The sequence below is a fragment of the Hakea prostrata genome, chromosome 8 (assembly GCF_041222555.1).
Source record: "Hakea prostrata isolate BN-2017 chromosome 8, UWA_Hpros_2, whole genome shotgun sequence".
NCBI lineage: Eukaryota > Viridiplantae > Streptophyta > Magnoliopsida > Proteales > Proteaceae > Hakea > Hakea prostrata.
The window spans coordinates 19,364,101-19,436,189 of NC_142607.1; the positions used below are offsets into that span (position 1 = coordinate 19,364,101).

Sequence of the window (72,089 nt, forward strand, 5' to 3'; positions counted from 1 at the left end):
CCTTATTTAGATTTATGCTTCTAAGCCTTATTCCATGAAGATCTATGTATGTTTTCATGATACCATTACCGAAAGCAATGATCCATCCTCCTATTGTCCTTGTCTTTGTTTTCTATTTCAAATTCATCAAGATACATGATTGATTTAATTATGGTAACTTTTTGTTTCCTAATTTGGATCTTGATACCTTGATTGGATTAGTGTTTTGAGGTCCCCTATTTGTTAGAATACTACTGATGTAGTCTACCCCTTGATTAGTACCCTTTTGAACCACCAAATTCGGATTTCATATCTTAAAACTCTGATTTTATAGGTTATCGTGTCGCATTGGTCGACTGATTGGTCGATCGGACCACTCGACCAATCCACTCGACCAATGAGTATAGCAACTCCAGATTTGGTCTGTTTCGGATGTTTTGATATCTTTTCTGTTAGGGATCTTTCCTAATATGTTGTATATACTTGTTTAGGACCTTCTTCTCAAGTTTGCCAAGATCTTACTTGATTTCTTAGGATTCCTTTGCGAGTTATAAAAGGTAAGGATGGTTATTTCCTTAATTACATAGATAGCATGAATCTAGTTTCTATATTTGAATATCATAGATATGATTCCTAAATTAGATTCTTACAATGATATACTACTGTTGCATAACTTTGATTACAGTAGCATTACTTATTCATATTAAATTGATTCATGTATGATTTACTTACCAATGATATACAAATGATTGTAATTATTGATTTCTTTCCATATATGAAGTTACCATATATGTGATGATATGAATTGATGCATGTGTATGCTTAAGTATGGTTTGGAAAGGAGAGGTGTCCTTTTGATACTTCTGTCCTTGGACTACTACGGGAATATTATGGGATGTTTCCGGAGATGCCCTCTGGACACCTTCCTAAACTGTTGGATGACATATCTAGGATTGTCTAGTAGTGTTTGGCTAGGATGTCCTGTTATGTCGGACCCTAATCGGAGGGGTATTGAGACCGAACGACCCGTGGTAGCAATGGGGATTCATGGGCGCTCAAGACCGGTAACCAACCCGTGAGAGGACAGGAATCACATTGTGGGGGCCATTTATTGGTAGGGTTGCATATGATTAGACTTGGGCTCACGGGCGCTTAAGACCGGTAACCAACCCGTGAGAGGACGTGAGAGCTTCCCGTTTACCATATGTGGATAACCAATAGGGTTGATGAGTCCGTAGTCCGAGTTGGTCGGTGCCATAGGATACGCCGACTCTAGTGTGAAGGATACCGGAAAGGATCGTCGGGGACGAGGAATGGAAGTATCCGGATCTCGACTTGATGTAACTAAGTAGAAGACTTGCATTTGGCTAGGTTTTACCCCGACATGCGCCAAGACTTATACCAAATGGTTGTGAGAGAGTGTGTTGACTTAACCCCCCGCCAAGGTTTGTCCCGAGGGATGAAGGACCCATTACCAATCGGCTGCTCGAGACCGGTGAAATGATCCGTGAGAGAATCCAAGATATCTTAAATGGTTGAGGATGTGAGTGGACTTTCCTAAAGAAGTACGGTGTTATGACTTAAAGCATGTCCGCCAATAGAGACCAGCATACATAGAGTTAGATTCATTCATTCATTGCTTGTCTCATATCATATTGCATTTATGTTTGATCCGGAATTCGCCATTTATGTTATTATGGATTTTTAATCGCTTTACCGAGTTTCTTTGAAACTCATTCCTTTATTGTACAATGTTGTTAGACTATCCTGCAGTGTACCGAGTACTATGACGGTCCCTATGAAGAAGCGCAAGGCGAAGAGGCATATCTCCGGGAAGGTGATTGCGGTTACCACAATTACTCGAAGATCCCGCGGGTGGTTATGCTCCGTACGATGCTTAGTCCGACCATTGAGTGGAAGCGTCCTTGTGCTATTTATGAGATTTACACTTACAAGGATGTTGTCTATAAAGTGGAGAACAATTTAGTTACCCAATGTACTTGTTACTGGGATTAGGTTTTGTCTAGTTTATTCTTTTAGAGCTACTTTTCCGCTGGTTGTAAAGTGGGATTTTTGCCTCGCTTTACTTATCTGTTTGATACTCTGATTATATTTAGTATTCTAATTCATTTATGATTCATTCTTTCTTTATTGGATCTATGATTTATCTTCCGCACTCTTGTTATGATTGTTCATGATTATGTTATTGTTTATGTGGGAGGTTGATCACTCGATACCTGATCTTCGGGCTGTGGATCACACTCTCGGGTATGCCAGATAGGGTACCGGCTGGGAGGGCGTGACAGTAAAGGAGCTTAGAGAATCAAGTAAGACCTTGACTAAACCTGAGAAAAGAGTCTTGAACAAGTGTATACTATGAGTTAGGAAAGATACATAGAAGGAAAGATCACAATTCAATCAAAACAGGACCAACAATGGGGTTCTTTGTACCCATTGGTCGATCGATTGGTCTCATCGCCCTGATCAACCAATGAGTCGACCAACAGAGACAGTAGCCTTCAAAAATCAGAATTTTTAGAATATGAATCCGAATTTGGTGGTTCAAAAGGGTGCAAAATAAGGGGGAAACTTTAATGGAAACATCTAAGTCTATAGAGGACAACAAACCATTAATCAAATCAAGTTTCCAGGTCACAACTCAGGAACCAGAAAGTTAACCTAATTAGGTTAAACATAGATCATGAAGGGACAATATAGTATGATCAAGGGTAACGAATTAAAGATTAATAGGTTACAATTCTAGTAAAGAAAATAAAGTGAGAGTCTTCTAACATGATCCAAATAGGGGTTCTTGATTTTACCCAAGAAATTAGGGTTTCACCCTTTTTGGCTCCCATGAAAAGGTTGAGAGTTCCGGATGAAGGGAGGTAAATTGTTAGTCAAAAATAACAAGAAGAATCATTCAATGATAAAGTGTAGGTTCATATATGTCACACCCCACCCAGCCAGATCCGGTCATTACCCGAATGCCCGTGGGGGTGATACACCGCAAGATCTAGGTTCAGTGACAAATCCATACAAAACATGATATAGCATAATTAAATGGACAAGAATAAATCAAGTTTATCATACTACGTTATCAAAACCGAAATAATGGTTACAATCATCCATTACTTCAAAATAAAATATAACATCAGAGTTTTTGAAAAGAAAAGAGAGTAATTTTCAACGCAGCGGAAAACTAAACTAGACTAGTTCTCTAATGGAATCCCACCCAAAAGAACAGTCTTGATACTGGCATGAAGCTCCATGTGCATCCACTTCTTCTTCGATCCCTCCTTCAAGAAGATATGTTGGTAACGCATCCTCCATTTGGAAGAAGTCCTCATAACCTGCAGCATAATCTAAAAGAAAAAAAAAAAAGACATATAAAAGGAATGAGTTCAACAAAACTCAGTGAGGTCAACTCAACATCATATCACACATTCATTCTCAAGATTCCACACCACACATATAACATAAATATCGATAATGAAATTAATGGCAATGATATGATATATGAATGATTATGCTCCTAACTCTATCATAAAGTCTCTATGGTAGACACGCATTAAGTCACACACCAGTCTTCTTTGGGCGGTCTCATCACTCTTCCCTCACGGCACTCAAGCACGTCTGTTGGGTTCTCCGCGGTTGTTGTGTAAAGTCCTGTCAAGCCATGGTCGGGGATTAGGTCACCACTCTCTCAAATCACCATTGGTATAAGATCTGGCGCGTGTCAAGGATAATCTTAGGCCCAATGCAAAGTCATATGGTCTCGTACTACATATGGTCCGGATATTTCCCCTCACGCCTAGTGCTCTGTTGGTTCAATACCTTCCCACCTATGAATGAAATCCTCAATGGAGGCATCTGTTGGACCCCATTCATTAACCCAGTGGTCATCCACATATAATGGACATGATGATCTCCATGTCCTCTCACGGGTCATTTCACCGGTCTTGAGTGTCCATGAGCCCTTATCTATTATATGCAACCCTACCTCTCTATGATGATAGTGGGCCTGTTTGACATACAGGACCCAGCCACTAACATCACGGGTTAACCGGCTTCAATATCCCTACCGAAAGGGTAGTAGTACTCATGAGGTCACCTAACCAAACACTTCTAGACATGCCCTAAATATGTAAATCCGTAATCGGGGAAAGAGCCAAGGGCACCATAGGAATGCGTCCCATACCGCCTCCTCTGGTATCCTATGGCAGAAATGCCAAAAGGGCATTCCCCATTCCCAACCACAATATAAGCAATCATATAATGTCACTAGGGCAATGGGTGAACCCACAACCCTAGTAGAAAATACAAGGTAGAAGAAATAATAATATTTCTCCTCTCATACAATCACATTCCATTTCATAACAACAATAATAGATTTCAAAGCAAGGAGCAACATCAGAAGTAATAATAAACATAAATTATAGCAATTCATATTTAACAAAAGACATAAAATAACCACAAAATAATACTAAAGCAATACAAGATATCAATAATGAAAAGTAACTAACATCATTACACATGTAATATAAAGTTAAGTATATTCCTCACCTTTTACTTTGTTCTTTCTCCAATGATCAGTAATTCCTTCTCACAAATTAGTGACTAAAGATATATTAACCTATTCATGCAAAAGAAATAATTATCACAAATTAGAGGCAAATTGGGTTTCAAAGGATATCCTAAAATCTTCCCACGAAAACCCAAATCTGAAAACTACGTTAAAAAGAGTAGTTCTCAACCTCACTAATGAATGGTCACTAATTTGCCACCAACTCGAAGTTTATAATGAAGCAAAACTTTGGGAAAATCTAATTGGAAACAAAAGGATCCTACGGGTACCTTCAATTTTATTAAATTTGACCCCTCTCAAAAAGCCCCAAATTTGACTCTCATAAATCACCCGTGTGTGACCCGGGGAGTCAAATTCTAAAATCTTTTGCAAGGAGATAAACCAATACTCCCAAACTCAAGGGAAACATTAATATAAGAAAATATAAGCATCTAGGGTACCTATCATTATTCCCTTTCATAGATCCGATCCCTCAATAGAAGAGAAAAGATATTACTTCCACAAACTACGAAGGGACATTAAAATAATAAAGGAAAGCATCCAAGATACCTAATAACCTTTCCTTTCAAGATTCCTCAAAAGGAAATGAGAGAAAATACTCACAAAATTGTGAGTAAGAGAAGGATTAAAGAAAACTAACCTTTCTTAACAATTTTGCAAAGATTCGGATCACAGACACCTTCGGAAGAATGGAAATCGCTCCTCTCTTTAGTTTCTCCTTTTCTCCAAAGCCTCCGCCTCTTTCTGGCCTCCAAAAATGCGTTTACGGATGAGATAAAACATAAAAAGGGTTTAAAAATCCGAATTTCCAATTTTGCCCCTAAACAGAAAATGGGATGGGCGTTGGTTCACCCAAACGGCTCAAACTTCTGGCTCGTGGTTGGAACCCCAAACGAACTCCGATTTTGATGATCTTTGGCTCGTTGGAAAGGTCTTTCGACGATCTTCGATTTGATATCTTATTTGCATCAATCGGATTCTCCATCACTGATCTACAGATATTCCAAAATTACCCTTTTTACACTATCGAGACTAATCTTCTCTCTTCACTTAAACTCTAGGAGAGTTTTTGAGTCATTATAAGGGTCATCTACCAAAATTTGTTTAGTTTCCAATCCTTCGGGCTCGAATTGAATGGTCCACAATTGTCGCCGAATCAAGGCCCAGGTTCTCGGTCTTAAAACCACGGGTTAAAGGGGTAGAAATCTGGGGGATTTCACAATATAAATTTTACCCAAGAGGTTTCCCTCTCATGGGGAATTACCAAAGGTTCTCCAGATGACCACACAAGGTTAGGGTTTCCAGGATTCAACTGGCAAGGGTTGAGATCATGATGATGATCATAGATCACAAGGAACATGATGAGATCATGGAATAGATGGTTGCAAGAATGCAGCATCATCTTCTTGATCTCAATCAAGAACATATTCAAGAAAAGAAAATCGGAGATAGAGAGGAAAGAGATCATACACATACCTTTGATGCAGGAGGATGAAGATTGCTTGAGTTCTTGCGAGATATCAACCAAGGATGCAAGGGAAGCGATTAGAATAGGGTTCTAACTCGTTCCAGAGGCTTAGGTGGCAAATGAGGCATAGTATTCCCGAGATTAGACTTAAATAGAGTAGCCACGATTTAAATTTCAAAAACAGAATCAATTCGTCGATTGATTGGTCGACTGGACCCAGTCGACCAATGAGTCGACCAATCAGAACAGCAACTTCAAAACAGGGAATTGAAGGCTCAGATCAAGTCCAAACATCAAGGGGTTTTGCACACACCTAAAGTGACATACCTAGTAGGTAGAAATACCTTCGAACCAATACAGAGAGCACTCCAAGTCCATCAACTAATCCAATCTTTATCAGTGTGCAGTTTCAATAGAAGGGACACTGGCATCCACACTCATGGATTCCACTCCAGCCATCAAGTCTTCAACTGAAATGGCCCAAAACTGACTTCTTGCCTTACTTCGGGTTGCTGAACCTACAAACAACAGGGTTTTCGGGTCAGGGTTAGGGCTGGGTTTCACAGAAATGATTCATCATAGACACAAGAAATCAAGAATGATAATTAATATGACAAGAGTATATGAATTGCAATACTACTGTCCTAAAACATGTATAACAGTCTTATAATAATTAAAAGTAATCAAGAGACTATGTTCTTTAAGTATAAGCACAATCATAAGTTTATGGAGATAACCATCCTTACCTTAGGTTGAGTTGATGATTAATTGAGAACTACCAAGGAATGGTCCAAAAGAAATGTTAAGACCCTAAACAAACATCAATAATAAGTTAGAGAAGAAATCGGGAAGATCGGATGTTAAACGGGTCAAAACTGGCTAAGGTTGTTGTCAGCAACAACTTTGGTTGATGGCATCGACCAAAGAGGATTGACCAAAACTTCTTCGGGACAGAATAGTGGATTTTGGGGGGTTTTATCCGAAATTGGTTTTCCGGGGTTCGGATCAATCTGGAACTTGGAGGAAGGCTTAAGAACAGTATGAGGACACTACAAATCAAGGAACTAACATAATCCAACGGTCTAAATAGAAAGCCCCAAATTGAGCTATCAAGTTCAAGAGACAAGCATCATAGCATGAATTGGAATTGATTGCATTGACATTGAAAAGGCATGCATTAGCTAGGGGAACTTATAGAAATTCGATTATAATCATATGCTAGTGATAAACATGTACATAGCCATACAACTCAGTTTTGTACAAAATGGCATGATGTTAAGAGGAAAATCAAAGAATACATATGCTAGGCTTGAGATGGGGGCATAGCATCAATAGATAGCTAAGAGGATCATAGGTTAAGCAAGAGTGGACACTTGGAGTGATGGTTGCAAGGTTGCAGCACCATCTTCAAGGTCCCAACAGCAAAAGAGGAATAGAAAAGAATAGAAAAAGATAGAATAAAGAGTGGAATGATGAATCATACCTTGTAATTGTATATAGAGACAAGAAACAATGATTAACAATGAGTTTTGGTGGAGTATCCTTCACAAATTCCTAGGAGTTGCTTTGGGAAGCTCCCCCCACGTTCTCAGGAGTGAAAATGATTGCAATAGGGCTCAAAACACGAGGCTAGTATAAATAGAATAGGGAATATTCCAAAGAATCATTAACTTTGCTGACTGGGAAACTTTGGTCGATGGTCCTTGGTCGATGGCATCGACCAAAGAGGATCGACCAAAATATAAATCAACAAAAAAGTCTGGTTTAGTTCAGCAACTTCACACAGGGTTTTGAAAGGCTATACAAGGTCAAATTGAGTGGGGTTTTCTTCTACAATTCAATCAAGAAGTCTAGTTTCGGAGAATACCTTTGGATTGTGCACGGGAGGTCATTAGGTACTTCAACTAAATCATTCTTCTCTGATGCGCAGACTTTCATTAAACACCGACAATGTACTCAAGCAAGGGGTATCATAATCAATGTCCATGGGCTCGGTCTCCGATTCATAATTATCAATCAAAAGGGTCCATAAGTCTCTTCTACCACCGCTTCGGGTCTTCGGACCTAAATACAACAGTGGATCCGGGTTAGGGTCAGGGTTAGAATAGGGCTGGATATTACAGTTATAGTGGGCAGCTATCTTTCGCTAGTAATGTTGAGTTCAGGCAACAACTCTTGTCCGAACTTCATCCAACAACTCGAGGCTGTCTAGCAATCCCTGTTCGTTCACCTTCTCTTTGAATTCTCTTTATCAAATAGTTCCTGCCATTATCTCGATTGGAGCCAACGCTTCAGATCCATATGCTAGCTTGAATGAAGTTTCTCCGGTAGGTGTGCGTGAAATCCCCCGGATTTCTACCCCTTTAACCCGTGGCTTCAAAATCGAGAAAATCGGGCCTCGAGTTGACGGCAAATGTGGGCCATTCAAGTGGAGCTCGAAGGGTTGGAAATGGAACCAATGTTGATGGATGACCCTTGTGATGACTCATCAACTCTCCTAAAGTTTAATTGAAGAGAGAAGATTAATCATGATGGTGTAAAAAGGGTGATCTTGGAACGTCCATAGATCGGTGATGGAGAATTCGATTGACGCAAATAAGGTATCAAAACAAAGAGTGTCGAAAGACCTTTCCAACAAGCCAAGGATCTCTCAATTTGGATTTCATTTGGCCCCTCAAACAGGGCCGGTTGGTCGGGCCAGTTGAACGGCCGGTCGACCGCCCCCAGCCCAATTCGGGGCAGAATCGGGTTTTACCCTTTAAAACCCTATTTTGAAGCTTTCTTTCACTCATACTCGCATTTTATTATGTTGCTAGTATGAGGCTGAGGCTCAAGGAGGAGAAGAAACTAAGGGAGACGAAGGTTCATAACTGTTCGGATGCGTGCCGACACCCGGATCATTCCGGAAACGTTAGGAAAGGTAAGAATCATCAAACCCTCTTCTTTGGGCTTTGTTTTAGGAGTAGTTGTAACATGATAGGTGTTTTGAATGCTTGCAAATAGTTTCATTTATGTTTCTCTTTTGTTTGTGAATGGTTTGTGCAAGTCGTTGCAAACTATTTTGCATTTTGGCTCTCAGACCCAGCCGAGAGCACTCGCGAGAGCCCAAAATTGGGGCTTTTTGATTGAGATGGAATTATATCAAATTGAAGGTATACTTAGGACCCTGTTGCTGCCAATTAGACATTCCCAAAGTTTCGTTTCGATTCGACTTCGAATCAATGGTGAAATTTGATTTTCGCCGAAACTAGGTTGAGAAAGGTGGGGGTTCGAAACTAGTTGGCAGATTAGGCTTTTGTTGGGTGATTTTGGGAACTTTATTAAAACCCAATTGACTTCTAAATTATGTCTAACGATCCTCTTACATGATTATGTTTATTTTGATTATAATCACCAACTCGTAAGTGTGATTTTGTGGGACTTTGGAGAGCTTATGCTAACTAAAAAGGTGAGGAATATACTCAACCTTATCTTGCATGTTTAATTATGTAATTAAATTTCATTATTAATATATTGCCTTGCTTTAATATTTATTATCTTGTGATTATGTGTGGGAATTTGCACGAATGAAAGGTAAGCAAGTATCTTTGCTTCTATTTTCAATATTCTTTGAAAACAATATGAGAAAGTATGAGATGGATGAGATTGAATGGATTGAGTGTTTTCTTTTATTTTCAAATTCCAAAATATTGATATGAAGATATATGGATGATGTTGAATTAAATTACTCTTTTTATTTTATGTTTCAAACTAGGGTTGTGGGTTCGCCCATTACCCTAGTGAACTTACATGAGTATGCATCTAGACTTAAGTACATGAATGCTAAGTGTCTAGAAGTGTTTGGCTAGGTAATCTCATGAGTACTACTACACTTCTGGCAGGGGTATTGAAGCCGGTTAACCTGTGATGTTAGTGGCTTGGTCCTGAGAGTCAACCAGGCCCACTATCATCATAGAGAGGTAGGGTTGCATATAATAGATAAGGGCTCCTGGGCGCTCAAGACCGGTGAAATGATCCGTGAGAGGACATGGAGAGCATCTTGTCCATTATATGTGGATGACCACTGGGTTAAGGAATGGGATCCAACAGATGCCTCCCTTTGAGGATTCCATTCATAGGCGGAAAGGTATTAAACCAAAAGGGCACTAGGCATGAGGGGAGATATCCGGACCATATGTAGTACGAGACCGTATGACTTTGCACTGGGCTAAGATTATCCTTGACACGTGCCAATCTCATACCAAACGGTGATGCGAGAGAGTGGTGACCTATACCCCAACCATGGCTTGACAGGACTTTACCCAACAACCGCGGAGAACCCACTAGACGTCTCTTGTTGAGGGAGAGTGACTGAGACCGCCCAAAGGAGATTGGTGTACAAACTTAATGCGTGTCTACCATAGAGACTTCATGATAGAGTTAGGAGCATAATATCATAATCATTCATACATCATATCACTATCATTAATTACATTATCGATACTCAAGCTATATGTGTGGTGTGGGATCTTGTGTACGAATGCATGATATGATGTGGAATCTTGTGGACGAATGTAGGATAAGATGTTGAGTTGACCTCACTGAGTTCTGTTGAACTCATTCCTTTTTATATGTCTGTTTCTATTAGAATATTTTACAGGTTATAAGGATTCCTTCCAAGTGGAGGATTCATCGCCGGTAGGCTTTCTTGAAGGAGTGACTGAAGAAGATGTAGACTTGCATGGAGCTTCATGCCCGTGCAAAGACTATTCTTATGAGGTTGGATTCCATTAGGGAATCAGTTTAGTTTAAATTCCGCTATGACAATCTATGCTCCCTTCAAACTCTGATGTCCATTTTGATGAACTTTAGATAATGGATGATTGTAACCTTTTGATAATCCAGATTTAATAACTTATTATTAGAACTTGATTTATTATTGTCCTTTTAATTATGCTATATTATGTGTTGTATGGAATTGTCATTGAACCTGAGTCTTGCGGTGTATCACCCCCACGGGTCGGGTATGGCCGGATCCGGCTGGGTGGGGTGTGACACTGTAAGCCCAAAGAACATTTTGTAATTCCTCAACCCACAAAGCCTTGTTGGACTCGAGCCTTTTTTTCATTCCATCTAACAATGTTCGATTCGTTACCTCCACTTGGTCATTGCTCTGAGCATGTGCTACTGATGACATTCCGTGCTCGATCAAGTAGGTGTTGCAGAACTGCTCGAATTGTGGATTGTCAAATTGTATTCCGTGATCTGTGACAAGGATTTCTGGGATCCCGATTAATGAATAATAGACTCCAACACGAACTTTTCCACCTTCTTAGAGGGTTTGCTTCTACCCACTTGATGAAATAGTCGATTGCCACGATGAGAAACTCCCGACCACCAGATGCTTTGGTGAATTTTCCCATAATATCAATTCCCCACATCGCAAAAGGGATGGGATCTAGAATTGATGTCAGGATCTCTGCAGGCCTCTTTGATACGGTAGCATGAATTTGACAATTATTGCAACGGTGAACATATTCCATTGCAGCCTCTTGAATTTTTGGCCAGTAAAACCCGAACCTCAGGATTTTGTGTGCCAAGGCCTGACCGCCCATATGCGCCCCACAAATTCCTTCATGAACCTCCGCTAAAGCGATATTTGATCCTTCAGGCCCCAAACACCTGAGGAGTGGTCCAAAATAAGATCTTCTATATAATCTTCCATTCTGCATTGTGAATATTGACGCTCGTACCCGGATCATCCTAGCCTCTTTTGCATCCTCGGGCAACTTATCATCCCGAATATACTCCACAATCGGGTCCATCCAGCTATGTTCGATTTCAATATAGGAAACCTCCTGCACTTGATTGCTCGGGAACGTTAATTCTTCAATGTAGACTGACGGTTCAAGCGTCGTTTCTTTGGCGTTAGCTAATCTTGAGAGTTCATCCGCCATTGTGGTCTCCTTCCTCAAGATTTGACATTCTTTCAGATATTTGAATTCCTTCCATAACGCTTGTATGATCTCTTGATATTTCTGCAACTGAGGCTCCCTGACACCGTACTCTCCTTGTGCTTGATTGACAATAAGTTGTGAGTAAGGGTGTAAACGGACCGGATTCGGATTGGATAATGGTAATACCATATCTGCATCCTATTATATTCGGACGGATTCAGATAATATCCTATCGGTTTTCGGACGGATTCTGTCGGATTCGTATGATAATCGGATAGTTATTTTTTCAAGTAGATTCTTCTAAATGGGCATGAATATAGATTGAATATAAGTTTTCGACTACCTGTTTGCATCTTTACCATTTTATTTGTGAGTGTTAGGTTTGAAATTTAAGAATTTTGCAACTTTGGTAGTTATTTTAGTAGAAAATTTACAAAAATAGTCACATATCACAGGTAAAAAATTTATAAAAATAAGAAAAATAATTCTAAATAAATAACTTAATCGAATAATTTTATCAGACGGATAATAATCGGTAAGAAAGGGGTATACCATATCCGCATCCTATTAGTAATCGGAGGGATTCGAATACCCCTGAATGGATGCGAATACGAGTTCGAAAGCGGATTTCGATTATCCATTTACACCTCTAGCTGTGAATCACTGAAAACAGTTACATTAGCTATTGCCAAAGCCTTAGCCAAACGGAGTCCTGTTATAAAGGCTTTGTATTCTGCTTCGTTGTTGCTTGCTTCGAACGCAAACCTCAAGGCATAGCGAATTATAAAGCATGTTGGACTTTTGAGTAGGACTCCTGCTCCAGCCCCATGCTTATTACTCGAACCATCGACATAAACTTCCCACATAGTCGGGATACTTGGTACGGTTTCCTCCTCTAATGGAGTCGTGGTTTCCACGACGAAGTCCGCCAATGCTTGGGCTTTTATTGCCATGGTAGGTTTAAAGTTTATTTGAAACTCACCAAGCTCAACCGACCATGCCACCATTCTTCCAGACAATTCAGGTTTATATAGAACTTTTTTCAAAGGAAAAGTAGTTAATACCTCTATTGGATGTGCCTGGAAATAGGGCCTTAACTTTCTGGCCGCCACCATGAGTGCTAGCGCCTACTTCTCAATTTGTGAGTATCATATTTCTGCATCTAGGAGTACATGGATGATGTAATAAATTGGCCATTGCTTTCTTTCCTTCTCTTAAACGAGTACTGCACTTACGGCGGAGTGAGATGTTGCTAAGTAAACCTGCAAAATTCACCTTTCTCTGGTCGGGATAAGAGAGGTGGTTTGCCGAGCATGTCCTTCAAGTTTTGGAACACCTTTTAGCATTCGTCAGTCCATCGTGCTTCCTTACTCCCCCTCAAATCCTTCAAAGCTTTGAAGAAAGGGAGACACTTCTCTCTCGACTGTGATATAAAGCGATTCAACGCAGCCACTCTTCCTATTAAGCATTGCACATCTTGAATGGTCTTTGGAGGCTCCATGTTTATCAAGGCTTGTATTTTGGCTGGATTAGCCTCTATCCCCCTTTGAGAAACCATAAATCTCAGGAATTTTCCTGAGGATATGCCGAACACGCATTTCTCTAGATTCAGCTTCATCTGGTATTTTTGTAGCACCGAAAATAACTCTGTTAGGCCAGCTGTATGTCTCGAACGTGCCATGCTTTTCACTAACATATCATCCACATAAGCCTCCATGTTTTTCCCGATCAGATCTTTGAAGATCTTGTTCACTGCTCTCTGGTAAGTAGCTCCCGCATTCTTCAAACCGAATGGCATAACTTTGTAGTAAAAACTTTCATGATTAGTCATGAAAGCTGTGAACTTTTCATCTTCCTGATTCATGAGGATTTGGTTATACCCTGAATAAGCATCTATGATACTCAAAGTTTCATATCCTGACGTGGCATCTATTAAGAGATCTATTCGGGGCAACGGATAGCAGTCCTTCAGGCAGGATTTGTTGAGGTCTGTGTAATCGGTACACATCCTCCATTTTCCATTTGCCTTCTTGACCATTACCACGTCGGTCAGCCAAGTCAGGCATTCAATAGGTTCAATGAACCCTGAATTTCTTAACTTCTCAACTTCACCTCTAATAGCTTTGTATTTCTCCATTGAAAAGTTCTTCCTCTTCTGAATCACAGGTTTGACATTGGGCTCTATCAAAAGCCTGTGTTCTGCCACTTTTCGATCTATCCCTGGCATGTCTTCTACAGACCATGCGAATACATTTTTGTTCTCCTGAAGAAAATTCTTCAATTTTGACTTGAATTCCTCCAATTGTTCGGATCCAATATGAGTTGTTCTTTTTTCATCATCAGGATCCAGCTGAATTCGTTCCAGCTTCTCCATTGGTTCGGGCCTCTGCATCTCATCTTCGTCGCGATCATCATGTATTTCAATTGGCAATGCCGTGGCCTTTTTTGGACCGTCTTCATCCTTCAGATACGCCACATAGCACTGTCGGGAGATTCTTTGATCAGAAGATACTTGGCCAATTCCCTTATCAATTGGGAATTTGATTTTCATATGCTTCGTTGAGACTACAACGCCTAGCTTTGTCAAGGATGGCCTGCCGAGAATGACATTGTAGGCTGGGAGATCCCAAACAACTAGGAAGTTTACCTAAATTGTAGTTTCCTTGGGGAAATTTCCAACCGAAAGGTCCAGTTGAATCCATCCTTCGGCTATAGCTGTCTAACCAGCAAACCCATATAAATGTGTGGATGACGGCTTCATTAAGTCCTCCTCAACCTTCAACCTTTGATAGGCATTGTAAGACAAAAGATATGCCAAAGACCATGTATCAACCAGTACTCTATGTGTCACATCCACCCAGCCGGTACCCTATCTGGCATACTCAAGAATGTGATCCATAGTCCAAGGATCAAACATCGAGGGACCATGTCTCCCACAAACGCGATAACACAATCATGAACAATGATAATCAAGGTAAAAGCAATAAATAACAGATATCATGAATAAGATAAGATCAAATAATCAGAGTGTTGAAATAAATGATACCAACTGCATAAGTATAATCATAAGAATGAGGAAAATGAGGAAAATGGCAGCGGAAAAGTAGTGAAAATCAAGTTAAGTTACAATCCCATGTCTAAAGAGTAAGTCAAAGAAAGTTAATTACATATCCCAAATGTTCAACAAAATCCAGGGGAATGGGGCACTAAGCAAGGGTTTCTTCTATCTTAATGATTATCTCCTTAGAAGTGTGGACGAAGAAAGCCCAGCACGGATGCTCCCTCACCAAAGTGGGGCTAACCGCGGTATGTAGAGTAATTCTCTTCGGCACCATAACTCTGATCTTCACCGTAGCTACCACCCGGAGGGTAGTATGAGGGATCAAAGTCCGTCTCGTAGAGTGTGCCATCAGAGTCTTCAGCACCTGCAGGAAAATCTAACAACATTTGCACAAAAGGAATGAGTTCAAAAGAACTCATCAAGGCAGTCATTCCATAATTCATAACCATATGAGTACAAATCATAACATGATGCAATATGATATGAAACATGTGATGCAAGTATGATTCTTACTCTATGAATGCTAGTCTCTAAGGTAGACATGCTTTAAGCCATAGCACCATACTTCTTTGGGTGGGTCTCAATAACTCAAGCCGGGGAATTGGGTTCTGCATCAATCTCGGACAAATCCATGGTTGGGGTTTCGGTCACCACTCTCTCACATCACCATTTGGTCTAAGTATTGGCGCATGTCAAGGTAAAGCCTAGCACAATGCAAATCATCTACTCAGTTGTATCAAGTCATATCCGGATATGTCCATTCCTCACCCCGGGCGATCCTTTCCGGTATCCTTCACACTAGAGTCAGCATAGTCCCGGACTACGGACTCATCAACCCTATTGGTCATCCACAAATAATAGACGGGAATCTCTCACGTCCTCTCACGGGTTGGTTATTGGTCTTGAGCGCCCGTGAGCCCAAGTCTAGCTATTTGCAACCCTACCAATAAATGGCCCCTTTCGGGTATCCGTAGCATGGTTTATGTCCTCCCCCGGGTTGGTTACCGGTCTTGAGCGCCCATCAAACCATACACTACCACGAGTTGTATGGTCTCAATGCCCTTCCGATTCGGGTTTGACACGACAAGGACAATCCTAGCCACACAACTAGACAATCCTATGTATGTCATCCAATAACTCGGGAAAGTATCGATAGGCACCTTTGGAGAACATCCCATACTATTCCCTCTGATGCCCAAGGACAAAAGCGTCAATAGGACATTTACCAATCCCAAGTTATACCTAGGCAATCACATACTCAAGTCCATCATATCTCATACATTTGATACATCATCATGATAAAAGTTAAATCATATTATCGAAGTGATCAATCATTTATACAAGTAGCAAGAATAATAAATCCTTATAACAAGAGAATATGAAATCCATTAATACTGTTCTAACACATGTATAGTAGTCCTATGATATTCAAAGGCAATTAAGAGACTATGCTCACTAAGTTATAAGCATCAAAACATAAGTACATAGTCTATGTGTTTATGGTGATAACCATCCTTACCTTAGGTTGAGTTGATGACGATTCAAGAGTTACCAAGGAATGATCCAATAGTAGTGTTAAGACCCTAAACAAACATAAATAATAGATTAGAGAGGAAATCGGGAAGATCGGATGTTGAACGAGTCAAAACTGGTTGAAGTTGCTGTCAGCAACAAGTTTGGTCGATGCTCTTGGTCGATGGCATCGACCAAGGATGATCGACCAAAATTGTCTTCAGAGCTGCATAATGGGTTTTGGGAATTTTGATTCGAAATTGGTCTTCCGGGGTTCGGATCGATACAGAACTTGGAGGGATGCTTAAGAACAGTATGAGAACTGTGAAACCCGGCCCTAACCTTAACCCGGATACTCTTTGATTGTAGGTCCGAAGACCCGAAGTAGAAGTGAAAGTCAACTGTGGGCCATATTGGTAGATGATATAGTGTTCGACTCCGAACCTATGGAGATTGAAGATAATGCCCCATACTTGATGTAAAACCCAGCCCTAACCTTGACCCGGAAACCTTGTTATTTGTAGGTCCAGTGACCCGAAGTAAAGTAAGAAGTCAGCTTTGGGCCATCCCAGTGGAGGACTTGGTGTCTGGCTTTGCATCCATGAGAGTTGATGATGAAGTTCTATTTATGGAAACTGAATCTTGATGAAGATCGGATTAGTTGATGGACTTGGAGTGCTCTCTATCATGGTTTGAAGGCATTTCTACCTATTAGGTAAATCATTTGTTATGTGTGCAAAACCCCTTTAGGATTGGATTTGATCTGGGTCTTCAATTCCTTGTTTTGGAATTGCTGTCAGCATTGGTCGACTGATTGGTCGACTGGACCAGTCGACCAATCCACTCAACTAATGAGTGTTGTCTTTGGCAATTAGGTTTTGCTTGCTCTATTTAAGTCCAATCTTGAGTCTACTTCGTATTTGCTGCCTCCAAACTCTTTGGAACAAACCAAAGACCTCTGCAAGTCATCTCCCTTGCATCCTTGGTGATTTTCTTGACGAATCTTTGTCGAGACTCTTCCTTCTGCATCAAAGGTATGTCTACACTCTCTTCTTCTCCTCCATCTCTGTTTTTCTTTCCTTTTTGAGTTGAGACAGTAGAGGAGATGCTGCATTCTCTGTTGCAAACATCTCTGGACTTGTCTCTCATGATCATCCTAAGGATTAATGGCTAGAACAATGATCTTAACCATGATCATTGCAAGCTTTTGAAGGAATCATGATCAAACCATGATCTAGTCTTTGTTTAACTTCTGATTTGAATTCTGATCTCCCTGGATCTTCTATATTGATCATGTTAGTAGTCAATTGCTGTGTTTTCTTTTCATGATCCATGATCTATCAATCTCTAGTTGTTTCTCTTCTACCATACCATGTTTTCTTCATGAATCATGATAGTTACATATATGGTAGGTTTTGTTTCCTTATTTAGATTTATGCTTTCAAGCCTATTTCCTTGAAGATCTAAGTATGCTTTTCATGATACCTTTACCTGAAGCAATGATCCATTCTTCTATTGTTCTTGTCTTTGATTTCTATCTTGAATTCTTCAAGATCCATGGTTGATCTAATTATGGTAACTTTTTGTTTCCTAATTTGGATCTTGATGGCTTGATTCGATTAGTGTTTTGAGGTCCCCTTTATGTTAGGATACTACTGATGTAGTTTACCCCTTGATTAGTACCCTTTTGAACCACCAAATTCGGATTTTATATCTTAAAACTCTGTTTTTTTAGGCTACTGTCTGCATTGGTCGATTGGACCAGTCGACCAATCCACTCGACCAATGAGTACAGCAACTCCAGAATTGGTCTGTGTTGGATGTTTTGGTATCTTTTCTGTTAGGGATCTTTCCTAATATGTTGTATACACTTGTTTAGGACCTTCTTCTCAAGTTTGCCAAGATCTTACTTGATTTCTTAGGATTCCTTTGCAAGTTATAAAAGGTAAGGATGGTTACTTCTTTAACAACATAGATAGCATGAATCTAGTTTCTATATTTGAATATCATTGATTTGTTTTCTTAATTAGATTCTTACAATGATATACTACTGTTGCATAACTTTGATTACAGTAGCATTACTTATTCATATTGAATTGACTCATGTATGATTTACTTACCAATTATATACAAAGTGATTGTAATTATTGATTTCTTTCCATATATGAAGTTACCATATATGTGATGATATGAATTGATGCATGTGTATGCTTAAGTATGGTTTGGAAAGGAGAGGTGTCCTTTTGACACTTCTGTCCTTGGACTACTACGGGAATATTATGGGATGTTTCCGGAGATGCCCTATGGACACCTTCCTAAACTGTTGGATGACATATCTAGGATTGTCTAGTAGTGTTTGGCTAGGATGTCTTGTTATGTCAGACCCTAATCGGAGGGGTATTGAGACCGAACGACCCGTGGTAGCAATGGGGATTCATGGGCGCTCAAGACCGGTAACCAACCCGTGAGAGGACAGGAATCACATTGTGGGGGCCATTTATTGGTAGGGTTGCATATGGTTAGACTTGGGCTCACGGGCGCTCAAGACCGGTAACCAACCCGTGAGAGGACGTGAGAGCTTCCCGTTTACCATATGTGGATGATCAATAGGGTTGATGAGTCCGTAGTCAGGGACTATGAGGACTCTAGTGTGAAGGATACTGGAAAGGATCGTCAGGGACGAGGAATGGACGTATCTGGATCTGACTTGATGTAACTAAGTAGAAGACTTGCATTTGGCTAGGCTTTACCTTGACATGCGCCGGTACTTAGACCAATGGTGATGTGAGAGAGTGGTGACTTAACCCCCAGCCATGGAATGTCCCGAGGGATGCCGGACCCATTACCAACTGATGATGAGTGATTGAGACCTTCCTAAAGAAGTACGGTGCTATAACTTAAAGCATGTCTGCCAATAGAGACCAGCATACATAGAGTTAGATTCATTCATTCATTGCTTGTCTCACACCATATTGCATTTATGTTTGTTCTGAAATCCTGCCATTTATGTTATTATGGATTTAACGGCCTTACTGAGTTTCTTTGAAACTCATTCCTTTATTGTACAATGTTTGTTAGACTATTCTGCAGGTACTGAATATTATGACGGTCCCTATGAAGAAGCGCAAGGTGAGGAGGCATATTTCTAGGAAGGTGATTGCGGTTACAACAATTACACTGAAGATCCCGCGAGTGGTTATGCTCCGTACGATGCTTAGTCCGACCATTGAGTGGAAGCGCCCCTGTGTTGTTTATGAGATTTATACTTATAGGGATGTTGTCTATAAAGTGGAGAACAATTTAGTTACCCATTGTACTTGCTACTGGGATTAGATTCTGTCTTGCTTATTCTCTTTTAGAACTACTTTTCCGCTGGTTGTAGAGTGGGATTTTGCCTCACTTTACTTATCTGTTTTTGACACTCTGATTATATCTAGTACTCTGATTTATATATGATTCATTCTTTCTTTATTTGGATCTATGGTTTATCTTCCACACTTTTATTGTTATTGTTATTGTTCATGATTATGTTATTGTTTATGTGGGAGGTTGATTACTCGATACCTGATCTTCGGGCTGTGGATCACACTCTCGGGTATGCCAGATAGGGTACCGGCTGGGAGGATGTGACACTTGAAGTTAGTGTTGGATATAGAGAAGAGACTACACCTTGATGAAGAGAAGAGTAGTTGATGACCTTAGAGCTTGGTGGGATATGATTTAAAGCCATTTTTCCATGCTAGGTATGTTATAGAATGTGTGTTTAAAGTTTCGTTTGATTCCGAGTAGTGGAAGACCCTCAAATCCCTATTTTTGGCTTTGGTATCAGCTTGGGTCGAGTGCTCAACGCTACCCAGCCAATCGACCTAGTGTTGCTGAACTCGAACAGAATCTTTTGTTTTGAGAATCTTGCTATATATACCCCATGACTTCGTGATTTTAGTATCCCTAGCCTCCATAACACCTAGAGAACGAAGGGAAACCATCTCCAAGTCTCCAAGAGTGAAGAAGAAGACCTAATCTTGCAATCTTGCAAACTCTCTCTCTTGTTCTTCAATTAAAGGTTAGTAATCTATCTTTTATGTTAATGATTTATTCTTTCTATGATCACTCTCATCTCTGAACTGAGATTATGATGAAGATGCTGCAACCTTGTAGTCAAATCTTTACAATCTCTTTTCATTCTCTTGTACTATGATCATCTCATTCATTCTTAACATGATTCTTATGATTTCTTCTTAAACTATGATAATATTTCCTATTTTGATTCATTCTAGCATTATAGATGCTTCTCTATGATTATTCATACCTCTGATCTATTGTGTTCTTGTACTAGAATGAGATCTAATCATCTCTAGTTCATCTCTTTCATTCATAGCATGTTTCCAATGAAAACTATGATTTTTACCAAAATAGAAACTATGGTTCTAAATTAGGAAGTAATGTTTTAATGGTGGTTTGATGTCTAAATTATGCTTTCTAGGCTTAGACTACTGTGTTAGACAATCCCTCCAAGTTTCGTCGCATTCCGGTTTGTGTAGCATAGGTTTCGGACAAAGATTCCCTTTTTACTTTCGGATTTACTCTTGGGGATCTGCTGGGTCGATGGCCAATGCTACCTGACCAATCAACCCACAACAGCAGAATCTGTTTTCTTCGTCTGATTTGATTCGAATCATGCTTATTCTTTTAGGACTACTTCCTAATGATTGTGTGATGCTATTTTAGGGATTATTTGCTAACTTTGGATTCATTCTCTTGCTCGTCCGGAATATTCTTGGATCTATTTAAGGTAAGGAAAGTTGTTACCATATTAACATAGATTTGCATAGATTTAGTTTCTAATTTGGGAACTACTTAGATTTGCTACTGTTATGTTAGTTTCTATTATGATATGAATGCTGCAAGTACATTAGGATCTTATTTCTTTATTTACTTTATGTACTTGATTATGTATGAATACTTACTCATGTATGTTTCCTTATTTATTTAATCTTGTTTTATTATACTCTTTCATATGATGTGATATTTGTTGTGGATGATATGACTGAATTATGATTGTGATTGCTTAGGTATGATTTGGGATTGGGGAATGTCCTTTTGACATTTCTGTCCTTGGACCTCATTGGGAGTAGTATGGGATATTCCAATGTTGCCCTTTGACGCTTTCCCGGATTATTGGTTTTCATACCTAGGACTTGTCTAGCAGTGTTTGGCTAGGTTATACCCCTGTTATATCAAACCCGAATCGGAAGGGTATTGAGACTGAACGACCCGTGGTAGCAATGGGGATTCATGGGTGCTCAAGACCGGTGAGTTATATCCGTGAGGGGACATGAATCACATTGTGGGGACCATTTGTGGGTAGAGTTGCATATGGATAGACTTGGGCTCATGGGCGTTCAAGACCGGTAACCAACCCGTGAGAGGACATGAGAGCTTTCCATTTACTATATGTGGATGACCTATAGGGTTGATGAGTCCGTATTTGAGAGAGTCGGATACGCTGACTCTAGTGTGAAGGATACCGGAAAGGATCCCGAGAGGGGAGGATTGGACGTATCTGGATTTGAGTTGATATGACTAAGTAGAAGACTTGCATTGGGCTAGGCTTTACCTTGACATGCGCCAATACTTAGACCAAACGGTGATGTGAGAGAGAGGTGACTTAACCCCTAACCATGGATTGTCCAAGATGGATGAAGGACCCACTACCAACCAGCGTTGTGTGATGAGACCTACCCAAAGAAGTATGGTGCTATGACTTAAAGCATGTCTCCCTATAGAGACCAGCATACATAGAGTTAGACTCATACATACATTGTTGCCTCATATCATATCATCTTATGCTTTGTTTGTGATACTATGTTATTTATGCTATTATGGAATAACTTGTCTTGCTGAGTTTCTTTGAAACTCATTCCTTTTTGTACAATATCTTTTGTTAGACTATTCTACAGGATTTGATGGCTATGAAGCACAATATGAGGAAGCGCAAGATGAAGAAGCGTACCATACGCAAAGTGCTGGCGACTACGAAGATTACTGTGAGGATCCCTCGAGTGGTCTCTCTTGTTACCAGGATTAGCCCTACTGTGGAGTGGGAGCGTTTGAGCATCATCGATGAAGTCTATGTCTATGAGGACATCCTTTATAAAGTAGAAAAGACTCTAGTTTAGATTATATCTTTCTTTCTTGTCTTTAGAATCGGTTGTAATCCCATTTGATTTTCGAACTACATTCCGCTGTACTCGTGGAGTGAGATTCCGCCTCACTCTACTTTTGATTTATATATCTATTGGTATCTTTTCCGCACTCTGATGAATATCTCGTTACTTTACCTTGATTCATTTGAATAATATTGTTAACATTGATTTAGTCTTGTTCTTGATTATATTGTTGTGAATGTGGGAGGTTGATTTCTCTAACTACTGGATCTTGTGGACTGTACACTCGGGTATGCCAGATAGGGTACCGACTGGGTGGATGTGACAAGAACACTACAAATCAAGGAATTAGCATAATCCAATGGTCTAAATAGAAAGCCCCAAATTAGACTACTAAGTTCAATAGACAAGCATCATGGCATGGATTGAAATCAATTGCATTTGCATTGGAAAGGCATGCATTAGCTAGGGGAACTTATAGGAATTTGATTAGGATCATATGCTAGTGATAAACATATACATAGCACACTATATACTTCAGTTTTAGACAAGAAAGCATGAAGTTAAGAATAAAATCAAGGAATGCATATGTAAGGCTTGAAATGAGAGCATAGCATCAATGGAGGATCATAGGTTAAGCAAGAGTGAGCACTTGGAGTGATGGTTGCAAGGTTGCAGCACCATCTCCTAGGGTCTCAACAGCAAGAAGAGGGATAGAAAAAATAGAAAAGAATAAAATAGAGAGTGAGAGTGATGAATCATACCTTGTAGTTGTTGATGGAGACAAGGAATAATGATTAACAATGATTTTTGGCGGAATCTTCTTCACAAATGCCTAGGAGGTGCTTTGGGAAGCTCTCCCCACGTTCTCAGGAGTGATAATGATTGGAATAGGGCCCAATACACGAGGCTAGTATAAATAGAATAGGGAATATTCCAAAGAATCATTAACTTCGAGTCTGGGAAACTTTGGTCGATGGTCTTTGGTCGATGGCATCGACCAAAGAGGATCGACCAAAACAGAATTCAACAGAAAATCAGAATTAGTTCAGCAACTTCGGACAGGAATTTGGAGGGCTATACAAGGTTAAATTGAATGGGGTTTTCTTTTACAATTAAATCAAGAAGTCTAGTTTCGGGAAATACCTTCAGATTGTGCACAGGAGTCCATTAGGTACTTCAACTAAATCACTCTTCTCCGATGTGCAGATTTTCACTAAACACCGACAATTTACTCAAGTAAGGGGGATCATCGTCAATGTCCATGGGCTCGGACTCCGACTCATAGTTATCAATCAAAAGGGTCCACAAGTCTCTTCTACCACCGCTTCACCACCGCTTCGGGTCTTCGGACCTAAAAACAACAATGGATTCAGGTTAGGGTCAGGGTTAGGATAGGGCTGGATTTTACACTATGCACCTCTCAGCGCCCGATCTCTACTTTGATTACTATCACATCATCATGAGGTGTACATACACCCCTTTCATCCTCTTCATTGAAAGTAATAGAACCTTCTTTGTTCGACCTCTTCCATTTTTGCATCTCTCCAGTCCCAATGAACTTAGACTTAGCCTTCATTTTTCTAAGGGACTCCGATTCAAGTCCTCCAAATATGGTAAGAATAGGAGATTGGCTAGCATCGACCACTTCCTTTGTCTTCCTTGATTTGGGAACCTCAACTCGACGATCTTTGCTTCCTGATCATTCCCTTTTCTCGACAGCTACTCTTGATTTGGTCTGTCACCCTTTGACAAAACTAGAGAGATGCCCTTGAGATATCAATCTCTCAATATCAGCCTTTAGGTGTTTGCACTCATTGGTATAATGCCCGTAATCTTTGTGAAAATGGGAATACTTCTCCATGTTCCACTCTCCTGGCTTGGTTATCATCTTTGGTGGCCACTTCAGAATATCTTGATTTTTGATCTGCATCAAAATTTTCAACCGTGGAGCATTCAACGGTGTATACTCACTTTGATCAGGAGAACGCTGCCTCCATGTCGAACGAGGTTTCCTTGCCCGATCATGATTGGACTGCTTTGGCTTCTGATTTCTTTCAGGAGCCCTCTACTCTTTGTTGGAGGCCTTTGTTTCCCCCTGACGTGCATCAAGGATCTCGATCACTTCTGCCTGCTTTTGACACCTTTGCACCAACTCGGAGTAAGTAGTAGGCATGTCTTGAAGTAATAACTCCAGAAGCCTCCGGTTTGTGAGTCCAGTGAATGGAGCAGTTTTAGCTACCTTCTCATCCAAATTCTCGATCTCCATAGTGACTTTGTTGAATCTCTTCAAGTATTCCCAAATTGACTCGTTCTTCCCTTGCTTGATAGTGAATAACGTTTCCTTTGTCTTCTTGATCTAAATTCCATTTTGGAAACGACTGATAAACTTTCCGGCCAATTCCTCAAAATTGACAATTCTTCTCGAAGGAAGATTTAAGAACCACTTCTGTGCTGCCACATCAAGGAGGAACCGAACACTCTACAAAGAATTTCATCAGAATTACCAGCTACTGCCATAGTCTGCTAGTAGTAGCTGATATGGGCGATGGGATCTCCCGAATCATCGAATGAGGAGAAAGTTTGGAGTAAAAAATTGTGAGGAAATTCGAATCCGGCTATAGCTTCAACAAACGGAGTTTTTCTGATGACCAAATAGATATCATCGGTCATCCTCCCTCAGGAAAGTTGCCCCAACCCTCGATTTATATCAATAAACTCTCGACCAATGTGCACAGATCGTCCACCACCGGTCCGAACGCTTTCTTGCCCTGAATGTCTAGAGGTTGGCAAGTGAATGTGAACTCCTCTGCCTAATCTTGTTCTTGTTCAGTTTGGCTCATTTGCGGCCGATCACGCTGATCATCCCTTCTGGGAAGTTCCCCAGTTCTCAACTCTCTATTCCGCCCTCGGGGATCCCTCTGAAAGTTTTGGCCATAATTTTGGCCTTCGGCTGGTTGTCTATCTCCTTGCTGGGAATGCCCTCACGCCGGAAGTATAAGCATCTCTGCTTCTCCTGCACATCTTCTAGCCTCCTCCTCATCAAGAGCCTGAGGAGCCACCACTTGCTTGATCAACGTACGAAGCATCTTGTTCATCTCTAGAAACTGGAGGTGCATTTGATCTAATTGTTGTTGAAGAGGATTTGGAGGGTTCAAGCGTTCATTACCACCTAATCCTCCATCTTCACGAACCTCTCGAGCATGACTTCCATCAGGAATATCTTCTAGATTATTCCCATCTGAAGGGCGAATGCTCAGCTCTCGTTGAGACGACACAACTACTGCTGCTGATCTGGTAACCATGACTTTCTGAAGCGTTTCCCACAGACGGTGCCAAATGATGCGTCCAAACTCTGCTAAGCCCTTAGATCACTAGTGAATGACCTGCAAAACAACGTCAGACGTGGCCTGACCATGGGGGTCGGGAGACCACCTCTGAAGGCTAAGTCAATTAAGGAACTGATCACAAAGCTCTGGCTAGTTGCACAACGTAAATTTGAATACGAATATTGGGAATACGATCCAGTTACCTTCTTTGTACGTAGGTTGTGGTTTATATAGTTTTTACCTTCTAATCTTGTCCGTTGGATTCATTCAAGCCTTCTCTTGGTAGCCGTCGGATCTTTACGGTTAGACCTCTTTCGTGGAGTAGTGGATAACTTCCCTTATCACATGATCCTTTGCTGAGGGTGTGGTAGTTAACCTGTCTTGCACGATCGTCCACTTCTGTGAGTGTTAATAACCGCCCCTTGGTGGATTATTTATCCCGAGTTTCCTGGGCGCGTGATTGCCTTCTGGATGTGCAAGGTTCTTTCCTTAACATGCTATCCATTAACCCGGTTCATTCGAACCTGAGATCGTCGGGCCGTTCTCGATTGGGTCAAGGATTGAACCTAGGGTGGACCCGGTTCGATCATGATTTTCCCGTATCACACCCGTAGTTATCCTAAACTTAATTTATCCCTTGAGATTCTCAATTTACCAGCCAAACCCTCTATTATAAGCACATCAAGTCTCGATTTTTGTATAACCATTTTCGATATTACCCCACATTCTTAGTCTAAAAATCCTTTTTCTCAAACTTTGTGAGGATGTTCAATTGAGAAAGAAAGAACTCACAAACAATAGAGAAGGATAAATAGATTAATCAAGACTTGGGTTTTTCATGCAAGATTACTCTTTTTTTGTTTTTGAAAAAATTAACTTGTGGATATCAATGTTTAACTATAATTTCCAAACAAGGAGGGTGCCATTAATATATTTTTCACTCAGTAGAAAACTCAAATAGTGACATTAATTTTCAGTAGTATCACCGCCTCAGTTTTCTAATTTATCAATTAGATTCCTATTACTAACAATATTATTTTAGTTAATTTTTATTTATACATTTTCAATATTACCCCCTAATATAAGGAAAGAAGACGAAAGAGAGGAAAACAAAACAATATATATGGTCAATGCAGGATTCCTTGAGTGGTAAGATCCGTACTTTTCAGTGGAGAGGTCGTGGGTTTTACAGTTGTGAATGGCATTTAATTTCCGATATTCAAAAAAGCACCAATACCAAAAAAGAAGAAAAAAAATCTATTCAAGATTAGAATTATAAAGATATAAAAATGGAAAATAAGGAACGGCTACAAACAATAGAGGAAGACATCAACAAGTCGAGCATATAATTTTTCATTCAAGAATATTTTAGTCCTTTTGAAAATTTAAACTTTCTTGCATCAGCACTTAATTTTGATTTCCTAACAACAGGGGTGTTACCAATATATTTTTCCCCTGTAGGAATCTAATTGATAAATAGAATAATTCAAAGAATGGCATTAATTTTAGCTGGTACCTCAAGGGGTTCAGCTGAAAATTTGCCGTAAGTTTATGGCGTCACCCAGGAGATGGTGCAAAGATTTCCCTACGTAGAATGCTAACATGATCATTTAACAATTAAATTGAAATGTTGTTAAGGGTGGAAGACCTACCACTGGCTCAGAGACCCCTCTCGTTTTTATTAGCTAAACCCAGTAAGTGGATAAACTTTTAACATCAGGGCAGATTAAGACACAAGAAGAAAAGCAACTCATCATCCTTACAACAACAAATGATTATCAACAAGAAATATAGCCAAAGATATATGAACATGTGGAAGGGGAAAGCATAGGCCTGCAACCCATTCCAGGTAAGCTAGTGGGCGGCAGACACATGGAAGGGAGCATCAGAGGGCAAGGGGTTCACTAGGAGTGGGGAGAGATAAGGTTCGATAACCTGGCAGCATGCCCAGCCTTTTACCCTAAAACAATCACCAACCATCAAATAGACATTATGGACCCAGGAACAACCAATTCAGCTGAACATTTCCCAAATACTATGCTGATCCAAACTCTGAAAACCACTTTTCATGGCGTTCAATGTCTGCAGCAGAAACACTTCGTTGGACTTTGGCTATAGCTTCTTCAAAATCACACATGGCAACAGGGTCGATCGAGATTTCATCCTTTGACATGTTCTTGATCTCATCACGAGTCTTACCAGCTATCTTACGTCTCATGCCATTCAAAGAAGCATCACGGCATACATTCGTGAGATCATCTCCACTGTATCCATTAGTTCGACGGGCCACTTCATCAATGTTTACATCAGGAGACACCTGGAAGGAGTATAAAGGGTTCGTATAAACATAGTGAAACATTTATCTGTTTGATTAGAAATGCTGATCCAGCAGTTAGTCATGAGGAATGAAGAAGAATACATACAGACACTATGGATTAGCCAAGATAAAGCAGTAATATTCTGAATATAAATTGAAGATATTTCTAATCCTCATCTACTAAGTTAATTGTGCTCGTAGGCTAAAAAATCCCTGTCACAGACATGCATCTCAGCATAAAAATTTACCCAATCCTATACCTGGATCCTCTTTTCCCAACCCCAAAGTAGCCTCTTCTTCTTCTTCTCACTTGGTGAGTGGGAGTATGGAATGCAACATGCAATGGCTGAGGGACGAACCGCTATACAAATTCCAAGATGAAAGTTCTCAAAGAAATATCACAGTTTGAACTGAACCATCTACAACCTTTTGAGTTAATCCAGATTTAAGGAATTAGAAGAACCAGGGACAGTCCTATGATAACCTTAAGAAAAGTGGTGAGAAAGATATGCATGGCTTTAGCCTTTTATCTAGTATAACCTCAAAGAGAGCTGATTGGAATGCAAAGAATCCATGCAGCCGACCCCATTTAGTTGGGACAAGGCTTCTTGTTGTTGTAAGTTGTTGTCATTGTTAAACTAAACCATCTACGACTTTTTATAAAAACAAGACATTCAGAGCATGAGCTAAGTAGTTAGAAAGAGTAATCTTTACCTCAACAGTTTTGAGGTTGATCCTTATAAGCTCCTTCCGACTCTCAAAATCTGGAAGAGGAATATATATTCGCTTTTCCAGCCGCCTCCTGTGTTAATGTAAGGATCAAATCAAAGAAAACACCAACACAGGACAAAATTTGATTTCAACAGAGAAGTCATGCAGCATTAAAACACGTAATAGGAACTAGAAGATTCCATCAGTGATTCAAAGATTTAAATCTTCAAGTGATGGAAATGATGCTCAACCTAAGTGCCTCATCTATATCCCATGGAAAGTTAGTGGCTGCCAAGACCATCACAATTTTGCGAGTACCATCTTCACCAGTGGAGCTGTTATTAACACCATCTACTTGCACTAGAAGTTCAGACTTAACTCTTCTGGATGATTCATGCTCTCCTGAAGCCCTGAAAAAATCAGTGGACTGTTTTGTCATGATTTCCATGATATTTGCCATCAAAATTAGGATATACATCTAAGCATAGATGTCAATGCTGATTCAGATTTAGAAGATAGAAATTCAATGGCAGCCATTGAGAGCACATTCACTCCTGAAGCCCTAAAAAAATCAATGCATATTTCATCATTATAGCCATAAAATTTCACATCAAAATTTAAATGTATATCTATCAAAGATGCCAATATTAATTCAAAAAAGGGAGACTTGGCGAGCCTTACAATAAACATTTTTTACGGGAAAAAAAAAGTGAATATTTACTTCACAGAACTAGGAATCAGAAAGTAAAAGGACATATACATATCACCAATAGACTATTGCATCAGAAAACGTATCACCAACAAGCTAATGCAATAGAAAAGAAATCAGAGCTTCTGAAGTCTCTTGAAAACAGAAGACAGCAAAGCAGCAGAACAGATCTCAGAAATTCAGTAGAGAATGTTAAAATAATAGTAACAAAAAAGAAATCAAGACCAGCTGGTGCTGGGTGGCTCATTCAGCTAAGCCAGGTTGGCAGGTGTTTCTCTGACCACTGGATCTTGCCCATGCTTAAATGGTACTGCGCATTTGGAATTTTGTAATTCATATAAATAAGGTGTTTGAAGTGATACAACTTAAATGGGAATGGAGAAGAGGCTTCACTCAAATTCATAGTCATCTTCTGTCCCCAACAAACTGTTGCCTCCTTCAGACTTATTTATGAGTTTCCAGAAAAGCTTTAAGCGATAGGCTCTGAAGTGCAATGATAAACCAGAATTCAGGACATCCATAAAACACATGACCCAAGATTCTGCTGCAGTTGAAAAGCTAGTTTAAGGGACAAAATATGGAGGAGAATAACTACCCAAAGACTGATAGATCTGACAGTCAGATCTGGAATTATAGACATTGGCAATAAGATTCTAATCTTAAGAGCTTCAGAACAGTAAGCAAAATCAGATTCCTAAAAACCCAACCAGCAATGGACAGATGATCAGAATAGCACTAGGTCTCAATAACATTAACAGAATATCAACCTGAATTGCATTTACTTTCTCTTTTGTTCTTGTAGAGCTGTCAATTTACCGCATTGTCCCTTCTCGTTGTTAAAGAGTCTGGCTCTGACCGGTCTCATTTGATGCCTCTTCATCTTTGTCACCTTTTGGAATTTTTTTGGAATGATCAATCTGTTTCTAGTTTATCCTTATTAGTGTTGTCACTGATCCATGTTCACCTCATTTTTCTTTTTCAATTCGAAATCAGATTTAGAAAACCAGAAATAGGTTAAGAACTTAATCCAATTGATACATATGAAGAGGATTCTTTGAACTCATCGTAAAAGACAAGAGTTTGATTATCAATTTGAATATACAAACCTGGAAAGAAAAAAAATGCACATCCATTGCACTAGGTTACTGCGACTGTGGGAACTAGGGAGGTCAAAACATATGCAGCCTTACCTCTCTTTTCACAAAGAGGCTGTTTTCAGACTCAAACCCATGGCGTATTGGTCATAACGAAGCAACCTTTACCTTTTGCACCAAGAAGAATATGAAAAGAATAGGGAAGAAGGATATGAATCAAGCTACACATTTGATCCTGGACTGGAATCCCAACAACCTGATCTCCCCATCACTTACAGAGACCCATAACCAAAACAGTCTTTCCCTAGGAATAAGCCTAGGGCTGGGTCATATAGGTGTTGGGCCTTTATCCTGTGGTCTATACAGTAGACCACCTTTAAGGGCCTACGTGTTGGGTCGAGCTAAATATGAATTTAGCTTTATTACTTGGTTTAACTTTTACCTTTTCAATATTAAATTGATTGACCAATCAATTAATTTAAGTTAGTATGTGACTAGTACATGAACAATTAAAAAGCAAATGGCTTTTGGAAGACAGAAGGAGCATTCTTAAGTCCAAATGGCATTACTAACCATTCATAATGTCCTTCAGTTGTGGTGAATGTAGTCCATTCAATAGATTCTGGATATATTTTAATTTGATGGAATCCAAATTTGCAGTCAAATTTACTGAATATTTTACAGTCTTGTATATAACTAAGGAGATATGCACACACACACACACACACACATAACTAGATACAGGACATACAAGACTTCCAAAAACGCATGGATAATATATTTCTTAAACATAGAAATTTTGCTATAGCTTACATTGATGACATATTAGCCTACAGTAAAACACCCCAGGAACATATTAGTCATTTTATTTACAAATAATATTTTTCAGAATTTATGAATCATGGAATTGTCATTTCCAAAAAGAAAATGGAAATAGGAAAAACAAATATAAAATTCTTAGGAATGGAATTAGAAGGAACAATAAAATTACAACCTCATATTGCTACAAAATTCTAGAATTTTCAGACAAATTAACAAGTATTACCCAGATAAGATCATTTTTAGAATTAGCAAATCAAGCTAGACCTTTATTCTTAACCTAGGGAAAATATTAGGACCATTATACCAGAAGACTTCCCCTAATGGAGAACATAGGTGGAATAACCAAGATATTAAAATTATTCAAAAAATTAAAGAATTATTTAAAAATATACCACCATTAAGATTACCCACTGACAAAGATTATAGGATTTTAGAAACCGATGGATGTGAAGAAGGATGGGGAGTCGTCCTCAAAATAAAACCATCTGAATATCACCCAAAATCTACAGAACAAATATGTAGATATAATTCAAGAAAAATTTCTGTTAAAATCCTAACATATGTAGAATATGAAGTTGAAGCCTTAATCAAAGGATTAGAATCAATGGAAATATTCCTAACAAATAGACCCTTTACGATAAAAACAGATTGTGAAGCCATAGTAAAAGCATATAAAAATTATAATGAGAGAAAAATTCAACACAGAAGATGGATCATACTTAGAACACATTTTTATAATAGGGGACACCAAATTAAAATCGAACATATAAAAGGCCATGACAATAAAACAGCTGATTTATTATCTGAAATAAACAAAATATTAAAGGACACAAAATGAGTGCACAGGATAGGCTAAGACATCTAAGAAAAATACATAAACTAGAAAATAAAATAAAAGAAAAGGAAGATGAATTAAATTATATAAGAAGAAGAATTGCTGGAATAGCTGATGATGAACCCATATAAACTATCCCAGAAGACCTACTTAAGAGGATTGATAACCAAGCCTTAGTATATAATAAAATATATGAAATATCTAATTTAAAAAGACTCTTATATTATAGACAGAATGAATTAGCTAACTTTGCCGCTTGACAATGCAGCAGGACGAATTCTTAAACACTTCCCTTGGGAGATGGTCAGCCATTTCTCCAGATCAACATTCAGAGTCCCCACCTGTTTCCTCTCCCCTTACACCAAACCAATCACAACCTTCGGGTACAACTAACATACTCACTCCAATGAGGATTTTACCCTCCAGCATCACAGGAAATCCTACTATAAGCAATTCCAATGCCTCATCATCATACGCTCCTGTCACTGGGACTCATAATCAGAACACAAGCTTGTTTGCAGGATCCCCAAGATCACAATCATAGCCAGAGACGATCAAGATTGGCCCCCATATTCTGTTCAAGAATACTCATATGAAGTTTGCCAACCATATTGAATATAAAATCAGTGATGAACAGAAGATTGCCCTCGATAATCTCTAGCAATCTATCAACACAAGCATTGGAAACAAAAAACTTCAGCCTGCTCTAGCCAATGCTCTAAATGCAGTAACTCTATTGTTTGATCAAGTTAGAACAAAAAGAGGAAAATCAAAATTTTACGTGGTCTTTGACGGCAATACAAAAGGCATATTCCTTGATTGGGAAGATGTCATCCAAGTAATACAAGACCACCCAACTCCAAGATTCAAAGGATTCGGCACTCTCGAGGAAGCCACCATGCAGGCCAGAATCATTCTTGGCCCCAACTACTATATTGATCCAAAACTCAGGGCAGCACCGCCATCACAACCTTCCTTCACTCCAATGATCCAAAGAAGATTGTTCTGTGATCATTGCGAAAATATGAAGAAAAGGAATGCATAATACAATGAAGAACTCATCTCCAGAGCAACCAGAATAAATAACCTCAACAAGGAAAATGCTGAAAAGGAGAGAGCTCTTCAGCAAGCCAAAGATCATATGATCAAAATACACCAAGAAAAGTTGGAGCTTCACAAAAAGATCAAAGAACATGAGGAAGCTCTAGACAAAATAAAACAAATACTTCAAAACACAGCTGGAAGCTAAAGAACAGAACCAGCTCTAGAACCATCAGAATTCCTTCAAAGCTTCAAAGAAGGCATCATATGATAAATTCGAAACATGCTACAATCACATACAAGCAATGGTGGGCCCATAAACCCACAAATATAATCACAACCACGCATTATGCCACCTCTAGAAGATGCTGAATTTGAGGTGATCAAAAGAAGGAAAGGGAAAGACAAGGAGAAAAGTCCCCTTGAAATGTAGATTCCTATCATAGGGTGATTCCCTTATCATCTGTCTCACACCCAAATAATGTTAAACTTAAGGATGGTCTTTGTGGACCTTAACAAAACTACAAGGATTTTGGCCCAACCCATAAAGGACCACATGGTTCATAGAACAACCATGTAAAATCTCATAATTGTTATTAACCCTTGATCCAGGCTACAACAGGATCCATGCTAGTACCAAGCATGTAAAATATTGGGTAAATTAGGCTAGACTAGTATAAAACTAGCTAACCCTGAACACGGATTATAAAACATAGTGTTTATCACACTTGAGCATGCTAAGAATAAAAATATGCCAGGCAAAAACCTTGCCTGTAAAATATAGGTTAATCTCCTGAACCAAACCAATGTGAAAAAACAATAGTTTTATACTACGTGGAATGCCACGGGACGGTTCTTAAAGAAATACCAAATCTACGGTCCTCAGTAGATCACACAACTGCATGTGTAGAGGGTGTTGCATGGAATCATCTCCTTAAATAATTGAAATGACACCTCAAATGACAAGAATGAAAATATTATTAAAGGTTAAGGACATTATAGTCCCCTAAAAATTGTTCTTTAGTCCTTTGTCTTTACTTTGCTTGTAAAAATGCCATGTGTACTAAGGCATGGTGTTATCCACTTGCCTATAAATAGCTAGGACTATTGTAAGGGAGGCACCTTACGTGAACTCTTCTTCCACCTTTGCTCTTGTGAAAAAATCTCCCCAAGTGATGGTGCTCTCCTTTTGTACTAAGTGTTCTCTTTGTAACTTCTCTTTGAATTAATAAAGCAAGTCTTCTTAATGGTAAGTGCCTTATTTCTTTCTTCTTAAGTTCTTTTCATCTTTTTGGGAACCCGAAAGGGAACTTAAGCAAGGTAAGGATGCGGGATTAGATGGCCTGTTTTTTCTCTTTTTTTATCTTAATTTCATAGAGGAAGGATTTGAGATGGCATGCCTATAGTCGTGCCTCTACCATCTCCTAGGCCCTTCTATACCTTTTTGCATTGCATGCATGTAGATTAACATGAAGATTAGCATTTGCATATTCTTTGATCTTTATTTAATTACCTTTTTGTAAACATTCACGCACGCCACCAGTCGCGCAAAAAACTGGCCATGTGGGCGGGGTTTCACGTTCCCATGTGATTCCACGTTGAGGGTACCTTTCTATGTGGCATGGTCCACACCATGGTTTTTTCAGTATTGGTATTATTTATTAATATTAGTATTATGGGGTCATTTTTGTCAAGGTAGTTCAGGGTTTTCTTTTCATATCTTGGAGTTAAAAGATTTTATGTTGTTTCCTTTATGTTATTGGGTTATTTTAGGAACTTTTTTTTTTTCCTTTTATGTTGTAACCACCAACAAGGGCACAAGGATGAAAAAAAAAATTAGAAGGAAAAGAACCTCATGACTGCAGCTTCTCTCTCTGGATCTCCTACCTCATCTCGATAAGTGCTTCTTCCACCTCTTTTCTGTTCTTCTGGAACTGAATGTTCCCTCTCCCTTTTCCCCCTCTAGGCTGGCATTCTCCTTGACTGGATTCTTTTTCTCTTCATTTCTTTTTTTTTCCTACCCTTTCTTTCTGCACAGAACCTCACCATGCAGCCTACAATAGTCCTAAACCCTCTCTTTTTTCTTCTTCCTTATTCCCGTGTTGACCACTTACAGCAGAATCGTTTTTCTGCAATCAATTTTTGTTTTTTTCCCCTTCTTCTAAACCTTTGTTCTGTACCCTCTTCTCCTGCCCATCTCACGACAATCCTGCTACCTTTAGTTCTTTACTTTCTTGCTAAACCTATCGACAATCCCGCATACTTATTGTCTCTTCTTGTTTTCTACATCTCCTTCTTCTACTTTGCTGGTTATGCCCTGTTATTAGCCCCTGCTTGGTGATTGGTAGCATGTTAGTTGGGTTGGGATTAGATTTCATACATTGAATGTACTATTTATTCCCTCATTGAATGAAAGATCAATTGTATGACCTACTGCTGTATTTTCTGGTTACTTTGAATGCAATGCCCTATTCCTCCTTGTCTAGTTTTGTGGATTGAATTAATAAATCTAATTTGTTCTTCCCTAAGCCTTTTAAGTTTTATCTTGCATGTTATTTATATTTTTCTTTGCTGAAATTTTAATTCCGTATTGTTTTTTGAGCGTGGATTCAATTGTGTGTTGTGTGAAACCCTCCCCTCATCCCTTAAAGTGCCTTAATTGGTGTAGGATCCTGTTTCTTGTAGAATACCCTAGTTTCTAGGGTTGTCCAACATCACAACTGTTTCTAAGGAGCCCAAACCGACCCTGTTGTACTCCCTACTGTGGACTGTGAAGTAGAGATTCAAGTCAACAATGAAAACAGACAGGCAGAAAGGTTACACTATCGCTGGCTGTTGGTCTAATTCAAAATAGTTACAGGAACCATTTATAGTCCTACAAAATCAAACATGGAGAGATTATTCTATTCCATCCTCCTAATCAGGAATTGAGGTCTGACAAAGCTCCACCCAGAAAGAACAGGTCATACTCTCAAGGTCAGGAATGACAAGACCTTATGACTCACATCTTTATTAGAACTCAAGCATCGGCAACCCATGCAGAGGCTTTAGACCCCTACTCACCTTAACTAAATCACCAGGCCTGCCAAAGACTGGAGGTAGTGATAAATGGAATCCCTGTTTCTAAACTTAGAAGGCTAACAAAATCATGACCCATTCCTCACTAAACCACAAAGCATCAACCAAGGGATAAATTAACTAAGGATTTGGAAAATTCATATTCTGAATCCCAAAGGCGTGCAGGCCCAACAATCAAATCTATTTATCAGATCTGGAAAAGGCAGCAACTTTGTTGTCCTGGGAAATCATATCAACAAAGGGGAGGGGGAACATAAGATGCATCTTAGAATGAACAAGAGAGAAGAAGATAATCAGGTATTGAATACCCATCTTTAAGCCCTGCTCGTTAGTGCTAAAATTCTTTAGAACCACATATTATTGACTTAAATTATCCCACTAATTGATTATTTCATGTATAAGGACCTAAAATTCTTAATGAGTCATAAAAGAACACATAATCAATTACAATATGATCGACCAAATTAATAAACTCAAAACAACATTCTGATTATTGAGTATCCTAGTTAACTCAAAACACTCAATGACTCAACTACTAATCCCTGTACTAACTTTATTTCCACGCCATGAGTTCATGAATTAGGGACATTACAATAGAACCCAAATAAATAAATAAATGCCCAATATATGATATAATTACCCACATGTCAATTCAGCCAATTGGACTGCCACCTACATGATGGTAGATACAGAAATCCTTCACGCACTAACGCAGAGCAAATACTCAACTGACCTAACCCCATGAATGATCTCTCATACATAAGACCAATTCCATCAACAATAAATAAAAGAATAACCAAACAGAATCTTATGAAGCAATCAAACGACAATAGGGGATAAAACAGTACCAAGTTTCATCGATAACGCATTTGAACATGAAACTAGAGGTCGAAGGTGTAAGGGAACAAGGGCAAAGTGGGAAAAAATTGGCTATCACCTTGGAGCTGGGTTTGAGTTGGTTTTGGACTTAAAGTACAATTCTATTTTCTATTTTTAGTATTTTAGTTCTATTCTACTTCTTAAATTGATGTAAGCTGAAGATATAAATAAAGGTAAAGGTATTAGGTGTCTTTACAATTGATACTCAAGCTCCACAAAGTACATTGTGAGCAGGATTCTCTCTTTTTCCCTTCAATCTCAGTTTCTTCTCCTCTCTATGGGTGCTGGTACAGATCTTGGGATTGTTTACAAAAGGCAAATTTTCTTTTTTTCCCCTTTATTGAGGTTGCTTTACCATGTACACCAATACCTTCAACCATCCTAGGTTTGTGGTGGATTCCACTTTGAATCCAACAATTTCATTTTCACCGTCCAAACATGGTTGCAAAGGTGTTGCCTAGGCAGTGCTTAGGCGACCAGGTGCTTTAATCGACCTTCACACTTGGTTGCCAAGGCAGGTGGCTTGGACACCTTGCTTGCCTAGTTGGTGTAGCCTTATATTTTTAGCACTATCCAATGCCTTAGTTCACCTAGGCACCCTGATAATCACGCAATTCAACTATGCCTTGGTTGCATGCCTAGCCAAACTTTTGCCTAGTACGATAATAATACTGACAACAAACATAGTAGCAATAGTAATGATAATGTAAACTTACCCCCTAGAATTGCAAAGAGAATCAATTTCATCTATGAAAATTGTACTTGGAGCATAAGCTCTAGCAAGATCGAACAAGCACCGAACCATGCGTTCACTCTCACCACGCCACTTTGAAGCTAAGGTAGCAGAAGAAACATTGAAAAACGTTGTTCCACACTCTGTAGCAACTGCCTTGGCCAAAAGAGTCTTCCCAGTACCAGGGGGGCCAAACATAAGAACACCTTTCCATGGTCTCCTGATTCCCTGCGATTAAAGGCAGTAGATGTCAGCATGGCCATCATACATATAAACAAATATATTAGAATGTCTGAGTGACACCTCTATAGGTGAATTTAGAACTTCTTTTTGGTTGCCCCTCGCATTATTCCCACAAGTTTTTCAGTCAAGGGACATGTTTCAAGCACATGGGAAAATGAAAGGATTTTATCCCTCAGGTAAGTGGAATCTGAAGATTTCATACCGACAGACTCAAATCTTCCTCACCCATTGCATAATTTGTTGCAGTTTCAAAATCCTATAACATTCTTCCGCTCTCCCATAACACAGTCAAAGTTTAGAGGCTCAACAGGCTCAGGTTACCCAACAATATGCACTGGCACACACTATAGATCCCATTATTATTCAAAACTAATATGTTCAATTTAACCACCCAATATCCTTGAGAGTTGATAATACATTATTCACCAAGCACACCGTGTTTCTCCAACTCACTGGTATTTAATAAATAGGAAAACCAGTGCGGCATCACTGGATAATCTCCAGAGGCTTCCAAAGAATGTGCATACCTGGAAATACTCAGGCATCCACAAGGGAAGGACAACAGCTTCTTCCAATAGTCTTTTGGCTTCACTCAGCCCAGCAACATCATCCCATCTAACTCCAGGGCTTGTCTCCAACACATCCCTTTCCAACATTTCAGCCAAGTCTGGATCAGGCCCTTCATATTGTCCTCTTCTTGATTTCCCATCTTCAGTGTCTCCGTTCTGACAAAATGACAATTGAACATACAAATCAGTACCTAGAAAACAGATATTCAGGATCGCATTATCATTTAATACAATTGGAAAACTATCAGCGACAGAAAGGCAACCTTGAGTACTACTTTACAAACATTAATATGTAGGGAACTAATTCAGTAGTACTACTAACACTACCACAATAAGAGCAGAGAGGACATTATATATTCCCAAATCACAGTCACAAGCAATTACGGCATGTGCTTGAAAACATGTAAAATAACCATTACTCATAGTGGAACTTGTCAGTCTAACAACCTTGGCCAGTTCAGCAGCCAAGAAGATATAATGCAGTATTGCCCAAATAAAAGTACTCTTCCACTTCACACGTCTTGCTTTAGTTTGATAAGTAATGATTTTATGAAGACAGTATATAGACAAGAAAAAGCTATCATACAAAGATCCGGCATACCCCTAAATTCTTAGAAAATTTATCATGGATGATTCTTTAGTGTCCAATTTAATACCCAAAGTCTGAAGTTTTATATTCTTATTCTCTTCATGGAAGCCAAGATATATATCACGGGCACAACCTAAATGAGATGCTAAACCTACCATTTGGTTGCAATGGTAGTTGTCACAAGAACGAGTCATCCGATGGAGGGTGTTAGGGGGGGGGGGGGGGAGGAGAAAATTAAGGCAATGCCTTGACAACAATGGTTGCAACTCAGATTTGATTTCCAACAGCATTCCACTGAGTCACTGACAACCATGAAACTTTCCTCCCTACAACAACATCAATGAAAATCCTAGTCCAAGGACTTTCTACTCTAATTCCCCAGTATGCCAAAGAGATTTATTCCAACACTTGGCATTTTTTGTTCCTCATATACTTTCATCATGTTGTCCCTCAAAACAAGGCTTGGATCACTACCCCTATAAAATAGTTCAGTTTCCCTAAACTGCCTGAGCGGATAAAAGTACTAAACAACCAAGCCAGGGTTGAAATACTTGCAGGTCTAAAACAATTTCATTTGGTTTTCTCAATGGGTAGCTTTAGAAATGTATTTTGTCTAAGCATTGTGAATCAAATATTCATCTACTTTCCCAGCACCTGAATTTTTGACAATAGATGTCCTTATGGTAGTTAATTTAAAAACATATTAATCAGGAAGTAAATATATACGACAAAATTATATTATCCTTAAGTTGACACCCATATGGTACAATAACAAAATTATATATTTTCGAACTTGGAATAACAATGGGACATCTGAGTAGTTACAACCAGAATCAGCAACATGGCAAGAAAAAAGGAACTGACATGTTGAGATAAGTGACTGATAGAACAATACTCATCAACTCGATGCCAGTTACCAACATTTAGCACAAAAGCAAATTGTGCATCATCAACACCTGGTAGCAGACATTACTTTTAAGTCCAACAGGACGACTCAAATGTTTTCTGAAATGACTGTACATTCCAGGCTGTAGGACATCTTGGATGAAAAAGAAAAAGAACTCAACAAGCCACATTTTGCAACCAACAAAGATCAGATGCTGAAGACTTATGCCTGTACAATGATCTGACACCCCAAACACAAATAATTGAAGATAAAACCTCGGCAATAGACTTACTGCTGACTCTGTCTTGTTGGAGTTGGACTTGCTAGATGCATTGCCTTTTCTCCCAGGTCCAGAAGCACTTGAAGCTCTGACTCCTGAACCAGCTTTGCTTGAAGAACTAGTCTTTGATCCACGATTACTTGTACCTGCTTTTGTGGAAGCACCGCGAGCCCAAGCACCATCTTGTGGAGACTTCCTCATACCCACTTGGCCAGCCCTGGTAGACCTTCTGCCTGTTGGGTCTCTGCTCGGAGGTCTCCAAACATCAGGATCATCCATCGGAGCACCTGAAGAAGTAGGGTATTCGTCTAACGGTTGAAAAACAAATGACGAGTTAGTATTAATAGGAGGTGAGGAAGAGCGTATGTTGCCCGGAACCTCTTTGAAGGCCCTTCTCTCGGCATCCAACAGTTTAACTACATCTATTTCCTCACACAGACTTTTCTTCACATTCATCCATTTCGCTCGGATTAAAGGGTCATCAAGCGTGCTCATGTGTCTGCAAAGAGTAGAAAAGGAAAGCCATGAACTTGCCCCTCACTAACAGTCATATAGTTACAGCCTAATTGGAGGAAGTTAGCTTTCACCACTCGTAATAGTAAATCAAATTCAAATTCACACACGAACAAACCACATGAAACACGATCTTTCGAAATCCTCACTAATTAAAAATCTGTAAATGGAAATGTCCACACATAGGCCAACATTGAGATCATAAAACAAAATCTTCTTTTAAAAGGTATAACTTTTCTTCTCGAGGCCAATTCCTTTTTTTCTGTTGAGGGAGGGGTTGTGGAAGAGGAGAAGTTCTTCGGATTCACAAATCAGAAGTAGAAAAGAAAAGAAAAACCCAACATTTTCTTCAACAAGGAGCAAAGCAGAAATTCGAAAAACAATGTAAAAAACACAAGCTAGGGATTATAACACAAACGAAATAGGTAAACGAAGTACCTGTTGATCTGAGCAATGGCGCCATCGAAGAATATGATCGCGGTGTCATAAAGGCCTTCCAGGGCGTATTCCTTGGCCAATTTGACATGCTCCTGCAATCCTGCAAGAGTTCCCACCATCCTCAAAATTTAGGGATTCAAGAAAGCTGTGAAGATCGCACTCCAGGATTCCGAACGTTGAAATGAGTTGAGTAAAGGAAGCTCTTCAAAGTTCTCCGCTTTTCACCTTTTTCTTTTCTTCCAGGCTGTTTACCGGTTCAAAACTTGAATTAAAATCGCAGATGCAAATTTTGTTGTGAAGTAAAGCTTCTCTCTCCCTCTACCTCTCGGCAGTTGAGATGAGATGAGGCAGACGTTTCAACGCGCGACAAGGAAGTCAGGCAGAAGAGTAAATTTGAAGTACCAAATTACCCTTGAAATTTCTAGAAACAACATTATTTTGCTATTTGACTCGAGTGTAAGGCCTCAGAGCTGAAGGGTATTTCGTATGTAATAAAGACTTTGATAATGTTTTTTTTTTAATTTTAAATAATGTAAGTTATGTCAACGTCTAACAAATCATGACGATGACACGTCTGATCTAATCAAAGGAGTGTAAACGAACGCTGTGCAAATTATTATTTGAAAAAAAGTGAAAAAAAGAATGTTTCCGCAAATTATTTTTAGAATAGAATAATTTAAAGCTAACAAACAGTTCTCTTTTGTATCTTTGGTAGAAGCGAACTTAAATATTTACAAGAAGTGCTAATACAACCTTTAACCAAAAAAAAAAAAAAAGAGTAAAATACTACAACTAGCATCTACCTTACATTCATGCATAAACCAATCAAGGGTTGGTTAATAGTTGATATGGAGAGTTTATGATCGACCCGGGGTTCATACTGGTCCGACCCTCGACCCCGGTCGAGACGGAGAAAACCGAATCGCTCCCGAGCGAACCGGATCCGGAAGATGGCTTGTCAAGAAGAAAGATTATTCGGCCGCAAGCGTGCCCTAATCTTACTTATGGATTAGGGTAATCACCCTGATGACAGAGACTCAAACTAACGGCTGCGGATAATCATCATCAAAGGGATAACTATCGCATAACCTAACGGTTATCTCAGGAGTCCTCTACTAGCCCAAACTAGTAGAAGTCTATCGCTCAACGGATCTTATTGATAAAGATCTAACGACTACTCGAAGAAGGCTCGAGTGCATCCAACGAAGGAGATTCGAAGGTACACTCTATATAAACCTCACTACTATACAAGGTGAGGGACGGATCAATCGATCAAGGAGAATACTATCACGAGACTCGGGGTTCGGATACATACCGATAGACCTAAACTATCGCGTCCCGCTATCTAGATCACCTTTCCCGTTTCTTCATTCATTAGCTCGTGCTTCTAGCTGAGCCGTTTGTGATTAAGTTCATCAATCGACTTAGCCTTTGGAGGTGGACTCCCGACCCCAACGGTCGGGCCACATCTGACGCTTTCGTTTTGCAGAACATCACGTGGAGATCCAAGGGCTGAGCAGATTTTGGACGCATCATTTGGCGCCGTCTGTGGGAAAGACTTGAAAAAGCCATGGTGACTAGATCAGAGCCCGCAGCAGCCGCTGCACAACGCAATTCGGTGTTCGGATACACGGGGTGAATAATCCGGATATTCCCCGGGAAAGCCAAAATCCTATCGAAGTGGATAAAGGCCAGGGGAGGACGTAATCTTCCTCCCCGATACAATCCAAGATCAATTGGATCGGGTAAAGATTCAACTCTTGGAGGTGAGCCAAGCACTCCGCTTGCTCACCAGACGAGTGGTTTTACCGCAAGAACCTGATCAACACGACTCAGGGAGACGTGCATTGCCACGTGACCAAAGAATGGCGGAAGACCGGAATGTTGATCAGAATTTCCGTGAAGGAGACCGAGGACTTCGGAGGATTGATGATCAACCAAGGCGAGGCGATCGGTTCGATAGACCGCAAGAGAGTACAACCGATTCAAATACAAGGTTGGATACTGGGGTAAGAACTCACTCACCCATCGTCGAAGAACCGTTCGTGATGATCGAGCAGTTCGTGACGAGAGAAACGTTCGTGAAGGACGGGCTGTTCGTGATGATCGAGTAGCACGTGATGATCGTGTTAATCGAGGTCGTGATCGTATTGCTGAAGATCACCCGACCCAGATTGGTCAAGAATTGGCCAACTTCAATGAGAAGTTAGGGCAATTGGCTAAGAGAAGAATAACTGAGGATATTTACTCAGTCATTCGGAAGACTCCTTTTGCTGAGCCAATTGCGGGATATCGGTTTCCCCATAACTTCCGTTTGCCTACCTTCTCAACATTCGATGGCTCCGGAGATCCAACAGCTCACATCGGCTATTACCAATGAGACCATGGCGGTTTCGTGTAATTTCGATGAAATTTTATGTAGGGTTTTCGGATCATCTCTAACTAGAGCGGCACAAAAGTGGTTTTCTAACCTCCCCTCGGGAAGGATCGTAAACTTTGACGAATTGGCACGCCAATGCATAGGACGATTCCAAAGTGGGATACAGGTCAAGAAAACGGAAGAAACCTTGTTTACTGTCAAACAGGGAAAGAGCGAATCGATCAGAGAGTTTCTGAAAAGATTCAACAAGGTGACGATGGAGATAGAAAACTTGGATGAACAGTAGCTTGAACCGCTCTATTCACAGGACTCACAAATCGGAAACTCCTGGAGTTATTACTACGGGATATACCCACGACTTATGCTGAGTTGGTACAGAGATGCCAGAAAGGTGCTGAAGTCATGGAGATTCTAGATGCGCGCCAAGGAGATAATAAAGTCTCCAATAAGGAACAAAAGGCTCCTGAGCAGGAGCAGAAGCCAAAGAAGAATGTTCGTGATCGGGTTGGAAGATCCCAACCTTGGCGCCAAAGATCCCCCGGAAGAAGTGAGTACACTCCATTGAATGCTCCTCGGGCCGATATTTTGAATATCCTCAAAAGAAAAAATATTTTGAAGTGGCTGCCTAAAATTCTTTTGAAACCCGGAGAGCAGCAGGATCGGGAAAAGTATTGCCGATTCCACAAGGACTATGGTCATTACACTAATGATTGTCGTCATCTGAAGGCAGATATTGAGAGATTGATATCTCAGGGACATCTGTCCAGTTTTGTTAGCAGGAGAAGGGAGGAGCCACGCGGGCCACGTGCGGCTGCCCCTAAAAGGAATCGTTCGGTCAGTTCAGAACGATCGAGGGAGGCCCCGAAGTCCAAAAAAGGCAAGGAGGTGATTGAAGCTGCTACTCGGTCACCGATCCTTACCATCTTCGGGGGTCCAGAGCCCGAATCATTCCGGAGTTTAAAAACCAAATTCAAATTTGTTGGAGCTGGAGAGGCGCAGAAGCGGAAGAAGCTGAATGGTGAATATTCTATCACCTTTAGCGAGGAAGACGAGAGAGATGTTTGTTTACCTCATGATGATGCTATAGTCATCAAGGTAGAGATTGCACGGCGGGAAGTGCATAGAGTATTGATTGATACAGGGTCCGCAGCTGACTTAATTTCTTACGAAGTGTATCAAAAATTGAAGGTGGATCAAGACTTGATGAAACCTTCATCAACACACCTATATGGCTTTGCAGGGGTCATCTGCGCGAGAGCGGAAGGATCGGTTCGGTTGGATCTTTCCATTGGAAGTTTTCCCAAAGAAACAACTGTCCGAATTAATTTTCTGGTGGTTCGAGAACTACCAGCCTATAATATGATTCTCGGGCGACCATCTTTATCCAAAATAGGTGCTATTGTTTCGACAAAGCATCTGAAGATAAAATTCCCGACCGATATGGGAATCGGTCAAGTCTCCTCCGACCGGAAGATCTCTCGGCAGTGTTATGTTGCCTATTTAAAAGACAAGGAGGGTCCGAAGAAGGTTATTGCCCTCCCCATAGAAGTTCGAGATGATTGGGAAGAGACAGAGATGCAAAGGCCCGAACCAGTGGAGAAAGCTGGAGCAAATCCAGCTGTGTACCGAGGATGCGAAAAAGATTACTTATGTCGGGTCTGAACAACTGGAAGAGTTTAAAGATGAATTAAAGTTATTTCTTCAACAGAATAAGGATTTATTCGCATGGTCTGCTGAGGACATGCCTGGGATCGATCGGGCCATTGCAGAGCACAAACTCGGATAGACCCTAAGGTGAAACCCGGTGATACGGAAAAGAAGAAATTTCTCTATTGAAAAGTATGAAGCCGTTCGGAACGAAGTTGAAAAACTTAAGAATTCTGGTTTCATAGAACCAATCGAGTGCCCAACTTGGTTGGCCAACGTGGTGATGGTGAAAAAGGCGAATGGGAAGTGGAGGATGTGTACGAGACTACACGGATCTAAACAAAGCTTGCCCAAAAGATTGCTACCCGTTGCCTCGGATTGACCTCTTGATAGATGCTATCTGCAGGTATGAAACTTTAAGTTTCATGGATGCCTACTCGAGGTATAATCGGATCCTTATGAATAAGGAGGATGAGAAGTATACGGCTTTTATGACTGATCGTGAAAGCTATTATTACAAGGTCATGCCTTTTGGCCTCGAAGAATGCGGAGAGCAACATATCGGAGGGCCGTCAACAAGATTTTCAAAGAGCTGATAGGAAAGAACGTTGAAGCATATGTTGACGACATGCTTGGTGAAAAGCTTTACAAAAGCAAATCACATTGCAGATTTGATCGAGGTTTTTCAAGATCGAGGAAACATCAAATGAAGTTGAACCCCGAAAAATGTGCCTTTGGAGTCTCCTCGGGCAAATTCTTGGGTTTCATGATATCACAGAGGGGAATTGAGGCAAATCCTGCCAAAATACAAGCTCGATTGATATGGAGGCTCCCAAAACCGTTCGGGATGTACAATGTTTGACAGGGAGAGTTGTTGCCTTAAATCGATTTATCTCCAAGTCTGGAGAGAAATGTTTGCCTTTCTTCAAGGCACTTAAAGACCCGAAGGGCGGTAAGGAAGTAAAGTGGATTGAAGAGTGCCGAGAAAGCTTTTGAGGAATTAAAAGAAGCACTTGGACAACCACCGATCTTGTCCGGGCCGGGAAAGGGGGAAATATTACAGCTATATCTAGCGACATCCCTTTCCGTCGGTCCAAGACTTGTTCGGGAGAAAGATAAGAAACAAGTGGCCGATTTACTATGTAAGCCACGTGTTGCTTGGATGCGGAGACGAGATATTCGCAGATTGAGAAGCGGTGCTCAGCTCTCATGATGGCCGCCGGGAGGCTAAGGCCATATTTTCCAGGCTCATCCAATTGAGGTATTTACAACTTTTCCTCTTAGTAAAGTTCTTAACAAACCTGATTTGTCTGGAAGGATGGTATCCTGGTCGGTTGAGCTAAGTGAGTTCCAAGTGAGCTTTAAGCCCAGGACTGCAATCAAGGCTCAGGCATTAGCCGACTTTGTAGTAGAAACTACTGCACCCAGTGGAACCCACCATTGAGGATCCCATTATACCAACCACTTGGGAGGTATATGTCGATGGTTCGAGTAATAAAGATGGAGCAGGGAAGGAATTTTATTAAAAAGTCCAGCAGGATTTATTATTCGATATGCTTTGAGATTCGCATTTGATGCAAGTAATAACGAAGCGGAGTATGAGGCCCTAATAGCAGGACTTCGGTTGTCAAAGGCATTAGCTATTGCAGATGTTACTATTTATAGTGACTCTCGACTTATGGTCAACCAAGTCCAGGGGGAGTATGGCATTAAAGAACCACGCTTGCAAAAATATCGGGAGATAGTGCGGGCATTTCGGAACCAATTCCGGAATTTGAAGATATCTCGATTTCGAGGAATGAAAATTCAGATGGCAGATGAGCTATCCCAACTAGCCAATGCCAAGGAAAAGAATCTAGACCCTTCGGTCTACATTGAAGAGGTAACTTTTCCAAGTTATCATGAGAAAGAAATTTCTTATATTGAAGCAAAACGTTGCTTGGATGGATCCAATAATTGAATATCTAAGAGATGACAAGTTACCCGAGGATCCAAGAGAAGCAAGGTTGATCAAGATTCGATCAGCTAGATTTATCATTCGGAATGGGAGACTATATAAAAGATCTTATGCTGGACCCCTTATGAGATGTATAGGCCCCGAAGGAGCAAACTCAGCTTTGGCCGAGGTTCATGAAGGAATTTGTGGTGCTCACATGGGTGGCAGAGCCCCGGCCCACAAAATTCTAAGACCGGGGTTATATTGGCCTAAGATCCAAGAGGCTCGCTATGGACTACATTCGTCGATGTAGTAACTGTCCAAATTCATGCTACAGTATCGAAGCACCCGGCGGAAATTATGACTTCAATTCTAAATCCTATTCCCTTTGCAATGTGGGGAATTGATATCATGGGCAAATTCACCAAGGCATCGGGCGGACGGGAATATCTGATAGTAGCAATTGATTACTTCACAAAATGGGTAGAAGCTGCACCTGGCGACAATTACTGAGAAAAAGTGGAGAAATTTGTGCTTGAATCAATCATATATCGCTTTGGGATTCCAAAGATAATTGTCATCGACCATGGTACTCGCCTCGATTGTCCACAATTTGAGCAATTCTGTGGAACATATATGATCGAGCATCGTATGTCCTCAGTGGCATACCCCCAAAGCAATGGCTAGGTAGAGGTTACTAACCGAACGCTACTGGAAGGAATAAAGAGAAGACTCGAAGCTGACAAAGCTTCTTGGGTCGAAGAACTATATAATGTACTGTGGGCTTATAGAACTACGGTTCGAACACCTACAGGAGAAACTCCATTCAGGTTGGCATATGGATCCGAAGCATTGGCACCTGTGGAGATAATGGCGGGGACGTTATGGGATCGTGAGTTCGAGGAAAAAGCAAATGAACAAGGAGTGCTTGATAGTCTTGATTTGTTGGACGAAGTTCGGGCAAAGGCAATAGCACGAACGCAACATTATCAAAGAAGGATAGCGTCTCATTATAATACTCGAGTGAAGAATCGTCGGTACTTAGCCGGAGATTTGGTGTTGAGAAACACCCTAGCTTCCGACCCGCGTCACCAAAGAAAGTTGGACCCTTCCTGGGAAGGACCTTATATGGTTGTGAAACCGGTCGGTTCAGGAGCTTACAAGCTGAAGAACATTGATTCCCAGAAAGAATTGGATCGTTCGTGGAATGCTAGGCATCTCAAAAAGTTTTATCCTTGAAGATGATTTCGATTTTGTTCGCGATGTAATCATTTTCAACTCAATCAATGCAATTTTTGGTTTTCAACAAACTATCTTTTGATTGGGGAGCATCATACACCACATTCAAGAACAAGATCCAACTATAAGGCATTGGATGAAAATTCGTGTGGGTCCTTCAACACTTCAACACTTATGGAAAATCTTTCGAACTTTCTTAAGTCGGGGCATCGGATGAAAATCCGAGTGAGTTCCTTTTGCAAGGCGTCGGTTTGATACCCGAGTGAGTTCCTTCGAGACTTATTGAATTTTTGAATTATCCTTAAGTATAAGGCATCGGTTTAAAACCCGAGTGAGTTCCTTCTCAGACTTATTGTATTTCTCCGGAAATCCTTAAGTATAAGGCATCGGTTTAAAACCCGAGTGAGTTCCTTCTCAGACTTATTGTATTTCTCCGGAAATCCTTAAGTATAGGCATTGTTTCAGACAACTAAGACCTAATGCAATGGCGATTCAAGTGGCTAGCAAAGTTCAAAGATAAAGTAATTTCTTATTTCTTCAGAAGATCCAAGGAGGCCAGTATCAAAACAATTACAAGAGCTGGATACAATCTATGATCAAAGAAGAAAGTCATTACAGGTGACTGTTAACAAGTTATACAAGATCGACGCGACTTTGCTAGAACAAACATATGAGTCAACCATTGGTGAGGAGTCAAGGAAAAGAAGAGAAGAAATGAGGATTACAAAAATATTTCGATATTCAGAAAATCCTCCGCAATTTCATACTGGTTTGCCCAAGCTTGTCCGGGAGAAGAATGGTCCTCGACCAAACTCGCATTCGGCACAAGCTCGTCATAATTGACTTCTTCCAGCGGAGAATAAACAGGAGAATCTTCCAGATATTGCATAATATCTGGATCGGAAGGTGGAGGATCAATCTTATCCTTGGTCCAATCGGGAGGAGGAATACCCGGGTTGGTAAATACTTCGGGATGGCAAACAAGACCGTAGGGAGTCGTATCAAAATGAGGATCTTTCCTTAATATTGATTCCCATACTTCGTTCTCACCATCCCGGTATGCCTGCAAGTTATAAGCATTCAGCATATCAACAAAAGGCTTACTGTGTAAATACTTGAAGACGTAGGCTCTGCGAACATCAGTTGGAAGGGATTCGAGCAAAGGAACGATAGCTTGCCTTTCGGGTAATGTTTCGGATCCTTTAGCTCCCGACTTTCCAACTGTCCGTTCCGATCGCCGGATCTTCTCCCTAGCATCATCCAAATCTGACCAAAGATGACCAATCATCGAATTCTTTTCTCCCCGCCACCTCCCAAGCTAGATTCCGAAGGCGAGCAATCTCAACATCTTTAGCTTCAGAAATTCCCCGAAGCCTAGAAACTTCATTGCTCAACCCTACCGAGTCTAGTAACCGCTTCCACTTGGTTGTGGAAGTTACCAAGAAGACTCCTGCAAACAACTTTCGAGTTAGCGAGGAGCGAGAAAAGTAATTTTTCAAAATCGGAGGATAATGAAGAAAGACTTACATCACCAAGTGACTTCGTAAAGACTTCATCTGGAAGTTTGGAAAGAACTGCGCTCTCGAAGTCATTCGAGCAGCAAGACACCATTCCAACGCTCTGTCAAACTCGTTTGACACTAATTCAGGCGAAGGATGAGAAGGACGAACTACACCAAGAGAAGGATGAGCTTCATCACTTGTCATCCAACGGCGCTTCCTGGTGGCAAAATCCTCCAACTCAGAAGGAGAGGAGGAGGATGCCAAACAAGCACCGGAGTTAGAAATAGGAGCAGCACTGCTGGGCCACACCTTCATCGGACGCCAACATAGTTGCCTCGGATGCCCGAAGAGTCTCCTTCGGGGGGTGCACCAACAGAGCTCACCAACAGGCTCACCAGCAGGATTGCCGCCAGCACCATCGGCAACGGAGTGATCAAGATCTTCCTGGGAAAGACGAGCGGTCACTTCGGGCAAAGGAGGCGTAGGGACGGCATCAACATAAGCTGTAGGAATCTGAATTGAAGATTCACCGCCAGCAGTCGCCTTACGCTTGGAGGATTCACTAGCTGAAACCACCGCACTGGCCCTAATCACCACCGACGGAACGCTATTCTTACGAGATTTTGATCTGATAAAGTCTGGGTTGATCTTGGGAGCCACTATGCAAAAAAAAAAAAAAACCAGCCGTATCGATACTGCGAAATAAACGACAGCAACAATGGGGAAACCCTAGTTTTCTAAAGCATCTGACAGACCAACAAACTAAACCCCAAGTATAACTACTGCAGTTTACTTCGGGGGGAAGAGGGGAAAGAGATGAGAAATCAAAAAACTCACTTGTTCAGAAATGGATAGAGCTGTTGTTGAAGTACGAGGAATACGGAGGAAGGCCGAAGGACGAAAGGTTGCTTTGGCACTTTAGCAAATCTATCTTGCAGAAGTCAGGATAGATGGAGAGTACCCACGAAGGCTTTAAATAGCCTCAGGTATAAGACGACGGTTGAAGGCTAAGGACAACCGACGACCCAGATCGAAACGACGCTTCAAAATCCGCAATCGAAGGGATGCCACATGGAAACATGTGGAAGCGAGCACCTGATGCAGAGAAACCTCCAATCGTCGCACTGCCATTAAAATACTGGATGTATTTCCGATTCATTGGAAACAGTGAATGGTACACAAAAGCAAGAAAACGTTTGAACTTCGCAGAAGGGAAACGTGCGGACTTTGCAATAAATGAAGTAGTGGGGAAGATTAACGCATCTTCCCGAAACGCATCTTCACAATATTTCTACAAGATCATTATTCGGCGAGGAATGAAGAGTTAAGTGATAAGTTTTATCATTAATACTTTGATATTCAAGGCAATACTTCGGCAAGAGATGGGGAAATTTTAAGGCCAACATGAATAAAGAAATGTCTATTCATTAAATTGAGGGTACATCTTTTACAAAGGAACAACTCCCTAAGCCTTTTCTTCATTGTTGCCCGAGGGACCCTGGTCGGGATGACTTTTCTTAGGATCCTGAGAAGAGCCTTCCTCAAGAGTGGCATCGGCTGAATCCTCTACAGCAACAACTTGAGACTCGGCTTGTGATTTCTCCTCTGGAAGTGCCGGCTCGTCATCTAGATATGCCTCATATTGAGGGTCAGCTGGAAAAGGATCATCTACTCCCTGAGCCCAGTCTGGGAGATCCATACCAACTTTCCCGAAGACCTCTGGGTGGCATACCTCACGAAAAGGAGCGATATCGAAGTCGGGGATCGTTCCAAGGATCTGCTCCCAAACGTCGTTACGCCCCATGCGGTAAGCCTGAATGTTGTAGAAACTTAGCAATTCGGAGAAAGGTATGCTGTTCAGGTATTTCCGAATGCACTCCTTCCGAAGGTCCGGCTTTATATGCTCAGGCTTGCTAGGGATTGCCAACTTCAGATGTTCTTCGAGATCCCTACTCTTAATTTCAAGGCTGTCACCAAACAACGTGGCAGCTGCCTTTTGCTTCTTGGCCTTGCGCTCGGCAGCAGAGACACGAATTCTTGAAGCTTCAAGAGTTTCCTTGAGGGAGATCACTTCTTCCTCATGCTTTTTCTGCAGCTCCACGGTAGCTGCAGTCAGCTGGTCTATTTCGGAATTGGCCTTGGCCAATTTCTCTTCACAAGTTTGCAAGCAAGGAGCTGGTGCGACCAACACGGCTCAATGCTTCCATGTGTTGATAAAAGCTCAACACAGCATTCCTGGGAAGACGAAAGATATCAGAAGAAGTCATAAGAAATTATGAAAACATAAGTAAGCAAGAAGACCGTTACCTTGTAGATTGACTCACACGGGAGGTGTCATCCAGGGCTTCAAACTCCTGGCGATCAGAAGGAGCAAGACTGAGAGAGCTCCACTCTGTAGCTTTCTCAGGATCCCAAGTGACCCCGTCGGTCATCTTCGGGGTCCACTGGGGGAGGAAGACTTCCTCACCATCCATCGAAGCTTTGGATTTTTTGTTGGAGGGAGCATCAATTGTGTCATGCCTCCTCTTGGTTCGGACGGAGGAAGAAACGGTGGCCCGCTCCACCATTGGTTTTTTCCCTTTACCCGAAGCATCAGCTACAGGCTTGATATTCCTGATACCCCTGTAAGAGGGGTCGGGAGAAGGAAGAGAAGCCTCTTGATCTGCAGATCAAGACCATGGGCGATCGTTGCTCGGCTGTCACAACGGCCCTAGCGGCCTTCACCCGCAGCTTTCGGGGTTCGTGCCCGGGAGGCACCTTGCAAAGAAGAAGGACAAGAATCAGAATTCAAGACATATCACTTCAGTCAAATTAAAGGATGATGGTTAGAAGCTCACAATGAGCCAAGCCCCAGTACTGAAGGATGGAGTTATACTCCATTTCATATCCATGTATCTCTTGATACCACGGAATGGATTTGATCTTCCTGATGGCCGCCTCGTCTTCTTTGGATAAGGGAAAGCCCCGGTTACTTTCGGACGAAGAAGTAAACCTCCTCCAGGTGGTCGGGAAGTTAAGATCTGATGGAGGCGCTCGACAGAAAAAGTATCGTTCGCGCCATCTTTTGTGGTTAGAAGGGAAAGTTCCTTTGGCAAGGATGCTGCCCCTCCAATCAAGTTCAGCCCTATTGCGCTTGGAAAGAAAGACCCATCCGGGAGGATGGGAGATAGAAAGAACATGAAAATGTACAAAAAGAGAAAGAGATGGAGTGATGCCAAACTCAAAACACAAACCCAAGAAGCCGACGATGAGACGCCAGCTATTGGGAAGGAGCATTCCGGGACAAATGTTCCAATGATTCAAAACTGCGGAAAATAAAGGATTAAAAAAGGGAAAACGAACCCCGCTTTCCAGTGCATCTATGTACAGAGAAAATTCACCCGAAAGGGATGAATCAACCCTCTCATCAGGGTGGGGAGCCTTAACCTGATATGAGGAAGGAAGGTCAAAATCTTGGACAGCGGAAAGAAGGGTTTCTCCACTATAAATGGAAGGAACAAAGCCAGGCCCACCATTGGACCCGGAGGTTTGAGGTTGCCTAGAGGAATCAACGATCTTGGAAGATCCAGACTCGACAAGGACAGGAGAAGTTTCGGTTTTTCTTTCAAAACCTTTTTGAGAAACTTCAGCGAACTCCTGCCAGAGGACGGTTAGGGTTTTGTTATCACTATCTGACTGTTCGGGAGCAGGAGGAGCAAAAGCATCACTGCTATCACCAACATGGGGTACTAAAGAAGCCCTATCTTCCACCATTACTCGTTTCGATAAACTACAAAAAGAAAAGACCAAGTAAACTTACCGATTCAGGTGAGACGGAAGCTTGAGAGCAGGAAGGCGCGAAAGCGACGACAAAGGTTCAAATTCCAGACAGGAAGAATGAAACCTACGAAGACAACGAACTGCTTTTAAAACTCCCGCACTAGTGTTCGGGAATCTGAACAATCGAGATTGATTCAAAATTGACGATCAAGATTCAAAGACGTTTTGAAAGTTTGAACTCACGAATCCGAAGTAGGCGTTCGAAAACCGTCGCTTGGATGACGTGAGCCACGACAGATCAACTGCAACAAAGACATGTGGCCTTACACTCACAACGCTCGAGGAAAAGTGACCACCGCATTAAATGTGATATGACATTTAATGAAGCACGCAGAGATCATCACACGACCAGCTTAAAAACCAAGCCCTCGGGATCGACCGAACGCTTGGTCCGGGGGCTCGTGATATGGAGAGTTTATAATCGGACCGGGTTCATACCTGGTCCGACCCTCGACCCCGGTCGAGACGGAGAAAACCGAATCGCTCCCGAGCGAACCGGATCCAGAAGATGGCTTGCTGAAGAAGAAAGATTATTCGGCTGCAAGCGTGCCCTAATCTTACTTATGGATTAGGGTAATCACCCTGATGACAGCAGACTCAAACTGACGGCTGCGGATAATCATCATCAAAGGGATAACTATCGCATAACCTAACGGCTATCTCAGGAGTCCTCTACTAGCCCAAACTAGTAGAAGTCTATCGCTCAACGGATCTTATTGATAAAGATCTAACGACTACCCAAAGAAGGCTCGAGTGCATCCAACGAAGGAGATTCGAAGGTACACTCTATATAAACCTCACTACTATACAAGGTGAGGGACGGATCAATCGATCAAGGAGAATACTATCTGAGACTCAGGTTCAGATACATACTGATAGACCTAAACTATCAGCGTCCTGTTATCTAGATCACCTTTCCCGTTTCTTCATTCATTAGCTCTGTGCTTCTAGCAGAGCCGTTTGTGATTAAGTTCATCAACTGACTTAGCCTTCGGAGGTGGACTCCCGACCCCAGCGGTCGGGCCACATCTGACGCTTTCGTTTTGCAGGACATCACGTGGAGATCCAAGGGCTGAGCAGATTTTGGACGCATCAATAGTCATTCCATCAACAGCCCCATTTAGAAGTCTAATTTGGATAAAAAATTTGGAAAAGTATCAGCAACCGTAAGTAGAAAGGGAATATGTGAAATCTCTCATAAATTCTAATACGAAAATTTATGTTGTAGGTCGGAAGACCCAAAGTCAATGTAAAAGACCGCTGTAGACCCTCTCTGTTGAACTTATTGACTCTGACCTAAAACCAATAGAGATTAATACTGAATATTCCATTATGAAAATCTTGAATGATTTTGAGAGAAGATGTAACTTAAATGATGATGGACTTGGGAAATGGGTTTTGAGCACGGTGTTGACACTTTCGGAAGGTCTTACACAATCAGGTAAGACCCTATCTTAAGTAGGAAAAGGACCCAAGTGGTGGATTTGGCTTCCGGGATCCAAAATTCAGGAGTTTCACCTAAGGCACAACCTTGGTCGATTGCTTTGGTCGCCCCAAGCCACCAAGGCAAGCGATTAAAACAAGTCCAGGGACAAAATTGTCTATTTTTGGGAAATTAGGTTTTGAGAACTCTATATATTCAAATATTGATCTAATTCGTATCACTTTGCCTCTTAGCTATTGGAGAATATGAGAAGAACCCTAGAGCTTCTTTCTTAAGCCCAAAGTTGATTCCAAGCATCTAAGTGAAGTTCCTCTATTGAATCTTCTTCTACAATGTTAGTATTCGATCATATTCTATATTGATATATTCTCTCTATTGTTTCTACTATTTGTTTTGATTGTGAAGAAGGTCTTATACTACTGTAATGACCTAATCTTTGATCCTCATAGTCATAGAGTAAAATCCCATTCACTCTATTCTTTCCGTAGACTATACGATGTGATTTTAGTGTTTAACCTAGCATGAAGACCATGATTTATTCTTAATTAAGTTATTTGATTCTAATCTATGTTAGATCTATTCCTACGTTGCTTTTTATGCATGATCTAATGTTTTCTTATCTCTAGAATGAATCCCCATCCATTCTAGTCTCTCCGTGAGAATTCGCGGATCAAGCCTATTATGTGATTTATTAGATTTTTATTCAAATGACCATGTTTGACGTTTAGATCATCATAGATAGTCTTATTATGTTATTTTAGAATTTTTCCTGTTAATTTCGGGGTGTTCGGACTTCAAACAAAGAGTTTTCGATCAAAGTTAGAAGTTACTGTCCATACACATATGCTTTGATCACCTGTTTTGGTCGCCCCAAGTGACCAAAGGGAGCCCTAACAGCAAGCTTTGCATATTTTGTTTCCATTTCATCTCTGATCATTAGGGTTTGTTCCTTATACTCTCTACATGTTTGTTTAAGGTTGTTTTAGTGATTTTGGACTTGCCCTTTGATCTCTTTCTCAAAGGTTACGAAATTGAATATAAGGTGAGTACGTTCACTCACAATTTACATAACTACATTCTATACTTTGTTAGATTGTGTTTGCATATGATAGCTACTGTTTAAAACTCTTTTCTATATTGTTTCACTTCTGTAATTATAGTAGGCTATTCATGATGTGATTTACATACTTGTATTGAATATGAATGATGGGTTGTGAGTTGGACTATATTGTGATATTATGGAATCATGATGTGTTGTGATTGCCTATATGTGGTTGTGGATTGGGGAATGCCCTTTTGGCATTTCTGTCATTGGACATCAGTGGAGGTGGTATGGGACACTTTCTTATGGTGCCCTTTAACGCTTTCCTTAACTACTGGATGACATACCTAGGTTGGGTCTAGATGAGTTTGGCTAGGGAAACCCTATCATATCTGACCCTATCGGAAGGGGTATTAAGGCCAATTGACCCGTGGCAGCAATGAGGATTTCTCAAGACCGGTAACCAACCTGTGGGAGGATGCAAATCACATTGTGGGGGCCATTCAATGGTAGGGTCGCACATGTCACATCCACCCAGCCGATACCCTATCTGGCATACCCGAGTGTGTGATCCACAGCCCCAAAGATCCAGTATTGAGGAAATCATCCTCCGACATTTACAATAATATAATCGAGAACAAGATCAAATCAAAGTTAACTATATTAATCAAAAGATCAACATAAGGTTCAAGAATACAATCAGAGTGCGGAAATGATACCAATAGAATAAGTCAAATGTAGAGTGTAGTGGAAATGTACTCTACAGCAGCAGCGGAAAAGTAGATCAAAAAGAAAGATTACAACCAGCTCCCAAAATGAAAGGAAAACAAAACTAAACTAAGGTCTCGTTGAATCTATAAAGTAAAATATCCAAAAGAGAAGAGACGATGTCCCATCGCTAGCACACAAGTGCTAGAGTCGGACTAATCCTGATAAGCTCCAGTCTTGTATTGGTAGTCTTCAAAGTCGTAGTCACCATAGCCAGTACCTTGGGTACCGAATGATTCATCAGCTTGGTCTTCATAGTATTGATCAACATAATCATCCGTACCTACAGGTAAGTCTAATAAAGTTGTTGCAAAAAGGAGTGAGTTCAAAAGAACTCAGCAAGGCAGTTCATTCCATAATCACATAATAATACATGATAGCAAATCATACAGAATGCAATATGATATGAAACAAACAATGTAGATATGCTTCTAGCTCTATGTATGCTGGTCTCTATTGGCATACATGCCTTAAGTCATAGCACCATACTCCTCTGGTAGGGTCCAAAATCACTCTCCCTCAACCATCTCGGTATCTTGGGTTCTCCTGTTGGCAATGGATCCTGCATCCCTCTTGAACATTCCTTGGCTGGGGTTTAGGTCAACACTCTCATTCCTTCGTTTGGTCTGAGTACTGGCGCATGTCAAGGTTAAGCCTAGCCAAATGCAAGTCTTCTACTTAGTTATATCAACTTAGATCCAGATACTTCCATTCCCCCCCTCTCGGGATCTTTTCCGGTATCCTTCTCCCTAGAGTCAGCGTATCCTATGGCTACAACCAACTTGAACTACGGACTCATCAACCCTATTGGTCAGCCACATCTAGTTAACAGGTAGTTCCCATGTCCTCTCACGGGTTGGATACCGGTCTTGAGTTCCCATGGGCCCACGTTCCACTACCGCAACTCTATCAATGAATGACCCCCACAATGTGATCCATGTCCTCTCACGAGTTGGTTACCGGTCTTGAGCACCCACAAATCCCCATTGCTGCCACGGGTTGTTCGGTCTCAATACCCTTCTGATCAGGACTGATATAACAGGGAAATCCTAGCCAAACACTTATAGACGTGCCCTAAGTATGTCAACCAATAATTAGGGAAAACGCCAAGGGGCACCATAGGAATGAGTCCCATACCTCCAAAGACATAAACACCAAAAGGGCATTCCCCATTCCCCAATCACAACTTAAGCAATCACATTTCCAAATCAGTCATTCACAAGCACAACTGATAATATAAACATAAGTAAACAATCATAATATTTGAATCACATAAACAAGTACTACTGTAGTTGAAGAAACTACAGCAGCAATATAATTATAAGAAAGCTATTACAATAGTAGTATAATCATGTAATCTAATCAATTACAAGTAAACATGTATATTAGGTTATTCGGGATCAACCGTCCTTACCTTAAACAATCTTTGAAGAATTCGGGAGGAATAATGAGGAGAGGTCCAAGACTAGCAAATAAACCCTAAACAAGCATATAACATTAATTAGGAATAAGTGTGAAATCTAGCCCTATCCTAACCCTGACCCTGACCTGTAATCCTTGATGTTTGTAGGTTCGAAGACCCAGAGTGGAGGAAGGAGAGAATTGTGGGCCCTCTTAGTTGAAGACTTGGTGTTTGATTCCGAGCCAATGGGCATTGACAATGGTGCCCCTTGGATGCACTATCAGTGTTCGGTGAGAAGCTGCACCTAGAAGAGGGGAAGTTTAGTTGAAGTACCTAATGCGCTTCCGGACTCGATTTGAAGGTAATACTCTGATCTAGACTTGTTGATTGACTTGTAGGAGAAAGCCCAATCGAATTTGACTCAATCTAGCCTTCCAGTTCCCTGTCCAAAGCTTGTTGTACTAGCTTGGTCGACTGGGCCAGTCGACCAAAGGATTTACAAATTCGAGAATTTGATGCTTTTTGGATATTCTCCTCTCTACTTAAGTGAACCTCATGATTTGAACCCTATTCTACTCATTTAGCTTCCTAAGAATGTGGAGAGACCTTCCCAAGACATTCCCTTGGTAGTGGTGAAGGAATCTTGCATCAATCATTGCCAATCATTGTCTCTCATCCCAATATTATCTCCAAGGTATGTGTTCTCTCTCTCACTCTCTATTCTACTCTAATCCCTTCTCTTACTTGCTGTTGAAACCATGAAGATGGTGTCGCAACCTTGCAACCACCACTTCATGTGTTCTTTCCTTGCTAATACTTAAGCCCCTATCATTTCTACCTATGCTATGCTCCCATTTTGATTATTGTCTATACATTTCCATGATTTTCTTCATAGCAATTTGTTTTCTAAAAATTGATTTGTGTAGCATGCTAAGTCTAATTTCTTACTAGCATTTGATTCTAATCTAGTGATTATCACTTCCCCTAGCTGATTCCCTAATGTTCTTTGCAATTGCATTTGATTTCATTGAAAACTATGATTCTAGTATATAGAACCTAGAGTTTCAAATTGGGGATTCCTAATTAGACCATTGATTTATGTTAATTACTTGCTAGATCTTGGATCTTAGGCCAATATAACCCAAGTCTTAGAATTTTGTGGGCCAGGGCTCGTCCACCCATGTGAGCCCCACAAATTCCTTCATGAACCTCAGCCAAAGCTAACTTTGCTCCTTCGGGGCCTATACATCTCATAAGGGGTCCAGAATAAGATCTTTTGTATAGTCTCCCATTTTGAATGACAAATCTCGCCGATCGTATCTTGATCAACCTTGCCTCTTTCGGATCCTCAGGTAATTTGTCATCTCTTAGATACTCAATTATCGGATCCATCCAGCAACGCTCTGCTTCTATATAAGAAATTTCTTTCTCATGATAACTTGGAAATGTTGTCTCTTCAATGTAGACCGAAGGGTCTAAATTCTTTTCTTTGGCATTGGCTAGTCGGGATAGCTCATCTGCCACTGAATTTTCATTCCTCGAAATCTGAGATATCTTCAAATTCCGAAATTGGTTTTGAAATGCCTGCACTATCTCTTGATATTTCTGCAAGCGTGGTTCTTTAATACCGTACTCCCCCTAGACTTGGTTGGCTATAAGTTGAGAGTCACTATAAATAGTAACATCTGCGATAGATAATGCTTTTGACAACCGAAGTCCAGCTATCAGAGCCTCATATTCTGCTTCGTTATTACTTGCTTCAAATGCAAATCTCAAAGCATATCGAATAATAAAGCCTGCTGGACTTTTCAATAGAATTCCAGCTCCTGCTCCATCTTTATTACTCGAACCATCCACATATACCTCCCAAGTGGTTGGTATAATGGGATCCTCAATGGTGGACTCCATTGGTGCAGTAGTTTATACTACAAAATCGGCTAGCGCCTGAGCCTTGATTGTCATTCTGGGCTTAAGGCTCACTTGGAACTCGCTGAGTTCAACTGACCAGGACACCATCCTTCCAGATAAATCAGGTTTATTAAGAACTTTACTGAGAGGAAAAGTTGTAAATACCTCAATTGGATGAGCCTGAAAGTATGGCCTTAGCTTCCTGGCGGCCATCATGAGAGCCAGAGCCTGCTTCTCAATCTGCGAATATCGTGTCTCCACATCTAGCAATACGTGGCTCACATAGTAAATCGGCCACTGTTTTTTATCTTTCTCACGAACAAGTACTGCACTGACCTCTGAAAGGGACGTCGCTAGATATAGTTGTAGTATTTCCCCCTTCTCTGGTCGGGACAAGATCGGTGGTTGTCCGAGTGCTTCTTTTAACTCCTTGAAAGCTTTCTGGCATTCTTCGGTCCACTTTGCCTCCTTGTTGCCCCTCAAATCTTTGAGTGCCTTGAAGAATGGCAAACACTTTTCTCCAGACTTGGAGATGAATCGATTCAAAGCGGCAACTCTCCCTGTTAAACACTGCACATCACGAACAGTTTTGGGAGCCTCCATATCAATTAGAGCCTGTATTTTGGCAGGATTAGCCTCAATACCTCTCTGTGACAGCATGAAGCCCAAAAATTTGCCCGAGGAAACTCCAAAGGCGCACTTTTCTGGATTCAGCTTCATTTGATATTTTTGCAGTACTGAGAATACCTCAGTCAAATTTGCAATATGATTTGCTTTTGTAAAGCTCTTCACTAGCATGTCGTCAACATAAGCTTCAACATTCTTTCCTATCAGATCTTTAAAAATCTTGTTGACGGCCCTCTGATATGTAGCTCCTACGTTCTTCAGGCCAAATGGCATGACTTTATAGTAGTAGCTTTCACAATCAGTCATGAAAGCCGTAAACTTCTCATCTTCCTTATTCATAAGGATCTGATTATACCTTGAGTAGGCATCCATGAAACTTAGAGTTTCATATCCTGCAGTCGCATCTATCAAGAGGTCAATCCGAGGCAACGGATAGCAATCTTTAGGGCAAGCTTTGTTGAGATCTGTGTAATCTGTACACATTCTCCACTTCCCATTCGCCTTTTTTACCATTACCACGTTAGCTAACCAGGTTGGGCATTCAATTGGTTCTATAAACCAGAATTCTTCAATTTTTCAACCTCGCCCCGAACGGCTTCATACTTTTCAATGGAGAAATTTCTCCTTTTCTGTATCACTGGTTTCACCTTCGGATCTATCCAGAGTTTATGCTCTGCGACAGTCCGATCGATTCCTGGCATGTCTTCAGCAGACCATGTGAATATGTCTCTATTCTGTTGAAGAAATAACTTCAACTCATCTTTGAATTTCTCCAGCTGTTTAGACCCGATATAAGTAATCTTCTTCTTATCTTCGGTACACAGTTGGATTTGCTCCAGCTTCTCCACTGGTTCGGGCCTTTGCATCTCTGCTTCTTCCCGATCGTCTCGAACTTCTATAGGTAGGGCAGTCACCTTCCTCGGGCCCTCCTTGTCTTTTAAATAGGCAATGTAACATTGCCGAGAGATCCTCTGGTCAGAGGAAACTTGACCAATTCCCATATCAGTCGGGAATTTTATCTTCAGGTGTTTTGTCGAAACACTAGCACCTATCTTGGATAAAGATGGTCGCCTGAGGATAACATTGTAAGCTGGCAGCTCCGAACCACCGAAAAATTGATTCGGACGGTTGTTTCCTTAGGAAAACTTCCAATAGATAAGTCCAACTGGACAGATCCTTCCGCCACCGCAGACGACCCTGCAAAACCATATAGATGCGTGGATGAAGGCTCCATCAAGTCCTCTTCCACCTTCAGTTTTTGATACACTTCGTAAGAAATCAGGTCAACTACAGACCCTGTATCAACTAAAACTCTATGCACTTCCCGACGTGCAATCTCTACCTTGATGACTATGGCGTCATCATGAGGTAAACAAACGCCTCTTCATTCTCCTCGCCAAAGGTGATAGAATCTTCACCATTCAGCTTCTTTCGCTTCTGCGTCTCTCCGGTTCCGACAAATTTGGATTTCGTCTTCAAACTGCGGAGTGATTCGGGCTCTGGTCCTCCGAAAATGGTAAGGATAGGTGACCGAGTAGCTTTAGTCACCTCCTTGCCCTTTTTAGACTTCGGAGCCTCCCTTGATCGTTCTGAACTAACCGAACGATCCCTTTTAGGAGCAACTGCGCATGGCTCATGTGGCTCCTACCTCCTTCTGCTAACAAAATTGGATAAGTGTCCCTGAGATATTAATCTCTCAATATCTGCTTTCAGATGACGACAGTTGTTTGTATAATGACCATAGTCCTTGTGGAATCGGCAATATTTTTCTCGATCCTGCTGCTCCCCAAGCTTCAAAAGAATTTTAGGTGGCCACTTCAAAATATTTTTCCTTTTGATGATATTCAGAATATCAGCCCGAGGAACATTCAATGGAGTATATTCACTTTTACCGGGAGACCTCTGGCGCCAAGCCTGAGATTTTCCAACCCGATCACGGACATTTTTCTTTGGCTTCTGCCTTCGCTCAGGGGCCTTCTGTTCCTTATTGGAGACTTTGTTATCTCCTTGGCGCGCATCTAGGATCTCCATGACTTCGGCCTGCTTCTAGCATCTCTGTACCAACTCAGCATAAGTTGCAGGCATATCCTGTAGTAATAACTCCAGGAGTTTCCGGTTAGTGAGTCCAGTGAATAGAGCAGTTTTGGCTACTTGCTCATCCAAATTTTCTATCTCCATCGTTACTTTTTTGAATCTTTTTAGAAACTCTCTGATCTATTCGCTTTTTCCTTGTCTGACAGTAAACAAGGTTTCTTCCGTTTTCTTGATCTGTATCCCACTCTGGAATCGCCCTATGAATTTGCGCGCCAATTCATCAAAGTTTACGATCCTTCCAGAGGGGAGGTTTGAAAAACACGTTTGTGCTGCTCTGGTTAAAGATGAACCAAAAACCCTGCATAAAATTTCGTCAGAATTACCTGGAACCGCCATGGTTTGCTGATAATAGCCAATGTGGGCCGTTGGATCTCCGGAGCCATCAAATGTAGAAAAGGTAGGCAAACGAAAGTTATGGGGAAACTAATGTCCCGCAATTGGCTTGGCAAAGGGGGTCTTCCGAATGACTGAGTAAATATCCTCAGTCATCCTTCCTTTAGCCAATTGCCCTAACTTTTGATTGATGTTGGCCAATTCCTGACCAATCTGGGTCGGGTGATCTTCAGCGATATAACCACGACCTCGATTAACACGATCATCACGTGCTATTCGAGCATCATGAACAGCCCGTCCTTCCCGAACATTCCGCTCTTCGCGAACTGCTCGATCATCGGGACCGGTTCTTCTGACAGTTGGTGAGTGAGTTCTCACCCTTGTGTCCAACCTTGTATTTGAATCGGTTGTACTTTCCTGCGGTCTGTCGAACCGATCGTCCCTCCTAGGTTGATCGTCCATTCTCCTAGGTCCTCGGTCACCTTCACGAAAGTTCTGACTGATATTCCGGTCTTCAGCCAATCTTTGATCACGCGGTTGATCACGTAGTAACGTGCGGCTCCCTGGATCACGATGGTCAGGTTCTTGTGGTAACACCACTCGTCTGGTGAGCATGCGGAGTGCTTGGCTCACCTCCAAGAGTTGAATCTTTAATTGATTGAATTGATCTTGGAATGTATCAGGAGGATTACGTCCTCGCTGACCACCATCTACTTCAATAGGATTTTGGCTTCCCTGGGGAACATTTGGATTATTCGCTCTGAGGATCTAAACACCGGAATCGAGTTGTGCAGCGGCTGCTGCCGATCTAGTCACCATGGCTTTACAAGTCGTTTCCCACAGACGGCACCAAATGATGCGTCCAAAATCTGCTCAGCCCTTAGATCTCCTCGTGATGACCTGCAAAACGAAAGCGTCGGATGTGGCCCGACCGCGGGGGTCGGGAGTCCACCTCCGAAGGCTAAGTCAGTTGATGAACTTAATCACAAACGGCTCTGCTAGAAGCACAGAGCTAAGGAATAAAGAACTGGGAAAGGTGATCTAGATCGTAAGCCTCTGATAGTTTACGTCTATCAGTATGTATCTGAATCTGAGTCTGAGTCTCAATCTCCATCTCCGTCCCTCACCTCGTATGGCAGTGAGGTTTATATAGAGTGTACCTTCGAATCTCCTTAGTTGGATGCACTTGAGCCTTCTTCGGGTAGTCGTTGGATCTTAATAGTTAGATCCGTTGAGCGATAGACTTCTACTAATTTGGATTAGTAGAGGACTCCTGAGATAACCTTTAGGTTATGCAATGATTATCCCTTCGATAATGATTAGCCGCAGCCGTCAATTTGAGTCTGCCATCATTAGGGTAATTAACCTAATTCATAAGTTGAATTAGGGCGTGCTTGTAGCTGAATAAGTTTTCTTCCTTAGCAAGCCATCTTCTGGATCCGGTTCGCTCGGGAGTGAATCGATTCCCTCTGTCTCGACCGGGGTCGAGGGTCGAACTAGGTATGAACCCGGTCCGATCATATTTTCTCCATATCACAACCATTCCCTTTCTTCCTGTGATCATAATTTTTTCATGGGAGCCATAAAGGTTGAAACCCTAATTTCTTAAGTTAGATCAAGAACCCATCTTTTGACCATGACTTGATGATGTAATCTTCCCATAATGTTTCTATTAACCCAAACCATAATTTCTATGATTTCTTATTAGTTTCTTGATAACAATCATTCCTTTTCATCCGGTGATCTTAACCTGTTCATGTGAGCCAAAAGGGTGAAACCCTAGCCAAATTAATTCTTGAAACCCTAACCCTTGTATGATCTCTCTGGAAACCTTTTGGTAACCTCCCATGTGAGGGAAACCTCATGGGTCATATTTATGTTAATCTCAATTTGACCTTCTATGATTTTCTTGTTTTAATTGGCCAATCATTAATTCCCTTACATTCTGTGATCTCAACCTTTTCCTGCGAGCCAAAAAGGGTGAAACCCTAACTTCTTGGATCAAACCAAGAACCCTTAGTTTGATCTTGTTAACCTTCAATCAATGTGTTTTCTTTACTAGAATCATAACCTATCATCCTCTAGTTCATTATCCTTGATCCATACTATATTCCCTTCATGATCTATGTTTACCCTAATTTCTTGGGTATATGTTATTGACCCTGTTAATAGCCAATCAATGTGTTTTCTTTACTAAATTGTAACCTATCATCATCTAAATTCTTTATCCTTGATCATACTGTGTTTTCTTCATGATCCTTGATTTAACCTAATTGGGTTAACTTTTCGGTTCCAAGGTTGTATCCTGGAAACTTGATTTGATTAATGGTTTGATGTCCTCTATTGACTTGGATGTTTCCATTAAAGTTTCCCCCTTATTTTGTACCCTTTTGAACCACCAAATTCGGATTCATATTCTAAATTTCTGATTCTTGAAGGCTACTGTCTCTGTTGGTCGATTCATTGGTCGACTAGGGCAGTAGACCAATCAGTCGACCAATGAGGACAGCAAACTCATTCTTGGTCTGTTTTGATTGTTTTGATATCTTTCCTTCTATGTGCCTTTCCTAATATGTTGTGTACACTTGTTTAAGACTTTCTTCTCAGGTTTAGTCAAGGTCTTACTTGATTTACTAAGTTCCTATACGAGTTAGAAGGTAAGGACAGTTATTTCCTTAACTACATAGATCGCATGCTCTCTGGTTTCTACTTTATGAAACTATGAGTTTGCCTACTGTTATTGTATATAATACTTCTGATGTACTACTGTAAGTACAGTAGCACTTCTCATATGTTTTCTTTTCCATTATTCAAGCTTATATGAATTGCTTATTACTATATTGTTTAATGATTAGAGCATGATCTTATATTATCTTTTATATGATGAAGTGTTGACTGTGTATGTCATGATTGATCTGAATGTGTTTGTTTAAGTTTGGTTTGGGATTGGGAAGTGTCCTTTTGACGCTTCTGTCATTGGACATCGGAGGGAATAGTATGGGATGTTCTCCAAAGATGCCCATCGACGCTTTCTCGAATCAATAGATGTCATACTAGGGCTGTCTAGCAGTGTTGGGCTAGGATGTCCCCGTTATATCAGACCCGATTCGGAAGAGTATTGAGACCGAACGACCCGTGGTAGCAATGGGGATTCGTGGGCGCTCAAGACTGGTAACCAATCCATGAGAGGACATGGATCACATTGTGGATACTCGAAAGAGGCCATTTATAGGTAGGGTTGCATATGGTTAGACTTGGGCTAAAGGCTCTCAAGACCGGTAACCAACCTGTGAGAGGACGTGAGAGCTTCCCGTTTACCATATGTGGATGACCTATAGGGTTGATGAGTCCGTAGTTAGGGACTATTAGGACTCTAGTGGAAAGGATACCGGAAAGGATCGCCAGGGGCGAGGAATGGAAGTATCTGGACCTGAGTTGATGTAACTGAGTAGATGACTTGCATTGGGCTAGGCTTTTCCCTGACATGTGCCGGTACTTATGCCAAATGGTTGTGAGAGAGTGTGTTGACTTAACCCCCTACCATGGTTTGTCCTGAGGGATGCCGGACCCACTACCAAAAAGCGTTGTGTGATTGACCTACCCAAAGAAGTATGGTGCTATGACTTAAAGCATGTCTGCCATAGAGACTAGCATACATAGAGTTTAGATGCATACATACATTATCTGTTTCATATTGCATTGCATCTTGTTATGTTCTGCCACATGTTATTTATGTTGTTATGGATTAACTTGCCTTACTGAGTTTCTTTCGAAACTCATTCCTTTTTGTACAATCTGTTGTTAGACTTCTCTACAGGTTCGGATATCTTTGACGGTACGTATGAGGAAGCACAAGGTGAAGAAGATGAAGACTGAAGAGCAAGAAGAGCTGACTGAAGATGTGGATTAGATTTCTTTTGTTTCTTCTAGACTTATCTTTTACTTTACTTGTATTAGCTTAGAGCTTTATTTAGATTTCGATCTACCTTCCGCATGTGTTTGTAGGGTATATTTCTGCTATACTCTACAATTGTCTTTTGATTTGGTATCTTGTTATCCCGCACTCTGATATTCTATAGTGATCCTTTTGAGATCCTTTCTTGACTTTTATTATAAATTACTTGAACATTATGATTTGTTCTTGCTTTTGATTATGTTATTGTGCGAAATGGATATGATCGTTCCTAAACTTGATCTTTAGGGCTGTGGATCACAATCTCGGGTATGCCAGTTAGGGTACCGGCTGGGAGGATGTGACTGAAACTCTGCCTCAGGTGTGTCAAACAGGTCCTCTCTGATGACCACCGGGCGAGGAACGTGTCCCTGACCTCTGTCTACACGTCTCCCACGTCGTGACATAGTGAATCTATTAAGACAAGGCAATGTTGCAATGAGTTAGTACAACATGATTATTTCCAGTGAAGAAGGTCATTTTGGTAATTTTTTGGGAAAATCCAATTTCGGCAAAACAACAATTCGGACATGTTAGCATGTGTATAATAGTTGGTTTACCATGCTAAGAAGGTTTGTTGGAGAAAATTCCCTCAAAACTCTTGAACATTGAAAAAAATTCAGCAAGGGGAAAAAAGCGAAAAACCAGCTTTTGGGTGAAGTTTTGTGATTTTTGAATTTTTGGAATTTAGTCAAACGAAGTGTGTGTGCACCTCAACCATATTGAATCAGGTGTGTGGGAAGTGGCTTGACCTAAAAATTTCTTTTGTTTGAATATGAGACAAGAATTTCAAAAGAGGGCATATTATGTGATGAATAGTGAAAATGCAAGTGTTGTGTGTGAGAAGTTGTTGGTGCATGGCATTGAGTTTCTAACACATGGAATACAAAGAAGGGAACTCTTAGACATGTTTCTAACCTAAAACAACAAGTATTTCATTGATTTGAAAAAAATCAAGAAGAGGATTAAGCCTTTTGAGAGTTTGAACATCACATACCTTGGGTTGAAGATCAAAGTGTTGAAAGATGTTGAGGTTGAAGCCTCTTGAGAGCCTGGAAACCCTTGGGAAAACCTTAAGAATCTTTTCTCCAGAGCACTAACTTAAAATGGGAAGAGTTAGAAATGAAATAGAATGAGCCAAGTGGGCCCATTTAAATAGATTTTTTCTGTCACATCCCCTCAGTTGGTACCTTATCTAGAATACCAGGATGTGTGATCCATAGACCCGAAGATAAAGTTTAGGGCAATCATACACCCAGATAGCACAATAATATAATTTTTTGCAAAATAAAAATAACCGCAAGCGCACGGTATCGTGTAGCTAACGGGTCGATCTCAAGGTGTCACACCCCACCCAGCTGGATCTGGTCATACCCGAATACCCGTAGGGGTGATACACCGCAAGATCTAGGTTCAGTGACAAATCCATACAAAACATGATATAGCATAATTAAATGGACAAGAATAAATCAAGTTCAAGTAATAAATTATCAAAATCGAAATAATGGTTACAGTCATCCATTACTTCAAAATAAAAGGTATAACATCAGAGTTTTGAAAAGAAAAGAGAGTAGTTTTATTCGCAGCGGAAAAATAAACTAAACTTGTTCTCTAATGGAATCCAATCCAAAAGAACAGTCTTGATACTGGCATGAAGCTCCATGTGCGTCCACTTCTTCTTCGATCACTACTTCAAGAAGACATATTGGTAACGCATCCTCCATTTGGAAGAAGTCCTCATAACTCGTGACATAATCTAATAGAAAAAAAGACATATAAAAGGAATGAGTTCAACAGAACTCAGTGAGGTCAACTCAACATCACATCACACATTCATTCTCAAGATTCCAAACCACACATATAACATGAATATCAATAATGTAATTAATGACAATGATATGATATGTGAATGATTATGCTCCTAACTCTATCATGAAGTCTCTATGGTAGACACGCATTAAGTCATACACCAATCTTCTTTGGGCGGTCTCATCACTCTTCCCTCACGGCTCTGATGCACGTCTGTTGGGTTCTCCGCGGTTGTTGTGTAAAGTCCTGTCAAGCCATGGTTGGGGATTAGGTCACCACTCTCTCACATCACCATTGGTATAAGATCTGGCGCGTGTCAAGGACAATCCTAGGCCAATGCAAAGTCATACGGTCTCGTACTACATGTGATATAGATACTTCCCCTATGGCACCAACCAACTCGGACTACGTTGACCCCTAACCCTATAGTCATCCACATATAATGGACAGGATGTTCTCCATGTCCTCTCACGGGTCATTTCACCGGTCTTGAGCGCCCATGAGCCCTTGTCTATTATATGCAACCCTACCATCTCATGATGACAGTGGGCCTGCTTGACACACAGGACCCAGCCACTAACATCACGGGTTAACCGGCTTCAATACCCCTGCCGAAAGGGTAGTAGTACTCATGAGGTCACCTAACCAAACATTTCTAGACATGCCCTAAATATGTAAATCAATAATCGGGAAAGAGTCAAGGGCACCATAGGAATGCGTCCCATACTGCTTCCTTTGGTATCCTATGGCAGAAATGCCCAAAGGGCATTCCCCATTCCCAACCACAATATAAGCAATCATATAATATCACTAGGGCAATGGGTGAACCCACAACCCTAGTAGAAAATACAAGGTAAAAGAAATAATAATATTTCTCCTCTCACACAATCACATTCCATTTCATAACAACAATAATAGATTTCAAAGCAAGGAGTAACATCAGAAATAATAATAAACATAAATTATAGCAATTCATATTTAACAAAAGACATAAAATAACCACAAGATAATACTAAAGCAATACAAGATATCAATAATGAAAAGTAACTAACATCATTACACATGTAATATAAAGTTAAGTATATTCCTCACCTTTTACTTTGTTCTTCCTCCAAATCCAAGAATCCACTCCCACAAATTAGTGATTAAAGATATATTAACCTATTTATGCAAAAGAAATAATTATCACAAATTAGAGCCCATTTGGATTTCAAAGGATATCCTAAAATCTTCCTACAAAAACCCAAATCTGAAAACTAGGTTAAAAAGGGGTAGTTCTCAACCTCACTAGTGAATGGTCACTAATTTGCCACCAAATCGAAGTTTATAATGAAGCAAAACTTTGGGAAAATCAAATTGGAAACAAAAGGATCTTACGGGTACCTTCAATTTTATTAAATTTGACCCATCTCAAAAAGCCCCAAATTTGACTCTCATAAATCACCCGTGTGTGACCCGGGGAGTCAAATTCTAAAATCTTTTGCAAGGGAATAAACCATTACTCCCAAACTCAAGGGGAACCTTAATATAAGAAAAGATAAGCATCTAGGGTACATATCAATATTCCCTTTCATAGATCCGATCCCTCAATAGAAGAGAAAAGATATTACTTCCACAAACTACAAGGGACATTAAAATAATAAAGGAAAGCATCCAAGATACCTAATAACCTTCCCTTTCAAGATTCCTCAAAAGGAAAGGAGAGAAAATACTCACAAAATTGTGAGTAAGAGAAGGATTAAAGAAAACTAACCTTTCCTAATGATTTTGCGAAGATTCGGATCCTAAAAACTTTCGGAAGGATGGAAATCGCTCCTCTCTTTTGTTTCTCCTTTTCTCCAAAGTCTCTGCCTCTTTCTAGCCTCCAAAATGCATTTACGGATGAGATAAAACATAAATAGGGTTTAAAAATCCGAATTTCCAATTTTGCCCCTAAACAGAAAATAGGGTGGGGGTTGGTTCACCTTAACGGCTCAAACTTCTGGCTCATGGTTGGACCCCCAAACGAACTCTGATTTTAATGAGTTTTGGCTCGTTGGAAAGGTCTTTCGACGATCTTCGATTTGATATCTTATTTGTGTCAATCGGATTCTCCATCACTGATCTACAGATATTCTAAATTACCCTTTTTACACCATCGGGATTAATCTTCTCTCTTCACTTAAACTCTAGGAGAGTTTTTGAGTCATTATAAGGGTCATCTACCAACATTTGTTCAGTTTCCAATCCTTCGGGCTTGATTTGAATGGTCCACAATTATCGCCGAAACAAGGCCCAGATTCTCGGTCTTAAAACCATGGGTTAAAGGGGTAGAAATCCGGGGGATTTCACACAAGGAGATAAGCCACTTTAGAATTTAACCTCTTAATGGTAATGCGAGAGTGCAATGATTTAAATTTGTTAACTACTT

At 40.7% G+C, this 72,089-nt stretch overlaps 1 protein-coding gene across 1 annotated transcript; it reads right to left on the minus strand.

Moving 5' to 3' along the window:
- Nucleotides 1–27,581: 27,581 nt before the first annotated feature.
- On the minus strand, nt 27,582–42,136 carry LOC149007384 (katanin p60 ATPase-containing subunit A1-like). The gene is made up of 7 exons (XM_089165005.1): nt 41,778–42,136; nt 40,839–41,325; nt 39,030–39,227; nt 38,243–38,487; nt 29,320–29,478; nt 29,072–29,159; nt 27,582–28,357 (listed from the first exon to the last, which is right to left on the minus strand). Exons 1-7 carry the CDS (start codon nt 41,894–41,896, stop codon nt 28,076–28,078), a joined length of 1,578 nt encoding a protein of 525 aa, XP_089021131.1. The 5' UTR covers nt 41,897–42,136; the 3' UTR covers nt 27,582–28,075.
- Between the last annotated feature and the right edge of the window lie 29,953 nt (nt 42,137–72,089).

Bases quoted from the DNA above. Each gene is read 5' to 3' on its own strand.
- LOC149007384 (XM_089165005.1), bottom strand. From the start codon at position 41,896: ATGGTGGGAACTCTTGCAGGATTGCAGGAGCATGTCAAATTGGCCAAG. The intron at 41,326-41,777 runs GTACTTCGTTTA...TACTCTTTGCAG, and splicing joins GCCATTGCTCAGATCAACAG to ACACATGAGCACGCTTGATG. The intron at 39,228-40,838 runs GTAAGTCTATTG...TCATTTTGTCAG, and splicing joins CCAACAAGACAGAGTCAGCA to AACGGAGACACTGAAGATGG.